The sequence below is a fragment of the Leptosomus discolor genome, chromosome Z (genome assembly GCF_034619465.1).
Source record: "Leptosomus discolor isolate bLepDis1 chromosome Z, bLepDis1.hap2, whole genome shotgun sequence".
NCBI lineage: Eukaryota > Metazoa > Chordata > Aves > Leptosomiformes > Leptosomidae > Leptosomus > Leptosomus discolor.
Genome location: NC_141419.1, coordinates 2,995,662 through 3,056,609, shown reverse-complemented (window position 1 = coordinate 3,056,609; position 60,948 = coordinate 2,995,662). Strand labels below are relative to the sequence as shown.

The following is a 60,948-nucleotide window of genomic DNA, read 5'->3' as shown; positions in this document are numbered from 1 at the left end:
CACCGATGTTTTGCAGGCAAAGAGGCTGTTCATCAGCCTTTAATTAAAAATCTACCGAGCTTTCATTCCCCCTCTTCCCCATGGCTGTGGTAAATCTCAGAGCACCAAACCAGCCCCCTGCTCTCGCCAGGGAGAGCCACAAAACACAACTCTGCCGTTCCCTGCGTGACTTTGCCATCGGCACCCCCTGGTCCGTAGGCAGACGCAGAATCCTGGCTCTACGGCAGGCAGCACCGCCCAGGAAAGGTTTTTAGGGGCAAAGCTCAGAAATGAGGCACAGGCTGCTGGGTTCCTCACCTGTCTCTGCCAGGGGAGCATCACCCAGTGAGTCGATGAGGAGAGAAAGAAAATTCCTGTGTCTGGGTTATGCTGCAGAGATGCTGCACGGGGTCATCTTCCCCCGCCCTCCTGCCAGGCTCAATTAAAGCAGCGTTTGGGAAACTTTGGAGCTTCTTGAGCGATGAGAGCTGGGGCAAGGCGAGGGTTTATAGCGGCGGGTTCAAGGATGCCCCGCTCATCCTGGCCACCCTCACAAATGCAGCTGCCCAGGGAGGAACGACATTTGCCTTTGGCTTTTCACGCTGTTCAAGCGACACGCTCAAGGTCTCCCTTCGCTGCCGCTGGAGACCATCTGGGCACTCCACGATCCAGAAGAAATTAATGCTTTTGAGCAAAATTTGATTTCTATTCAGAGGCTGTACCTGTGCCAGGCGGAGCCGGCCAAAAAGCTGGAGGGGGACGTGGCGAGAGCTCAGCGCCGGCGGCTTTAGGAGCGAGGGTCAGCGCTTTCGGCAGGGTCTGGCAGCACGGAGGTGGCAGAGGGCTCTCACGCTCAGGCACTGCCCGTCCCGATGCAGGAGCCTGCTCAGAAGCAGTTTCCCAATTGCAGGTGGCCCAGCGATGCCTCAGAGTGGGTCCGTCTCCCCGTGGGTCCACCTTTAATGTGCTAAAAGACGTTGGAGGCGGCGTAGGGGAGATGGCAGCTGCCTGCAGTTCTCCAGGGCTTAAGGCTGGGCTTAAGGCTGAGGAAGAGCTCAGCCTGGGTGTTCCACCCTTCCTGCGGTACCCAGCTCATGGAGGGAGAGTGGATGTTGCTGTTGGCTGTGTCCTTGCAGTGGGATCACCTCTGGAGGAGCAGAGAGGTGGAGAGGAGAAAAGAATCCACTGGGGACAAAAGTGACAGCAGGGAGAGAGAGGAAGGGGCTGAGGGAGGAGGCTCTGGAGCAGAGCTCACGGCAGGACGGGAGATCTGTAGGACCAAAGGCTCAGAGCACTTTTGCTGATGCTCTGGGAGAGGGATGGCAGCGGTGGCTCTTACAGAGACATCTTGGATGGTGAGGAACAACAGGAATACAGAAAAGAATCGACATCACTGTCTCTCTTGAGAGAAAAAACGAACCTCATCGTAACTGGGCACCTCCTCTTGATTTTAGGGGAGGGAGAGGATCTGAATCCGCCTTGTTTCAAGCTCTGGCCATCCTGGCAAAGCCTCCTCTGCTCTCTGCTGCCTCGGCTGGGGACTGAGCCTGGACAGGAGGAACCATGTGGATGGAGGCAGGAGCAGCGAGTGATCACAGCCAGGCTCTGAGATCAGAGAGAAGGAATGTTGTTATGGAGAGGCTGAAAGCTCGGGGTGGGGATGACTCATGCTGGAGAACATACAGCTGTTGGAGCGGGGTTTGGCACCGGCTCGCCGAGGCTGCGGAGCCTTCCCCATTAGCAGAGAGGGGAGAGAGGAGCCCCTGCGATGTCTCCGATCTGGCAGAGGCAGCTGCCAACCTGTGCCGGAGGTGCCGGGGAGGGGAACGCTGCCTGCCAAAGCAAGGTCACCACCCGGAGAGGTATTTTGGGCAGCAGGCAGGGTTTAGCAGTAGAGGTTTCTTGCTAGCAGGGTCCCTTCTGGCTGAGGGACCTGTGGGGGCTTGTCTGCTTTCGGCTGGGGTCGGTGATGCTGCCCTGGGGGAGAGTCGGAGCATCTGGGATGGGGCTGGATGGGTCAGCTCCGCTCAGCCCCGGGGCTGCAGCTGTGAAGGAGCACAAGGCACAAAGCAGACATCCCCCTCCCTTTCCTAGTAATGGGGAAACTGAGGCACAGAGCGGGGACGTGACGTATTCCCACCACCGAGTCGGGGTGAAAACGAGCCTCGCGATGGCTCTGGCTCGCTGCCGCACCCCTGGCCTGTGGTCATGCGCTCCTCACGCCGGGAAGAGGCCGATCATTTCGTGGCTGGAAGCGATCTCTGGCTGAGGAGTCAGACCCCCACCCTGGCAGCCGACACTTGTAGGGCACGAGGGCTTCCATCCAGCCTCCACTCAACTTCCATCCAGCGGGAGATGCTGTAGTAGCTTCCCCAATATTCCTAAGGTCGCTGCAGAGAGGAAGGGGAAAAAAAACCCCATTCCCCTCATCCACCGAAGGCAAGGCGGGCAGGGAAGGAGATTTGGCCAAGGCATTAGGAGCAGGAGGATGAGCCAGCGTCTTCCCAAAGTCCCTTTCAGAGAGAATTTTTTGGTAGCGTGCCTGGAAATAACCACAGCGCCAGATTCCCAGCGCTGTGGGATAAAAAGCTCCATAGGCTGCTTCGGAGGTGGCCCCGTTTCAGTGGTAAGTGAAGCGACTGTAAATATAAACAGGCTCGTTATTAATCATGTTCTGTAAATGTGGAGTCATTATCTTTAGGTCCCTGGAAAAGTAATTATCTCTGGCTTTTCAGTAAGAACTTGGAAAAGCCTAAAGACTTGAGTTCTGGAAATGTCATCCGTCTCCACGTAGAAGAAAACCTGCATATTTTCACAGATTAATAGAAGTTTTAACCAAATTCACAAGACGAGTGAGTTTTAATGTATCTCCAAAGCTTTAAGTCAAATGCCTCTTCTCTTTCCAGTGATTTATAATCCTGTTTTGCAAACTTCTCCTGTATCGCACATACCACACTGTACTGTGTGATCCTGTATTTTATTCTCTACCCAGCAATACTTGTACAGGAGACAAGGTGGGATCTGATTTACGGGATCTCTCCTCCACTGCCATGTAAAGCAATTCTTCCTCGCTTGACCAGGCTCATGGGTTGCAAAGCGCCACGTAAAAATTATTCTTTCCACACAAACAACCCGAAAGAAATGTTTTCCAGTTGAAGGGAACATCAAGCTGATAACTTCAGGCCAAAACGCAGCTCTCTGAAGTTTTATGCAACCGAAAGTCCACAGAAACTTACCCATGCTTGACAGAAAATATTTGGGAAGATAACATTGCCCGCTGCATTTACATTCCTGATGCTCCAGCAGCCGCTCGGGGAGAGGAGGAGGAGCGGGAAGTGAGATGCTGCAGCCCTCACTAGCCAGAAGCCACTTGGCCATTGCCTTTCCAGCTCCGACAACGCAGCGTTAGCACAAGCTGGGGGAGGAAAACTCTGCATCGAAGCTGGTTTTAATTTTCCCCAGTGTCTCTTTAAAGCAGAATAAACACTGCACGTTAGGAATGGAATAGAGAGCTAGAGGGAAGGTGCTCGCTCCCATCGTGTACGTACCCACCACCCTGGTGGATGGCTCGGGCTGGGGGTCAGTGCCCTCATTTTAGGCAGCCAGGAGTATTCAGGAGAGGGTTTTTCTTTTTCTCTGGAGTAGCTGCATCCGGCCATCGCTTTGTTTGCTTGGTCATGCAAGGGATGGAGATCCTGGTCCTGATGGGAAGGGGGGACCATCTAGGAAAGATTATCCCAAAATGCACCAAAAGCCTTGTCCTTCTAGCTCTTCCCCAGATTTCGCAGAGGTGCCTGCATCAAAATGTTTTGGTTTGTCATTTCGGTTATGTACCAAATTACTAAGCATTAGTGCTTGCTAATGTCGAAGTAACAGAAATAAAAGCTGGAGTGAAGTGCTTCAGCTAAAGCTGGGATGGGATATTTCACAGAAATGCAATATTCTGAGATTGCCTTTTCATTTTAAAATGAGCCATAACATTTCCAGCTCCACATGCCTCTTGGGGGAAGGTAATTTGTATTTTCAACCCTCTCTCACTTTGCTGGAGCGGGCAGGGGCAGGGCAGGACCCGGGGCAGGTTGGGCTCTTGCTGACGGCAGGCAGGTCAGTAAAAACCCAGCAATTTGGGGGAGAGGCGAGGGATCTTCGTGATGTCTCATCCTCTAGGAGAAACCCCGGGGGGATCCAACGAAGCCGTCAGGGCCAAATTCTAACGCACGCACAGGGCAACGTGTTTTCAGCCCCTGTTTAACCGAATTGCCAACCTCGTCGCTGCAGGAGCTCACGAACGAGCTCGAGAGGGGAGAACTCAAAGCTGACGAGGTTCTCCATCGGCAGCTAACGAACGTCATCGATGGGATGACGCCTGCAGCTGCAGAAGCCCTTAAGGCCTCAGCGCTCCGAAGGGATGGAGCCCACCGGGAAAGTACCATCCTCCGCGCGCCCGGCTCTCACCCCGGTCTGTGACCCATGCTGGGCTCCACGTCCCCAACCCCCCTGTGCCTCCCGGCCCTCGTTTGTACCCTCACTTAGCAGATCGCACCCTCGTTAGCACCAGGCCTTCATTAGCAGCTTGCTGTGCCGGTGTGGCAGGGGGAGCGGGCTGTCCCCTGCTCACAGCCTGATGGAGGGACCCTCTCGGTGGAGGGGACACCACGGTGGAGGTCTCGTAATGTCCCCGCTCCTTGTTCCCCCCAGCAGGACACAGAGCCATCCTGTGCCAAATGCCCCCGTCCCAAAATGCTTCGATATTCGTTTCCCTGATGCAGAAGCCGAGCATCTCCACCCCATCACACGAGGAAAACCGCAGGGCTCCGGCGTTCGCGCAGCCACGAGAGGAAAACGTCCTCGGTCCGCAAGCCGAGGACACACCTTAGGTCAGCACATTAAAGAGGCCTCGTGGGCAATCAGGACAACTGAGCCCTGCGTTTCCCGAACACGGTGAATAACCCCAAAGCAGAGACGTGCCCTTATTGATATTTGCTCACTTAAATGGTGTCTCTTGCTGTGGCTGAGCACCAGCTCCCCAGGTAGCCCCAGAGAAGGCACTGGCTCTGCTATCAAGCCTCTAAAGAATTAGCAATTTAGAAAAAAAAAGAATAAAAAACCCACCCAATGCAGTGGCCACAGCCTTTTCTTGTACGTTAAAGTCAGTTACCGCAGGTCAGGTAGGGGCAGGAGGAGCCTGAGCAGTGTCTCAGCCCTGACACATTTATCTGCTCCTTGGCCCACCACCTGCATCTCAGCATCGCTTGAACGCCACTGCATTTATCCATGTCCCTGCTTCAGATAACATCCCAGGGCACAGGCAGGGAGCAGAGACCTCAGGAGCAGGGAGGGCTCCCACAAAATCCCTTGGAAAAGGCAACGAGCCCAACCTGAAGCTCAGACACAAAGGTTTCTTGATTCGGGATATTCAGCTTCATCCCTGGCTACGAGAAGCTCACCCTCTGCCGTCCTTTCCTCGACGGATTCGGATCCCCCCACCCCCATCGCTTCGCAGGCGCAGAGCCATCGCGCCCGAAGAGCGTCTCTCACTTTCCAGGGCTTGGGAGGACGCGAAACGCTCCCACGCATCTCGCTGCGATGGGCCCGGCAGGACAGCCCCCCCAGGGTCTCGGCAGGGGATTTCAGCCCTATAGTACCAGAACCCCAGCGTGGCCCCCCCTGAATCCTTCCCATCCCAGTGCCCAGGGACACCAGTCTGGCAGCGGGGCTGGAGCTGCACCCTGGTCATGTTTAAAGGCGATGGTGGTAAAGTTAAACAGATGCGGGGTGGAGGTGTGGGGCCAGAGCAGGGCGGTGGGTTTGAAGCCAAGAGTGAAGTGAAGGGCAGGAGCACCCAGGCATTTATCAGAACCTTTCAGGGAGCTCATTTCCCTCTGACCAGCTCAGACACAGAGGTTTATCTCGGACACTGGATTTTCCCTTCCCCAGGAAGGTCCTGGGGACCCCCTGGCAGCTCAGTGAGATGAGATGTGGTGGCCTCATCAACGGCCATGAGGTTTACACAGGGCTGGGATTCACCCAAAGGGCACATTTCCACCCAAAAGAAGCCAGAGCAGAGGTTGTTTGCCACATGACGTGGCCGGTGAGCAGCTGGGAGGAAGGCAGTCCAGGTCTCCACAATTTCATCTTTGCAATTTCTTCTCTGGAGCGAGAAGATCAAGAGGAAGAAGAAACAGAGAGGGGACATTTGCTGGCATCCTTCTCCTTCCCTGTTGGAAAGGTCAGGTGCTGAGGGTGGAAACCTGGCACACCGGTGATTTCCAGGAAATTATTCGGGCTCCAGCATCTCACTGTGCTTGACCTTCCCAGCAAAGGCCAGGCAGGGACAGGAGTGGGCTCCATAGACGGACGAGAGCAACGAGAGCTATTAATGCTAATGGGTGGGAAGTGGCCATGAATAAATCAGCAGCATCTTTCCAGCCATCAAAGCCTGAAACCCTCCAGGCATGGAGCGAGAAGCAGCGGGGATGTCACGCTGATGTACGTGTAGTTTATAACAGGGGCTATTCGATGCCGTTACCTACAAATGCAGGAGATTTGGCCCCGTGGACCCCCATCCTGCTGCCACGGGGTGGGATTTTGGACCTCACCCCCCAGCCCCGTGCAGAAACCCCTTCCCGAGGCCACCCCTGGACATCGGTGAGGAAAGCCTTTCATTTCTGAATGCCTCCGGGCTGGATCTGAGCAGGGGTTTCACGCCTGCCCTGCCCTTTCCATGCCGCAGGCGGGAGAGAAGACGCAGGGAGGCATCATCGGTTCAAACCTCCCTTTAACCAGTCACATCCTTCTACCTCCAACCGCCCAGCCTGGCCTCGGTAATCCCAGATCCTACGTATTAGGCATTTAATCTTGCATTTTATCATGTCTCCTCTTACCAGGGGGTCTGAAATTAAAAGGGAAGCCGGGAAGAGCTGAGCTCCTGTGGGTTTAATTGGTTCTGGCTGGTGGATAAGGAAGGAAGGAGGAAAACGCGGCGGTTTTTTTGGCTTTCCTCAGGGCTTCCTGAGCAGCTGTAATCATTCCAGGAGAGGGGAAGAGATGCAGCATCAGGGGAGGGAGGGGAAAAAAATGCCCGCTCCCCGGACAGGGGAGGAACTTGTGTTCGTGTCTCAGCCGGCCCCGGGCACGAGGGAGCCGAGCGGCTCCGTGGAGCCGAGCCAGCGGCCTGGGCTGGAGGCCCACGGACATTATTTTCCATGATGCAAGCTTGGAGGGGGGGGGGGGTGGGTAGTGGGGCCGAGGCAGGACAAGGACAAGTCAGGGGTTTGGCGCCTTTGATGTCTTCTCCTGCCTTGCAGGAAAGCCGGAGGCATCTCCCCCTGTCTGGGCTGGGGAGGGTCCTGGTCCCACTGTGAGAGGGGCTGGATATTGAGCACTGGAAGTGGCAGTGGGATGAACTGGGGAGAGAGCCAGAGGGGATATGAGTTGGGGGCTGGAGATCCCCATTTCCAAGCGCTGGAAGCTGCCAGCGGTGCAGTTTTGGCCGCGGTTCCCAGCACAGATCCCAGGTTTTCATCCCTGATGCCCTACAGGTCCTGGGATACAAAACCCTCCATTTCCATTCCCTCCCCCAAGCCTGCCACACATCCTCTGGACATCTCAGTTTTTCACTCCAGAAGAGAAGCCCCAGTGCAGGACACTTCACCACTAATGCCCTCTCACTAGCCACCCCTGGATCCTGCTGATGCTACTCAGAAATGGAGCTGCCCTGGCTAATACATGCCCTTGTTTCACTATTCTTGGCAAAATGGAGAGCTTTTAATTGCATTTCCCCACTCCCCCAGATGTAACGAGGGACCGTACTCTGACCTCAGTTGAAATATCTATTAGCAACAGGTACGTACCTTCGATAGGCTGTTTTCTAGATAAAAACAGGCAGATCCACAGCTGATGGGATAACAAGAAAAAGCCCAAACGGTGAAGCTGCAATCATGCTTTTCCATATTTACCAGGAAAAAGCACAATGTGGGAGTTGCAGCAACCCACAGCACTGACCACCAGTTACTGGGGAAGGTCACTGGGAATCACTGTCGGCGATGCTGCGAATTTCACCACTGCCAGCCTGTGAGAACTGCTGCGCCTCACTAGGAAGAAGATGGATTTTGGAAGAACTGCGCGCACTTAAAGAATAATGCAACTGCCAGCCACTTAACGCAGCCCGGATAAATGGAACCGACAGCTGGAGCTTACCCAGGTAAAACCGCCAGAGCAGGAGGGCTCTGGGGACAGGCGATGAGCTTGGGGATAAAGTAGGACACTTTCAGACCCAAATCTGCGAGGTCTTTCCCCGTACGGGTGTGCAGAGGTAGTTATGGCTTTGGAAACGGGGCAAGACGGGGAGGTGGGGCCTCTCTCGTGGGGCTGATGCTCTGCAGCATCCGTGAGGCGACTGCGCTTGCGGGACCAGGCTGTACCGCCGTGTCCCTGCTAGCCCGAGCCCTCTCCGTTCAGGAGGGCACTGCTGGTGACACACGGGTGATAAACGATGCAGAAATACGCAGTTCTAGGCCACTGAAGTGGCAAATCACCCTGCAGCAGCAAGCCTGCTACCCCAGACTATCACCCTGCTAAAGGCGGCAATTAAGATTAAAGTCAGAATTTTTGCAGCAAGTGCATTTTCACCTTAAAAATAAGGAAGGAAAAAAAAAAAAGTGTGATGGATGAACCCTGCTCTCTTTTATCTTCTTTATAGCGAGTTCACCCCGCTCTACCTCTCTTCTGGTGCCAACCTCAGTGTCCCCGATGTCCCTGTACATCAGGAGCTGGTGCCTCTCCAGACACCTCTTGCAGGCACCTTATAAATTCCCACCCGAAGGCTCAGCCCTGACACAGATCACGCAGAAACGAACGGAGCAACAGCGTCTGGCTGGGAGTTAAATAAAACCCCACGTGTCGTGGGGCCGTAGCATCGTCCTTTCCAGCCACAGCCGAGCCACCCAGCTCTGTGGTTTGTCCGTGGGGTTGCAGGAGGTCCCTCCTGTCCTGGTTAACAGCAGAGATGTGGGATTCTCTCGGGTGTGATTGCCATCCTCAGCTGGACAAAACTCCCAAGCCCTTCTCCGGGTTCCCCTGGTCCCCAGCAGGGACTTGGCTTAAATCCCACTGGGACGCAAGGGCGGCACCAAGCGTGGTCCCTGCTGTGGCACAGGAGAGAGTTTGCAAGGAGGAGCCAGAAGAGGCTCGAAGCTCCCGAGGGCCGAGATGGGCCAGCAGATGCCCATTGATCTCAAACGCTCCTATCTGGAGAAACAGTGGAAATCTGGAATTCAGGGAAACCCCCTGCCTCCCGCAAGGCCAAGCGTTGGGCAAACGTGCAGCTTGAACCCAGCACAAGACGACCTCCCGGCGTCCCCCGCCCCACGCTGCGCGCTGGGAGACGGAGCAAGAAAAAGAGGCGCCGGGACGGTTTCACGCCACAATATCGGCACGAACACCCCCGAAACAGCTGCTCTGCTGGCGGCCCCGGCTGGCGGGCTCCAGGTGCCCACAAACAACACTTTGCAGCTTAAACCCACGGTGAGAATTCGGCGTTGCCCGCGCCCAGCCAGCCAAGCCTCCTCAGCGCGACGCTCCATATGGCAACCATTACCGCTGGCGGCAACCGGAATAGTTTGCACCGTGCACACCCCCCCCCACCCCCTTCCCCGCACAGACGCTCTCTCCCCTGCCAGCCCCCTGCCCTTCCTCATGTATAATCAACCCCACATGCTAACGAGCAGGCCTGCAACGCCAACCTGCCTCCCCCCGCCGAGAGCCTTTGCCGGCGCAGTTCGCCGCGCAACTCGCCTTGTCGAAAGGAGCCCGCCGTGAGCGCTGCCGGCAAAAGGACGGCTCAGCCTTTCCCCTGCTCCGTCGTGCGCTTTGGTTTTTGGGGATGAACATCCACAAGGTGCTTCTCCAGAGCCTGGGAGGAGCCGCCGTGAGCTCCTGCTTCCCTGGGACAGGTCTGGATGCGGCCGTGGTGCAGCCCGGCCGCGCGGGCCGTCGTTTTGCAAGCCAAGCCAGTGACGCTGTTTGCAATTAAAACAGCCCAGCCCTTTCCATCGCAAGGTCTGACTTCTCGCCGCTGGACCTCAGCAAGCTTCAAAGCCCTCGGCTGGGGTTTCTTGGCACCAGGCGAGTTTTCCCCCCTCCTCTCCAAGAGCCTCGCTGGAAAGGACTCGGGTGCTTGGGCTGATGGCACGGGGCAGAGGTGAGGAGGCTGGATGCACAGATAGAAATGCAGGAGGTGAAATAACACCCGTTACCCAGTTGCTGGGAAGTTTTACCTTGAAAACACCAAGCCTCATACAACCAAAGCCATCCGTATCTATCTATCTGTCTCTATATCCATAACTCCAGTGGGTCATTGCAGCCCAGCACCCCAGTGCGAGTCCCAAGACGGTCACAGCCAACGGGGCCATGAGCGCAAAGGCAACAACAACCATGACAAATGCTGGCTACAATCCCTCTGGAGAGGATTAAGCCATGCTGATTTCAGAAATGAAGATGTTTTATGGCCATCTAAGGATTGAGGAAGGGAGGAGACCTCCCAGGATGGAGGGAGCAGGAACAACCAGAAACCGGTGGGGATTTTCTGGGAGCAAAGGGGATAACTTTCACTCAGGGAACCTGACGCTGTTTCCCCCAGCAAGTTTTTAATTACAGGCTGGCAAACAGAAAATCCTGTAATAATTATGTCCGTGTTGTAATGTTATAGAAAATACTGTAATGAGATTAGGGCTGTGCTTGGCTCCTCCGGCAAGCAGCGTGGCAATGAGCATTGGCTGCCCCGCACACCCCCTCCCCTCCAGCCTGTCCCTGCAAAGACTTTGGGGCTTGGGAACCCTCCTGGTGCCCAAAACACCATCATGCTGTGGGTAGACACCATGGGTTTCTCCCACTGTAAGCATGAGCTGGAGGGGAGTCAATGAAGGTCTCAAGGTGTGGTGCCTCGCAGAGGAGGGTCTCCAGACCTCTGATCCTCCTCAGCTTCATAATCTCCCTCAGCGATATTTCTCCTGGAGATATTTATGGCTCTTTCCGCGTTGCTTTCCATGTCCCACTGAATATTGCATGTGCTAGCGTTCCCCAAGGACCAATAGTCTGAAGAAAACTGACGCTTTGCAGGCTTTTCCAGAGCTGCTAAATGGCACCTCTTCTCTTCCCCGGCGTGATTGTATCTGCGCGTTTACCGCTGATTATATTTGCAGGCACATTTGGGTGTGATTATGAGCTGCAACCTGTCAAGGAGTCAAGCTCAGTTGTTAGAGCATCTCTGGGGGTTGCAGTCGAAAAACAAAAGAGCAGCGCCTTTCCTTCTCATGGAGGCACGTGTTGGAGACTCAGTGGAGCTGGGTGGTGGCAAAGCCACCCACAAAGGGTCCGAGCCACTCGACCCATTTATTCCCATCCCTCTTGCCATGGGGGATTTGGCTGGAGATCCCGACCCAGACATGGATAGCAAGACACAAGGACTAGGAGCTAAAAACAGGGTAAAAAAAGGCAAGAAACAGGGAAGAGAGGAGATGTGCAGGTCCAAAGGGAAGGTGGGGAATCCGTGCCATGAGGCAGGGACCTTAGAAGCTCCGTTCCTTACAAAGGCGCTTAGAGAGATTATTATCATTAATTTATGTAGATCTACATTTGCACTAGAAGAACTTAGGAACTAATTAAACAGCAACCAAAGAACAGCCCTGGCCTTGGCTCTTGCCCAGAGAGAAGCAGTTCCTGGGAAGAAACAATCCTGTACCGAGAGGGAACTCAGCTGTTGGCGTGCTGCTTTCCTCTATGTGCTGCTTAATCTCCCCAGAAAGGATATGAAATTTGGGATGATTTTCTGGAGAAAAAGGAAACGAACAGGGTCACAGACCCTGGAGCTCTCCCAAGGCAACAGTGCAAGGTTTTTCGGCATCTCAGTGCAACAAAATGGGTTCCCTCTCAGTGAGCTGGGGGAAAGGGATCACCTCATGAACAACGATTTTTGACACCACGTTATGCAGAAGACTTGGATCCAGTCTCCAAGTGACTGTGTAGACGAAAACCAGGGGAAAAAAGGAGGTAGCCTTTAGGAGAGTAATTTGCTAACGGGGACTGAGGCAACTACACATGCAGCTCTAATAGGCAGGAAAATAATTAACACTCTGCCAAGGGCTCGAGTGGTGATTTTATGAGTCCTGCTGAAGCCGAGCTCCCATAGGAGTATCAGGGTCGGGGTTTTTTTCATTCTTTTGGGATTATTTCATGATCTCACATGCAACTATTGATTTTTCCCATCTATGGATTTATGCTGAGCTGCCCGAGCAGCAGCCAATTAGTTGACCCTCCTGCCCTGCGAGGAAAATGCTCCAAGGCACCTCGCCTCCGGGAGCCACGCGCCCGCATCACCAACCCCTCCAGCCGGGGATATTTCCCAGCCCGTGGTTTCCTAAGGTTGAACACTGCAAGGAGCTTTTCTAGGTTAATCGCCCTCTGAGCCTGCGCAGGCAGGCGTAAGGAAAGAGAAGAGAGGAGAAAAATCCTGCCGTGTTATTATAATACCCCACGCAATAAATACTACTGAAAGCATCCCGTACATCTCGCCTGCGGGGATTCACCACGTCTGACCTCAGCCGTCGGAAAGTCAGCCGTCCTCTGGGCTCTCCCAAGAGTTAAGGGGGAAAGTCAGCATTTCCACACATCCGATCCCAAAACAGACAGGTAAGAGAAGGGGGATCCACTAATTTCCACAGACGCTGGTTTCTTCTCCCTCGTCCAGCGCAGGAGCCGAGACGCCTCAGGCGAGACATTCAGCTTTGGGAGGGCTGATGCCAGTTGAAACGAATCATACTTCTGACATCGCCCTGCAAATCTCCGGACCACACCAGACCACATAAAGCCTGTCCTGTCTTATTTCCCTCTCTCCTTCACGGGCCCAGGGAGAAGGGATGAAAGCAGACAGCCTCGTGTGTGGTAGAAACGGGCTCAGGCTGGAGCTTTTGTCCTCACTTGCCCTCGAGCGGAGCAGTTGATGCTCTGTGTTGTAGCTACCGGCAGACGGGTCTACACCATTCCGGATGATGCTCTCCCTTGAAACTGGGCAAGAGCAACATGCAACGGTCCCTCGTGGTCCAAAGCTGTTTGAATTCCACCCGAAAAAAGAAGAGCGTGAAGAGGGGAACAGAAAGTAAAACTATCCATTATGCACAGAGTATCTCTGCCATTGCAGGTCTTACCCCGCGGGATCAACAGAAGACTTTGTTTTCTTTATCCCTTCCAGTAATTAATCAATTTTACTGCTAAACAAAGACGCCTCTTTGAAGGGGAGGTCTCCTATTTTAAATCTTGCTTCAGAGGAAGCAGAAGATGATCTTAACCAGACACCTCTTCTTAAAGGGATGCAGTTGCTACTGCTCTGGCCGAAGACTGGAAGATCAAACGGTGCTCTGAGACTTCACTGCATCATATTCCTCCGCAAAGGATTCCTTTGCATATTCCTTTGCTGCTACCTGATTTCCACTGTCCAGAAGGACTTAAACACATATTCCCAGCTCTTCCCATTGATGAATCTCATTCAGAAACATCACCTCCATCTCACCTGGGTGCTAGGAAGCTCCTAGGGAGGAGGTGGGTAGTAGCACCTGCCAGAAGCTCCACCACTTCACCATAAAGGCTGTGATACCCCAACAGCTTGGGTGTTAGTTAAATACAACACCTTCTGGCCAAAGCTCATGGCTGACCTCTTCTGCCATGTCAAGAGTCTCCAGCCAGGGTGGATATTGGTCTTTTGGGGATATTAGCATCTTATGCTCCTCCTGGTTACCACCACAAGCTCTTAGTGGCTACAAGTGGACAGGGTTGATTTTGATACCTTCTGTGCTCATGCCAGCCCTTTTCTTTGCAGTCACATGGGCAAATCTCTGTATTTTCACCCTACCTGGAAGAAGGCTCCTTGGCTCCACGACCAGAAGTCCCGATCCAAGTTTATCAACGTTTTCCATTCGTAGTAGATGTAGAGTTACTTACAACATCCAGCTGGAAATATGGTGGCAACATGCAAGAGTGCTATCCGCTGCATCACTCCGGGTGTCTAATATAATTAGATTGTAAATAGATGTAAACAAGCACTGGCCTTAGGGCAAGAGAAAAGCTTCAGTGGCTCTGTCATGGGGATAACTGTGCAGTAGTAAAAAAAGAAGTGTCTGCTTCCTACCCCGCTTATATGAAGTCCTCATGCACCTTTTATAAGAGAAACTGCCTGGGATAAAAAAAAAAAAAAAAGACTCATTCTGAGACTGGTAGCATTGAACACAACTATGTTTTGATCCAGAGCCAAAAATGCTTTATTTATTGGAAATGTAAATGATTCCTTTATCTACTGCCTGGTTCATGAGTTGTTCAGGGCAGTTTCCTTCCAAACGGGTCGCTCAGTATAGAGTTTTGCAAAATCCCGGGGAAGCAGAGAAAGCGGCAAGGAAGAGATGGAAACCCTCTTGGCTTTTGGTTTGTGGAGACGGGGGTGGGAAAGGGTCCTTCCCAACCCTCGGGAAAACGCCCTCAGAGCTGCCTTCACTTGCTGCGAGGATGCTGCAACGAGAAGAGCAACGCAGCCCGTGCTGCAACCACCAGCATCGCTCTCCCACTCGCACCAACTCCACCTCCGATGCTCATCCTTCCAGCCCAGCCTGGAATCTCTAACTAACTGGTGAGCTCCACAGGAGCACAAAGATCCCGACAGCATCCTGCATCGACAGAGGAGCCTTTCTCCTCTGAGTGCCCTGGGATTCCCACTCGTTTCGGGTCACCCCTTCCCGGTTCCTGCTGCAGTGGTGGGTAGAGACACAGTGCTCCTGCCTGTAGCCTAGTCTTGCTGAGGCTGGATGAACCCGGTGCTGCTTGCTCCTCTTTATTCTGGGCTTTTGGGCCACAAGAAGGGTCTACAGTCCATCTTGGTGGGACCAGGGGAGGCTGCATTGCTGCTGGGCGAGAGCACCTTTGTGCTGTTACGAAGGAGCTGTTGGGAAAGCCGTGGGTCTGCCTTCACCCTGCGATGCCCAAGGGACCCCCCGTCCTTTGCTGTCCAACCCACCACCTCCGGGAGGCATACCAGGGTCAGGGTGGACCCTGGGAAGTTGCTGGGAAGGTGGGGAAAGGAGGGATGGGAGTAAAGAGAAGGGGAAGCCCAGGGGTTCACACATGTGAGTGCGGTGTTCATGGATGAGAAGAGAACCGATTGTGGGAAAGCAGCAGAATTAACTGATCTCATGAAGAATTGATTGATAAGGGAGAATTGATTGATAAGGGAGAATTGATTGATAAGGGAGAATTGATTGATTGATAAGGAAGCAGCTTCACAGGGCAGCAGAGCTGAGCAGGCAGAGAAATCCCGCAGACAGGACCAGAGAGAGGAAAAACAACCCAGGGAGAAAAATGAAGAAGGTGCTACTGAGCTCTGAAGACCAATCAGGTTAATTCTTTCAGCGCGTGGTGGTCTGGCACAGCACGGGAAAGATGGAAAAAAAAAATCTGTTTCACGGGGAAAAAAGAAATAAACCAACATTTCAACGGTTGTGTTCCTTCTGAAATGAAGATGCTTGAAAAGTTATTCATCGAAACCAAAGAGCAAGACCTTCCCCTGCCATTGACCAGCAGCAGAGACGTGCTTGGGAAAAAGGAGGATTTATACTGGAGCCCTTCTCTGGCCTTTTTCAATTCCATCCGTAAGAGAGATGAGTTCAAGATGGTGTGAAAAGCATCTAGAGAGACTCAATGAATAGTTGTGTGGTCCCACTTCGCAACGCAGAGACATACCACAGCTTCCCTGCCAGGGATAACAAAACCCAGAGCCGCGTGCCCCGAGTACCTGAGCCCAGAGCGGAAAAGCTTTATTTGTGTTTTAAGCCGGTGCTTGAAGCGGAGGCGTTTTGGCAACCCTCCGGCTCCCAGCACAGCCGTGACCCCAACCGTGGAAACCGTCTGAGTCTGAAACAACCTTTTTTGGGGGTTTTTGAACACTTGGGTAACTTAAGTCAACTCAGGCACAGAGCTGAAAGGGAGCCCAGACAATGCTCTGCAGGTGGAAAAGCTTCTTAAATCAGCATTGCTGCAAAAAGCCACTTTCTGGCCCAAAAGGACCCACCACGGACAACACACATGGACAACAGGTTGACCCTGGTGAAACTGTAACCCTGGTTTTGAGGACAAACCATACCACAAACATCACACCCACCAGTGCTGCGCTCCGAGACGGGAACTGGTGGGGAAGGGGTTTGCCGGGTGGCTGCTGGAGCCCCCCACGCCAGCACCTCTCAAGGCTGTGGCACGGATACCCTTCTTGCACAAGTCTTCAGCCCATTTTTTTGGCAAAAGGGCTGGAAACGTTCCAGCAGCAAATGTATCCATCTCCAAAAGGGGAAAAAAAATTAAAATCTTGCTTACATTAAGTGTCTGGATGGTGAATAATGTAGATAGGAGAAAGTATCATGGGGCAATTAATAGCTGAGGCTGTACTTGGTGGCAAGGATGTAAGGAAGTATTGGGGGAAGTGACACACAAAGCCAAAAAATAGCGGAGCAAGTGCATCATTTGGGGAAAGGACAGGCACTTCTGCTGATGGCTGGGGTGCAGTGAACACAGTTCAAGTACCCCCTGGGCAGAGCAGAGCCAGCCTCACCCTTGATCCCCTCCAACCACCATTATCTCTTTCTCCTAAAGCTGGAATTTGCCCGTCAGCTTCAGACGTGCGGGATGGAGAGGGCAGGTTCCTCCCACCATCCCCACATCCATCTTCCCTGCTGGAGCTGGGCTGTCAGGGCAGTGCAGTGATGTTTCTCTTCACAGTTCCTGCTCCTGGGAAAGCTGTTGGGCTTGAGAGTTTTAAGTGGCCAGATGAGGTGCATGCGTAGGAAAACAAGGCAGAGGCTCTGCTGGGGGTCCCTGGAGGTGCAGGATTTGGCCAGCCCTGTGAGCATGTACGAGGAGGTAAGAGCTGGCATCGTGCTCAGCACGCACCTCCTTTTACGCCCAGTGGTAATAGCAGGTTAACCGAGCCATGATAAAATGCTGCTTAACACCTCAACCCTGCTGCAAAAGCACCATGAAAATCAGTGTCTAAAAGCACTTAAAAGGCGAATGGGCTTGGCTTCTTTTTCATTTAACGAGATGCTCAGCACAGCAACCTTTGTGGCAGCCTCCGGGCTGCTCCCTCCTGCGGGTGAACCTCGGGGGGCAATGGGGACACCTCCTTCACCAGAGCAACCCCACCACAGCACCCAAAACCTCCCCCGGGCATGTCACACATGCAGAGAATAGAGGCTACAGTCAACCTTTCAAAGGAACAACCCAATTCCAGCACAAGCTTTTCTCTCAAAGTTAGTGTTATCTTTGAAAGCCACCAGCTCACGCCACACCAACCATAACCCCCCAGTCCACTGCTGCCATTGTCCAAACGCAGCCCCTCCGCCCCACGCCGTCTCACTTGACAACGATGGGAGCAGAGCTCAGCCCAGTAAATATCAGTTCTTAACACTCCAAAACCACACAGCCAAGACCAAGAGCCTCCCGTCACCCCCAGCTCTCCGGAAGGCTGCAGCATCCCTGGCGGAGAGGACACCAGCACTGGGCATGGCCGCCGCGCTGCTGCTCTGCCGAATCCTCCAAGGGAGGAGACAAAGGAGGGGAGGCCGGGTGGTCACTTGTTTTACCACGCAGGAGATGTGCTGCACGGGGTGGAGGTGGGTCAGGTGCTCCTTTTCCCTGTTGCCGACTCTACCCCCATCAGCCACATCTGCCCCTTCAGCAAATTTTCACGCCAGCATCGACAAGAACGAAGGAGCTGCTCAAAGGGGAGCTCAAAGCTCTGGGGGAGGGATAAAACCGCACAATCCCCTCCCGTGAGCACCGCAGGTCACACCTTCCCTGACGGGAAAACAGCACGCTTCCAGCAAAGAGGGGCAGCAAGTGAAGGCTCGTGCACGTACCTCACCGCAAAGCTGGGTATCGCTGTCCTCCACGGGGCAGAGCTGCTGGAGCCGAGGAGGAGGAGGAGGAGGAGGAAGTCAAGGAGGTTTCTTCTGGAGGTGCAAGCGAAGGGGTTCGCCCTCCTGCTTCAATGGAGTGTGAGCAGAGGCACCTCTTGAGTGGCAGCTGCCCAAGCTCAGCGTAATCGCAGGGGTCTGACGAGTGTTTGGGACAGGCAGAGTTTAAGGAGTTTCGCTCCGGTGGCGTGAGCTGGTCCGAAGGGCCGCAGCCGGGCTCGCGAGGGGAGAGACGTTTGGCCGAAGGACGACGCGAAGCAGCGATGCGGGCGGCACGTCCCTTCCACCACGCCTTGTCTTCACCTTAAATCAAAGAGGCCCCTCCAAGCCCTCGCGCGGGCGCGCAAACCCCACCAGGGAACCGTGCAAGGGCCTTGGCACGAGGGAAAAATCAGTCCCAAGGAACACGGGCAGGGCTGACCACAGAACAACCCGAGCGTTCCCGCAGGCGAAAAATAAATTACAGGTTTTTCCTGCCCGAGGAGAAATATGACTTGGGACAAAAAATTCTGTGTCTGCCTGAGCAGAATAATCTGCAAATATAATCAGCCATTTGGGTGATTAATGCACCCTGCTCTGTTAAGATCTCTCCATCAAAATCTTGGGTAAAAAAAAAAAAAAAAAAAAAAAAATCCCTTCCGCAGAGAAATTCAGATATCACAAGTGCAACGACACGGACAAGCGTGCATCCCAGCAGAACCCCGAGGGAACTAACAGAGCAAGTAAAAGCAAAATTTGATGTTACTGAGCGTGCAACAAGCATCCCAGCTAACCAGACTGGGAATCCGATCACGGTAACAAAAGCAAACAAGCCGGGGTTTAAATAGAAGCAAAAAAACGTTGGAAGGGAAAAACCAATGAGAGCAAATGTTTACCCCGAGGATGGGATAGTTTAGAAATTATGGCTGGGTGCCAGCTCTCCCATATTTTTAGTTTTGAAAGGTCTGCTAATCTAACGTGCCCTGGTGCCCTCCTGCCCTCGGCTCAGGGGAGCGCTGCAGGTGCGGCTTCAGCCTCTCGGCCCCCCCCAGAAACCCCTCTGGGAAGATCAGGAGGAAAGCTTCTGCCCCCTTCTTTTGGGGGGGGGAATCAACTTGAGGGCATATGGCACAACCTTCTGCAATTTATCAGCTGATTACAATTAGAGCAGAAACAAATTCCCAGGTGAGTTAATGAAAATCACGATGGGAGACACCGCGAAGAAGCCAAACAGGGCATTAAGGAAGGGAAAACAGACAGAAAGAGCCCAAAATGCAGAGTTTTAACACTGATTCGTACTGATAACAAGTTCTTGCTGGTTTTAGTGAAACACTCCAATTTGGAAGCTGCTTTAGGGAGACGGCAGAGTCCTGGGATGGCCTGCAGCGGGACAGCACGAGGGACTGAAGAGCGCCAGCAGCAGAGGACAGCGAGGAACTGGGCGATCAGGCACGGCCTCAGCGGGTGACGCCGGCCAAGGCCGGTGCTGCCCTGTGTACAAATCGAGAGCTCGAACACGCGGCTTTGCTCTGCCTGACGGGAGAGGTGAAAGATGGAAACGCTGCCTGCATTCTGACGGCCAGGTTTAGGGGGAGGAGAACAAGGGAAGAAACCTCCGCGGTGACCAAGCCAGCCCGGTGACAGCCCTTCAGGGCAGCGAGCCAGCCCGGCTCCCCTGCGAGCACGGGCCGGGGTCAGACCCAAACACGGGAAGAACAAGTCGGGTTTGAACTTATATTAATTTTATTCACATTTCCAGAAAAAAGCATCGGTGGAGCGCAATGTCACGGCTAGTGTCAAAAATCTCAAGTATTTGTTTGGTTTAAAACAGGCAAACATTTCAGAGGCTGAACGGAGACAACGGGCGCACGTTCCCTTCCCCTGCACGTGTTTCCAGTTCAAGTAAGAGGAATTTCAAAAATAAGCTAGCTCATCACATGATGGAGAGGATGTCAAAAACTTTAAAGCTTTCTGTGGTATAAATCCCTAAGCAGGGCATGAAAGTAGCAGGCAGGAAATCTTCTACAGCTGAACTAGCTTATCCCCTGGGCTGAATGTTTTTTGGGCTTGTTTTTTTTTTTTTCCTTTGGTTGTAGACTTTTTGCTATCAGTGTTGCCAAATGCTTCTGTCCAACTTTAATGTGATTCATTACCCAGGGCAGAAATTTGCTGCTACTGGATTACAAGGATGATCGTTAGTGATGGCAGAGAAAAATTTTAGCAGGACTCTCTACTGAGGAGAAAAAAAAAAAAGAAAAATTTGATTGTTTTTTGATTTCAAAACGAGGGATATTGGAACAAAACCATACCCAGGAATAAGAGACATCTTAACAGAGAACTGAAACTTCCCAGTTGCACTGCCGGCCCCCAGGAAGCTGTCACAGCTCCGCGTTGCTTCTAAGTAATATATTTATATTCCTAAGTGACTTCTGGGTTCCGTTGGACCAACAGCTCATTTCTGCTGACAACAACAGTCTCCCCAAACCAGGTGGCATTAACCAGTTTCAGCTTTGCTCACCACAGAGCTACAACTTTGGGCTTTCTGCTTCAAAGTGCACGTTTCAAATTAGACCACAAGGCATCAGACAATCAAAGGCATCTGCAGAGCCCTCGCCTTGCCGCAAACCCGGATCGGGACTGGGAAAAGGCAGAGCTGAGTTTGCACGGGCAGAGTTTGGCAGCAGCAACAGGTCGCCGAGCCACACGTGAAAGCGACGCTCCCCGACACAAGCGCAACGGCGTCGGCAACCCATGAGTTCCCAAGTTACGGGGCTCAAAGACGAGCTGGTTTAGTCGTTTTTCTGTCTTGTAAATATCAGGGAATTTTAAACGTGTCCAGCGAAGACACGGGAAATCTTTTTGCCCTTGCGTTATTGTGAAGTTGCTTGATTTTATTAGAATATAGCTATATTTGGAAAAGGAGTCCGTAATAAATGTGTGCACATTCTTGCTTGCTCTGCAAAGACAATTATCGGATTACAAAAAAAGGCACTAGAAGCACATTCCTCCTCCTTCTATCCCTAAAAGGGTTCCTCCTTCCTCCTTGCTGAAAGCACTACCCTTGCTGTCACTGAACAAACTCCAAGTACACATTTTCATCTTTGATCCAGCTGGCTTGGAAGCCTCTAGGATTAAAGATTTCTCTCTGTTTGAATAATTTCAGTGACTAGAATCTCATTGCTTGTTTCACTGATTCTCTTCATCCCCTATCTATATATAGTAAGAGAGATGAAATAATATTACATTTTGTTTTATTGCTGGAGGCAATCTGCTGTCCCCCACCTCGGTTTCCCAAGGGAAGGAGGTAAAACAGAAAATCTGGCAGGACCCGCTCACTAGAAACAAGAGCAAGGCGAAATCACACTCACCCCACCTGGCCGGGTGTCACAGAGGGGGAAAGTGGAGCAAAGAAGGACTCAGGGTTATTCAGCCAGTCGGTGGAGAGCGAGGAACAACACAGTCCGGCTACGGATCCTCTGCTCCAGTTGTCAGGAAACAATTTTGCTTTGCCTAGAAGGCGAGTTGTGTCAAGAGTCCAGGACATGCCACTTACAATTCAAGTCTTTACACTGACACTGGATGCACGGAGTTGGGTAAAAAAGAACGTGACTCTTTGGTGAATATCCTGGTTATCACACTAAAAATGATATTTGTGTCTTGTCTAGTCCTTAACACTGCATTAAATTACACTCCTGCAGGTGCCTGGCTAACATTTAATGTTTCGGCTATGAAATATCCCACCAACCCTATGTCTTCTCTGTGGAAGGCTCAAACTCCTTAACATCTTATACAAAAATAGAAAGTACGGAGACGAATTGCTCTATATATTCATCCAGGACTGAAGGGCTTCAGCCGTGTGGATTCTGCTCTATTTACAATTTTAAGGAACTCAGTACTTGAGGCAAGTCACGAGGACCTTCTCAGCAGTTGGAAGGTTGGACAAAGGACAACGAGTGATTAGGGAAGGAAGACCAAGTGTGTCCCTTGCGTCACCACATGGTCACGGACAGCGTGTTCGTTCTGTTCCCAACGGCGCTCAGAGAAGCTGCAGGCCTGGGGCTACGGCAACAACGCTGGGGATGAAGCTGCCAAGTACAGGAGGGAGTCTGAGGTGCCCACGGATGGATCCCATCTCATCATGCAGCGCCCCGAGAAATTCATGCAACCCCGGGCAGGGGCTGATGGCACGCCTGCCTTCGGCAGCGCCGCGTAAACACAGCGTTCGGAAGGGTCCACACACACGGGATTCACCTGGCAGCTGCGAATGAAGGGGTGAAAAGGCTTCCCTAGCTACGATGGTTCTAGCTAAACTCCAGAACAGCCAAATAACTACCAGAGGGACAGTCACAAGCCAGCACGCTGCCAGGCACGAATGGAAACGCTGAGCAGAGCCCCAGCACATCTCATCGCTTCTCCCAGGGCTTCCATTCTAAGAGGACGGCTCTGGCAGCAACGGTGGGGAAATCCCCCAGCCAGGACATAGCGGGATGTTCACAAAACTATGCTCTGGCTTTGAGCAGGGCAGGAGACCCTCGTGCTCCCCTCCCGCCAGGGGAGCACTGACTGCATGCACAGGAACACAGCCACAAGCGTTGCTTCCTCCCTGACGCAGATGAGCTCTCTCTTTTGAGAAGTAATTCTCAGCTCGTGCTGCTGTCTGTTTAAACCCCAGCTTCCCTCCAGTCAAACTTCCCTGTGTGCTCTGCCTGCCTTGCCACTACAGAGGTGGAGGAGCCAGTGCCCTGCTGCTGCAGCACACCGAGTCTTCGGTGGAACAGACCAAAGTCCACCTGGAGGCTGAAAAGACTAAAGCACTAAGTGTTCATGAGTTTTGATTGTTCAAAAATAAAAGCAAATTCTTTCTAGGAAATTCATTTGCATCTGTACACATATGCTGGCCGCTGCTGGGTTTCCAAGTCATACTCCCAGCATTTGGCTGACACTGGAGAGGGCACAAATGAACCCACCCAATTCCCAAGTGCTCCTGATTGTGCCATTGTGCTGTAAAATGCTCCTGGTCCAGACAGCAGTTGCACAAAAGCACTGCTGGGAGAATTACAACTAAAATATTTATCTTTGTCTCCTGTGGGAGGTATCTTTATGAGAGATCTTTGCCTACCCAGAGCCTATCTACACAGGGCTTGCTTCCTGCCCTCTGCTGACATGAATGAAAACATTTTGCTTGTTACCAGAAACAATGCAAGCCGTCACTGATGGAAACCCTCTGCCCATGCTACCTTTCTGCTGCGGTGTCAGCAGCCCAGCAGCCAAGTGTACGAGAACAACCAGGATCAGCAGGAGAAACTGGAATTTAAAAATCCATCCTGAAAAGGTCAGCTCTGGAGTCACAGCATGGAAGGATACAGGTGAGTTGCCCCGAAGCGCATGTTTTTCCTATTTTCTTACTCTCTTTTCTCAGAGTTTTTATACCTACAGAATATATTAAACATGCTGGTGGTAACTCAGTCTCTCTTTCAGGCACTATCATCGGACACCGCAGTCATTTCACTCACAGCTTGCTTTCTGCTATTGCAGCTCCACCAATGTTACCCTGGATTCCCCTTATAACCGGAGGTTTCTTCTAGATCTCAAAAAGAGATTGATATATCAAAACCAAATTCAATTACAAAATATAATATCCTCTTCTTGGAAGTGAAGCTGCCCCATATTCCAGACTGTGGCAGGATTTTTATGTCCTCAAAATACTTTTAATAAGTTCTACTCAAAACACATCTGAGTCTAAATCTGCCTGTTCGGCACGTTGTAATGCTCTCAAGCTGAAGATTCGTCCCCTGTCGATTCCTCGTGGGCTCTGCCAAAGGGCTCTTCTCAGTTGTCTTCTGCAGACTTCAACATGAGTATGGCATTGTAGATCTTCAGGGCAGGACCCAGCTTGACACCGAGTATTTTAACTATGTCGCTCTGGTTCAGGAGCAAGAAGGCCTCACCATCTATCTGCTAGAGGTTGGAAACACAACAGAAGATAAAGATTACCGTCAAGAGAGAGGCAGGATTCTCACTTCTGGTTGTTCAATTAAACAGCGTACTTTGAACTGAGGAATGAAGGTGCGAACACAGGCCTGAAGACTGAAACCTTGTGTTTCTCCCTAGTTCTGGCACCCACACCCCTGTGAGGTTCCCAGGCATGCTGCCCTTACCAAGGGTCTCGGACCTCATCTAGCAGCTCTTTTTCTAGAAACAGAGAAGGCCAAGTGTGGGCAAGGCTTATGGAGAGACCACGAGGAGGATGCTCGTTCATTAGACTTTACATTCAGTATAATTGCTCTAAAAAAGCCAACAACTGTCAAAAATCCTACAGCCTAGTCACAGTCTGCGGCCAGAAATTAGATCAGGAAATCCAGAACGCAAGTCTTCGGGAGGCAGCTATCCAAGAAATAATATACTACACTGATCTACGGTGATTAGAAATATAAAATCACTTCCTAGGGCATTCATTACATACTGTCATCGCACGGACTCTTCAATCCCTGTTAAGGTGTTCAGGGTAAAATTTAAAGCCAAACACCTTTTTTTCTGCCTTTTTTTGGTCAGCTCTGCTAAAAACTTTACAGATGAGAAAAAATGCTGAGATGTGAACATCTGGCTATATTCACAGCTAGGACATACTATGCCCATAGATAACAAGTCTCTGTTTGAAGGAGAAACAGGAGGCTATTGTGAGATCGTTTTCAATGACACTCAACGGGCTTGCTTAGCACACGGTAAAAGAGATCATGTGCTATATAAAACAAGGCATAGTAAAGGTGTATAACCTAGCGGGACTTACACACACACACTCTCCCAATCCATCAGCAAGGAGATATTTGATTAGATTCAAAGTAAGCAAGTGAAAACCACACTACCTTGTGAAAACAGGGGATGCTCTAGGCCGCAGCGAGTGAAATCAGAACATACTATTTTAAGAAGATGTTAAAAATTTACTTGGGTTTACAAGAACATCCACAGAGACAACACAGATATAATTAATATAAACCCCAAACGCTGCAGGGAAGAAGCCAAAGATTAATGGACACGGACAAACAGTGTGTGTCTCCCTAAGTTATTCCATTAAAGTCCATTTACAGAGCCTGACAGCATCTCAGCCTCTCACTTGATGTTCACCAGTGCAGCAGACAACACTGGACATTCAACTCATCCAGAACAACAACTCTTCTGTTGCTGTAGTCTTCCTTAACTAGAACTTTTTTGGACGTCAACAACCGGTGGAAGATGATACATCGAATAAACTTGGACAAACACCTAATTAAAGCAAAGAGCTGGGAGCCAGGAGATTTGATTTCCCCTTTCTCTAACCATTAGCAAGTTACTTAACCTCCCAGTATGTACACTGGAAATGAGAGCAGTGCTCCCAGTCCACAGATGGCCACACAACATCCCCGAATCTTATTTGCAAGCTGCCTAGAGTCTACACTACTGCACTGAACGTGTTAAAAATAGCTTGAAACAAATGGACTGCTGGTTAAATTAAATAATACCGAGTCAGGAGCAGCAGCAAACTGCTGGAAAACAGTCCCACATTTCAAAATGGTTTTGAATCCAATATTATCACTATGCTTCATTTTCACTGCATCGCCTCAAAGATGCTTCTTTTAAACAAACCTTCCCTGAACTGGACCTAGAAACAAGCACAGTATCAGGGCCTGTGCTTTATTATTCATTTCTTTGTTCCGTCTTATTTGGATGGTTTTTAGAATTCTGTGCACAATTTGTTCTCTTCGTTCCTAACGTTAGCAGCAACTTATTCCTCCGCCCCCCGCCAAGAGAAGTCTGCAAGGGATTTATTTATCCTAAAAGGCGAGCACTCAAAGGCCTGATTACAGCTAATGGACAATGCGGGTGGAGTTCAGCAGTCCCGTCACTCACACCTGAACGCTGGCCAAAGCCAAACTGCTGAAAGGGTTTTAATTTCAAACTGACAATTTGGTTTGAGCATAAACCTGAAAAACAACCCAAGCCCCTCTCATCTGGCATAGGGAGTCATACTTTGAGGCTGCAGAACGTAAGGTATTAAAACAGAACATGGCTATGCCGCTCCCTGAACCAGAAAACTCTTCACTGTGTTCAGGACCCGTTCAAATTATGGCTAGAAGAAATAAAACGCATTGTGAATGGCTGGATTCACTAGAAGATTTGCTAGTTACGTCTTACCCACCAAACTCACCTCCAAATACATCTTCACTAGAAATTGGCATGCACTTTTAACAGCTACACTGAAGGACTGGTTCATTTGAATAAATTCCATTATTCCCACTGTATTAAGCAGCAGTCCACCATACTGTGCTTTACGCAAGCCTCCGTTTCTTTTGCTGTTTATTTTGCGTGTCTGTGTGGTTTTTTAAGTAAGGGAAAACAAAATAAATCCCATAAAATGCACTATGGCCTGATTCATCAGGTAGCCAGCTCTGGGGAGCTGTCATCTATTCAAAACCTGCCCTTTACAGCGGCTGCAAGGCGCGACGCTCTTCCTCCATCCAGAGGGTGCGCTCGGCGCCGCAGGGAGCAGAGAAGGTACAGCCCCTTCCCCCAAGCTCTTACCATCAGAGCTGCAGAGCTGTGATGACAGAAGGGTCTGTGCAAATTAAGCAGGGGCTCATAAAGAACTTCCCAGCCCCACCTGCAACGTAACTGGAAGCCAAAGCCCTCAACAGAGACGAGATGTCTACTCTCCGCGCAAACAAGCGCGCTAAAAACCAGGGCAGCCATATCCCGCGCCGGCCGAGGTTTCACAGAAGCCAGGGTGAAGCCACCACAGAGTCCAGGCCGGCACGTGGCGGTGATGACGGGACACACACATGCAGGACACGCTCTGATTTCCCAACCATGGCTCGTTCAAGGAAAGGCTCCCCGCCCTGCTCTCAGCTCAGCCCACGGGGGAAGCCAGCGATTCCTGGGAAACCCTATGGCTGCCAGTCTCCCCAAGAGAAGCAGGCATATGCGCCCGTTCGAGGGAGCAGACGAGATCTCCGCTGCACCATTCCAACAGGACATCTTTATCACGCTGCCAAACCCACTGCACAACAGTCCAAGACAGGATGTCAAGCATAAGCTCAGTGATTGGAACTGCAGGGGAAATTTAAAGCAGCAGAATGCAATTAGCCATGCTGGAATTCAGCTCGATGCCGAAGCTGCCTCCTAAATGCCACAGGCTCTTTAATGACAAGTCTGAGCGTGTCTGTGCTCTCTGCACGGTAACTCCAGAGGAACGGGGCACAAAACCCCCTCGCTGCCATCAGACCGGCCAGCGGCACGGCACAGGCTTTGGGCAGACTTGACTTACCTCTTCCCTGAAAACAGACGCTTGTTCTTTGCAACCAGGTAAACGCTGGATAAAGCTCACCACCTGGGATGACATTTGAGAGAAGAGAAACATGGATGATTAAAACAGAATATCACCAAGCAAAAAGATCTAATTTCTATATGAGAGCTCTATATGCAAGGATTTTTAAAACTTTAATACCTACAACTCTCCCATTAATGAAGGGTATATATGAAAAATATTACAGGGCTGTTGCTGCAACTCCCTTGCAAAGCACATTCTGGTTACCTGCAATATTTTCCATATTGCCTTTTGACCACTTATCTTTCTGCAAAAGCCCAGTTTCGCCATTGCTCAAAAGGATCTTTACAATCAACAGTATTTTTACAGCTTAAAGGCCACCTATGGCTACACTATTTTAAACCCATCCGCAACTTCACTTTCTTTACAGTATTGCTGGAAAGTAAAATGAAAAAGAAAAAAAAAGGATTTAGCCAGTTTCCCATGATGACGTGCCTTTAAGAGGCAAGATAAACCAACCGAATGAGTCCCGCTGGTTTACCAACATCCAGAAGGCAGAAGAGCTGGGAAGGAAAGGAGCTTTGGTTTTAGTTAACCTGTGGTGGGTGCACAGGATCCGTGGAACCAACAGGACTACACAAGTAAAAATTCTACCTTTGGGAAAAACCTTTCTAAGCAGGAAATATGTTAACATTTGGAATAATCTCCCCGGAGACGTGCAAGCAGCCCTTGGATTACATTATATAACACTTAAGTAGCGCGAGCAGCAGTCCTGAACGCAGTGGAGGATGACTTAATATGTATTGTCTTCTCCAGCTGTAGCTTCACTGGTTCACGGAAGATTTGTATATTGAGGCATAATCAGATCAAACATCATGCTAATTGGATGCTCCCTTGCAGGAACGGCTCTGTTTTCATGAGGCATATTCATCTGAGTTATAACAGATGTGACATTTTTTCCATGAACACAAACAGACAAACAGTTAGGAGGGGTCACTGTCAAATAAGAGCTTCCCTTTAACTCAGGATTGTCAGGCTCCCTCCTAAATCGTGTCGCTGCATCTCCAGCTGATCCCACCACTTGACTAATATTCCTTCCCTTCCCCCAGCTCCGACCACGCAGGAACAGAGCTGTCAGCCTGCCCTCCGGTTTTCCTCTACCCTGGCAGAAGCCGATTTTGGGTGAACAGCTCTGACTCCTGTTGTTTCTGTTACGTAATCTGAAAGCACAGCATCCCTCTCGTGTTTCACCCTTCTCTTCTGCTAGTAGGGACAGCTCAATTATAAAGGGAACCCCTAAAATCCACATCTCCATCGGGCAGCGACTCCAAATTTTCTTCTGCCGAAGCACAAACTCCTACTATAAACAAATAACAAAATACTGCTTTCCTTTTGAATCCTCCCCCTGCTCCTTATAATTAAAACACAAACGAAAATCCTTCTGCACGGTCTGGTACCTTCCAGAATTTAAGAGACAGTTGGACCCCTCAGGGCAAGATGATAAGTGCCCTTGAGCGTCTACGGTATTGAGAGGCTGGGGGAAATCTCCAGGGAATGATCTGAGCTTGCCTTGCTCCTATGTCCTTCCCTGCACAATTGCTGCTGGCTATTGTCAGGGACACGGAGTGACGGGCCTTTGATCTGCCCCAGAAGTCATCTGCACAAACAGTGCAAGCGCTCCGTGCCACAGGAGTGGCCTTTTAAACAAACAGGAGGCCTGGGGTTTCCCAGAAATGGAGAAAAGAGAGGGAAGGAGGATGCCAGAGGAGAACACAGGAGAGAAGATCCCCAGGATGCAAACCAGACCCTGGGTTCCGCTGAGCTGCAGTGACCTGCCTGCAGTGACCACTGCTGGGGGAGCAGAGTCCCCAAATCAAGACGTGGCAGTTGAGGGACAAGAAAGGCTCAGGTGCACAAGGCCAAAACACAGTAACACCACGGGCTGGAGGAACCCAACACAGCCCCACAAGGGTGGTAGTGAAGCCCTGAACCAAGGGCAAGGGTGAGGCTGGAGGGGCTCAGCGTGAGGGTGGGAGAGGTGTCAGACAGGTTAGGAGCACAGTGGGGTCAGGGGGATCAGAGCTTTTCCTCTGAGGAGGCGAATGCCTGCCTGCCCTCCCTGCTGGTAACACCCTCAGGGCTCATGGAGCTAACTGGTGGAAGCGTCTTACACGACGACTGCATACTGGTAGAGGGAAGGGGGTTGAAAAAGAGCTTTACGTAATTTTGAGAACACCTTCGAAACTCCATGCAACCCACGTGGAAGGTGCTGATGCAATCCCAGCTGTCTGTGATACCCTGAAACCAGCACAGCACTGGTTTACCTTTTGGGTAAAGGTGGAAGGTGGCCTCACACCGCACCCCTTTAATATCTGGGTATAGCAGAACTGACAAGGCCTTGTGGGACTATGGAGAGGAGCTGGGTTTAACAGGGATTTAGCAACTCACAAGCAATTAGCACAAGATCAGTCCCCCCACAAGGTATTAGCATCTGATGCAGGATTAACTCATGAACAATACAACTCTAGCACATATTAATGTTCTTCTGTGATTCAATATCCTTCACTGGCTGTGCTTTGAAAACATGACAGGAAGCTTTCAATAAATAACAAAGCTGCATTAAAGTAAGTACTCTTGTTGACTGTTCAGTTTTACCAAGAGTTTCTTAGCTTGAGGGCCCCTAAATACTGCTGCTGCTCTGCCATTTCAGCTGTTCTCAACCAAGAGAGAATTAAAGCAACATTTTTTTCCCTTAATGTGGGTTTTATAAAATAAAAACAGTTCTTCAGTCTGAAACCAAAGGAGAATTTTACACCCCCATCGCTCTTTGTTTCACATCAGCAGAATGGCCTCCGTGCAGCAGAGTTCAAAGCACAACCCAAAGGCAAATGTTTGCCCTGTAGGAAGATGTTAGGAGCCCAAAAGCCGACAGATCAAATCTCCTTCGGAGTCACTAAACCACAGAAAGTCCTGCTGCCTTCAGCTTCCAGACCTGCGGCGACATTTCGCTGCACATGCTGATCCTGCAACTGCTCACAGAGAGGCCAAATTGATTCCTCTGGGAATTTGGGATGAACGTAATTTGCAAAACCAGATCCACTTTACTGAAATTCAAGACAAAACCTGTAATGACTTCAGCCAGTCCATTGCGGTGCTGCAACCGATCTTTTTAATGTGCCATTCACACTCCGACTGGCAGTCGAAACTCCATCCGTTGTTTCAGGCTGCAGCGCGGAGCACAGCTCAGTGTATTCTGGGTTTTGAATCGCTACACCCAGCGCGCCCTGCACTCAGGCCCTGTGCTCCCTGCTCCGTTCATCCGTTATCAAACTAATATCCCAGTCAAATTTATCCAGCAGTTGCTTTAAAGGTCAACTGCAAAGGACAAATCTTATTTGGCTTGTATCCTGACTCTGTTCTTCCATGAACCAGCCTCCACGTTTTATCTAAAAGCAAGAGATTCTGATTTTCACGTCAGAGGATGAACTGCTCCTGCCTTTATTGATTTGCTAAAAGACCTTTTGTAAAAATCATCGGAAGCTTTCTCCAAAGAAGGATACAAACGGCAAACCTTTCAGAGAGATTCCTTCCTCCTTGCTATGAATTTAATTCAAACACTTTTCATTACCAAAAGAAAAAAAAAGACAAAGTTTTAAAACAGCAACACTACTTGCTCTATCCCCTTCACAACTGCTGCGGTTCCCGTCTCCTGCGACACTGCAATCCCACCAGTCCCCCCGCAGTCCTCCAGCACGAAGAGCAAAGTCAAGATTGGATTTAACTGATGTAAGAGGCACTTAGGGAAAACGCACTTTCTAAAAGTCTCTGAAGATCCTCTGTGCATCCTGACGAACAGCGCCTTTTGCCTGCTTTGCAGATTACCTACATCCTTGCAAGCACAACATTACAGCACATTTCTCTTGAATTACATGCCCTGCGATTAAGCACCAGGATGCAAATTGTCACCACTTTCCCAAGTGGAGGTACAAATATTATTTATGCCCAAGGCACCGAGGCAAAACCCAACTACTCAGCACACAAAAGATACCGGCTTTTTCACACGCCACCTAATTACAGGAGACATCTCAAGAGCCAGGACTGCAGAGACATATCCCCAGCTGCACAGCTACCTCTGCCAGAAATCAGGTCAGGCTGTGGGCAGTTTTGTTCCAGGGGAATCAGGCAGGGAGATGCAGGAGGAGTGGGCATGCACAGTGCAGTTTGGAATTCTCTGCAATGTAAAAGTGAATCAGCAGCAAAGTCGTAGGAGAGGGGGAGGGAGATCAGAGAGAAAGGGAATCTGCCGTCAGAATCGTGTTTCAGGCCTGAGGACTAAAAGATCAAGGGGTAAATAAACAAACAAAGGAAGGGAGGGAAAGAAGCCTTTTTCCTTTCAGGGAAATAAGCCATGGACACCAGAGGGTTAATAGTAGGGATCCTTCCCCTCCCTTATAAATGGGACTTGGGTATAACTTTTAGCTGAGTCAGCTATGGCATATGTAAAGCAAACAGAAGAGCACTGCCTAGGAAAGGAAAGAAAATAAAGATTTCTTCCAATCAGCACTCCAGAAGAGGAGGCTCTGGCATTCCCGCACCCCAAGAGAGCAGAGCAGGGGAACAGGTAACTCACCTCTTCCACAGTCCATTTGGCCACATGTTTGGCCGTGAGGCCCGAGACCTCTGGCAAGAGCTTGCAGTGCTGCTCCCAGCAGAGATGGAGGCGGTGGGTCGGGTTAGAGGCCAGAGAAGGCATGAAGATGGACTGGTGGAGGGCCTGCTGGAGATCCAAATCGGGGTCTGGAAAAGGAAACGAGACAAGTCAGAGCGAGGCTTCAAGTAGGAGCAATTACAACAAAGCAGGAGGAAGGGTCACAGTCTGCAGGGAAAAGTGAGGCAGGGTGAGCAGACGGCCAGGCACGGCTACTGCATGGCACGCTGAGCTTTCAGGGCGTTCTTCCCACCCTCCCGAGAAGGAGAAAGAAAAAAAAAAAAAAAAGATAAGATAAGACTGCTAGGCTGGAGGCTTTATCGTTAGCTTCTTCCCTGGAAAATGATGTCATGCTGCTAACAGAGAAGATGTTTGCAGCATTTTATTGACAAGGTGGAGGAGTTCTGGTAACAGCTTCAGCTGGAAACTAATGGCATCGTTCCAGCTCACAGCTGTAGCCAGCCTGCGAAGAGCTCTACGCGTGCCAGCTGATGGCCTGGGCTCACAGCCTCCCCAGGGGACTCCCAGGCCAGGAGCGCTACATGTTACCTCCAGACATCAACTCCCTCCTCATGTGTCAAGTGACGGAAGCTTTCAAAATCAAGGCAAAAAAAAAAAAAAAAAAAAAAAGGAAGAAATCACCCCTCCCTAATGAGATCACTCGAGTAGTGCAGAGTCATGGTCCTACAGGGACTTGCCTGGTTATAAAACAGGAAGCGAAGCAGAGGATGGAAACAAGATGGGAAACATTCCTCTGGTTTACAGCGGTTAAGGTGCGCTGCCCCCTCGCCCCCCACCCTGGTGGGGTGCACAGCCTGCCCGGCACCATCCCGTGGCAACGACACAAAATTCCCCTTTTTTCCTGCTTTCAGAAGGTTCGGCATGCCCAGCGCCGACGTGGCTGCCCCTCGCCTCTGGTGCGTTTGCCCAGTGTTAGGACAAAGGGTTGTGGGTAGGCTGGTGTGTAAGGATCCGTGGGGTGCACCACGTGTGAAGTGCAAGGGAAAACAGCATTATAAAGGAAAAGCAAATTTCCATGATTTGCCTGCTCCTCACCAGCCAAAGTGAAAGCAGCACTGGAGGTAAAGCCTGATCTAGTGAAAAATCACTCCTCTGTCCCCAGCTGCATCACCTTAGCTCACCTCTGCCTCCCTAAAGGATGTGGGACAGCATCAAATACAAGCCTCTATTTCTCATAATGAGAGCAAAGAGGGAGGATTTTAAAAAAATAAAGCCTGAGTAAGAACTGCTCAGTTCAGGAGCTGAAGCTCCTGGTGACAACAGGGCACAGGACATTGCTCCTGGGAGGGCTGTCACCCACTCCTCCCCTGCCTCCCCCACCTCCCTGGTGGCAGCAGCTCACCTTGCCCCCACCTCCCTGCCGCAGGAGGTCCTATTTGTGCCCAAGGTTTTACGCACTGCCACGTCCCTGCCGGGTGGGCACTGCTTCCATCCTTTTCTTCACTAAGCCCAAGTCCTGGGGCGTAAATGCCCAAACCACGATCTAAACAAGTTATTTTCCCCTTGAGAAAGAAGCTGGGTTCTAATAGTTTAAATGTAGATGGGATGAAAGCTCATGAAATTACAGGTCAGTGGATTATTGCAGAATTTCCCTCCACTGCTTTCCATCGTTCTGTTTAAGGTGAATGCAAAGGGAGAGCAGACAGCTCTCCCTGCCAGCTGCAACTGCAGCTCATAGCTGGCAGACTTCTCCAGCTCTGACTGCAGAAGTCAGCACTAGGTAAAAATGAGTATTAAAAAAAAAAAAAAAAAAAAGCTAACCACCTGTCCCAGTTTGTGCCTGCTTAGCTATTTTTGATTGGAGACTTATTACCATGTTAAATCCTCCTAAAAGCCTGGTCAGCTCGGTTCTCTGAAATGGCTTTTTATAGTAAATCTGAAAGTTAAGCATATGGTTTGCTAAAGTGATATCAGAAAGCTTCTCTGAAAACTTAACCTGTCACGTACCAGGAAAAAAACCCACATTGTTTTTGCATTCAATTTTTCATTTTCTTTTTCATCCTTAAGGGAACTTTAAAAAAGCCACCACCCAAAATGATTCAGATTATGTTTCTGAATACCCAGGGGGGTCTAAAAGGAAGAAGCCGATGGAACTTAAACTACCTGGCAGGTTTTGAGCAAGTCTCCCTTGACATCTCTGCTGGCTCTGTCAGTAGCATGACCGACTGCCTGGGGAACAAAAACCCCTTGCCACTTCAGAAGAGCGGCACAAGAGATGGAGCAAGGCTGTCTTCTCAGTTAATATGAGGCTTCACTCTACAAAGTACTAAACCTTTCACTTCTAAGGAATTTCACCCTTCCTCCTCATTTTAAAGGAAGAAACGTACCATTACCGTCACCTCCAGCGTGTGCTTTCTCTTGACTGTGGACTCCAAGACAAGAAAGCTGTAAAGTTTTAAATGCTTCTTATATTGCACAGATATGCATACACACAGAAAAAGAAATAAAATTTAACCAACCTTTCCCATTGCTCTCCTGTTTTGCCAGCTGGAACTTTATATAGGCATGCGAGCACCCAAGCCTGAAAGCATCAATTACAAGACATTTCAGGAGATCCACCAGTTGACAGAATTTCTTCTCTCTACAGAGATTAATGGGACTTACAGGAACTAAAAACTTTTCCCTCTTAAAATAAGTAATAGCAGTGCTCCATCCATGACCTCTCTCTCTCTAAGCTAAGGACTCTGCTATTAAATTCATGGCTAGAACTCCAATTTGAGTTTACTGCGGGAAAGAGAGGGCCCAAAATAACGGGAGGAAGGGAGGAGATTTACCATGTCATTCTGAAACCCTATGCTGCAAATCTCTGATCAAATCGGGCTGTTCTAAGTTATAATTTACATCTGTATTTGAGATACAGCAGCAGCATCAAGAAACACAACTGTTAACGCATGAAAATACAGCACAAAAATCTTATTTACTTTTTTCGTTTGGCTTTGATGTCTGCAGAGGAATCCTCTCCTACCCAGTCTCTCTTTTGATTGTTTTCAGACTGTTCCGACAGGCTGTGAACACTGCTTCGACACGACTTTTCACTGTCTTGTGCAGATTTTCTGGAAAGACAGATAAATGAGAGCTGACATCCTCTGTTCCCTCTGCCCGCAGGAGAGCAAAGCTGGCTGCTCCTTGCAAGTGAGAGCAACAACTACCACCTAGTGGCAGAAGCTTTCCTCGCCGGTGCAGTACAAAGTGCTTTTTTTACTCTTCAGCGCGGATTGAGAGAGATTATGTGAAATAAATCAGCCCCTGTGGACTGAGGCTCTGATCCCAGCAGCTACAAGAAACCCACGGAAGCGTGTGTTACGGTGAAATCAAGAGATATAAGATTTTTTGAGTCTTGATACCTCCAGATAACATTTAAGACTCTCCATGTCTGAGTTTGATGCATAAACGGAGCGACACAGTTGCCCAAGGAAGGACGAGCAGTAGGGAGTTATCAGATGTGCATACTGAATTCAGATCTCCCACTACCAGGAAATGAAATACTTAGAAGAATAGAAATACATTACAATTTTAGAATGCCATTTATTCTGGGAGAATCTCAGAGCTTCTGAGAAAGCTTTACGGCAGCAGTGCCATTGAAATGCCATCAACTCCGGTGTTAAAATTAGGAAACGGAGACGCCTGCACATTTGTGGGATGGGAGGAAGCAAACTTTGGCCATGTACGCCAGGGAGGGGAGAGAAGTATTCCGGCCAATCAGATCTTGAAAATGTTATAAATCTAAGCAAATAACTGAACTTTAAAATGTCTATAAGCCTTCACATACAGCAAAGACCAAAAGTACGGCTGGAGTTTGCCCCAGTGAGACCGAACTTAGACAGACTAAAGGCGACAATAATAAAAGCCTTCATGTCCAGGTCTGTTCCATGTCACGTTTTAACTGCCTCCTGCAGTCCAAGAACACAGTTTGCTTCAATGCTACTCAATTCCAAGATTTTCATGTAAAAAAACAAAATATCTGACGGAGCTCAACTTGTTTGCCAAGGGAGATACACAGAGTCATTATGCCTACCAGTGTAATGCAGCCGACTCCAGGGTGGACTGCAGTTACAGTTTAATAGTGCAAAATAGCCTTGCTTGACAGTTTTAGGACAGGAAACGAAGGAAAAGAATATATTTTAAATTGAAACAGCAAGGAAAAATTTATGGAGACAGAATGCAATTTCCTTTGTTGGAATGTGACCAGAGCAGCAGGATTAAGGAATCAAGAAACCTATTAAGGCATATGAGGGTATAAAAGTGCACTGCTCTGTGTCTGGGGCATGGGTCAGTATTACAGACGGATGAACTCAATGCTCTGCTGCTCCTCTGTCAAATCCTGTGGTTTTCAGCCTTGTTAAATGGTTTTGCTTCCCAGTACCTGCCCAAGAAAAGGGTTCAGCTCACCTGGATTGTGGAGAGTCCTCCTGAGGAGACTCTTCTCCTCCCAGTGGAAATGGGGCAGGAGTCTCCAGCTTCTTGGCTTTCGGCATGCTGTTGCTAGGGGAAGGTCTCTCCCCACTCAGCCGGTCCTGTAACAAGTTTTCTTTGTTGAGGTTCACATCAGAATATGGGCAGCCAACTAACCTGTGTAAAGAAAAAAAAGTAAAAAGAGAGAGAGAGATGAGAATGCACGTGTTTAAGTCACTCAGTCTTACCAGCCTCAGCCAGACACAGACACCAGCAAACCCCAAAAAAGTGAGGCCAGAAACACTCAGGGGGAGATGTTACTACCCAGTTTTAGGTGTGGGAAAGCAGTGGACTACATGGCAGAATTTGAAACCAAAGTCATGTTTTTAAAGTCACCTCAGAGAACAAGAAGAGCTCTTCCTCTGTACCCTGCTTGTCTGAACAGTATTTCATGAAACCAGAGTCCTGCAACTTTCACTCTGAAAAATTCAAAGCCCTGTACCACATTATACAGTACTAGATTTTCAGACCTCCCATCTGAGATTGTTTTCTTGCTCTTTAAAATAGTTTAATCGAGAAAAACCTTCCTTTTCCAAGAGCACATAAGAAATCAAAAGGCAGAGCACAAAACACGAGCTAGCTCCCCTCGCTCTTATACCTTAATAATCTACCCACACTCTCTCCCTCTTTAACTGCCTCCTTGCATGCTGTTCTTGAGTATATTATTTTACCAAAAAAAATTACTTCAGCGGTGCTGGAATGTAGAAATTGGGAGTGAATTAATCTATGTTGGATTGCATTGCAGTTGTAATGATTACACTGGTATAAACAGAATTTATGATGAAACAGCACATTTAGACACAAGAGGGAGCTGCAATTGCAGTTATAACCATCTCCAGAATAAACACTACTCAGATAATTTCAGTGCAGTGCAGGTGCTTGTTGCTGCATTATTATTACGGACAGCAGTCAGACTCTCGCAGGCAGAACCCTTCCAAGACCTCCTATACATACGTATAATGGGTTCCATATCGTGGTCCCCTGACATGACCGATACCGTGGCAGCCTGGAGTAGGACACGCTTGTCCCACGGTTCCTGCTCGATCAACAGCACCTGGTAATAAGGAGAAAAAAACCAGTTAAACAGATTTGTAAAACGCTCCCTGGGCCGGAAGAGCAGACTGCACTTCGGAACATTATTCAGCGTAACAACGGGATGTCATCTACTTTACCTAGAGGGACTTGCAAAGTATGTCCAGTTTTTGCACACCAGCCTACTGGATGAACATCAGGGCTGTCTGCATCGACCCAGAAATCATAATTACGGTCCCAGCCATCAAAATGTATCTAAAAGAAGCACACAGCCCCAGTGAGAGATACACTTAAGGACATGACTCAGCTTTTACTTCAACTTCCCCCTTTGTTTCACCTTGCTCAGCTTTGGGGCTGATTCATTCAATCTTTCAGTCAAGCACATCCAACCTTTGTGCTCGGTGTAACTATTTGTTTTCCTGATGCCTGCATCTGTGTTTTACAGAACCACCAGAGTCTGGTGACACAGTCAAGTCACAGGGTCTGCAAGAAAGCGCAGACCATGGGGTGCTCCAGCACACTCTATACTCAAAGACTAAATCTATGCAAACACGATCGCTTATTTAATTGTTTTGTTTTCTGAGGATCCCAAAACACCATAAAAGCCAACAAGTTTGGTCAGTTTTGTAGTCAACAAGCTAGAATTTTCTGTTGGATGAAGAAACTATTAATAGTTAGCTCAGATCCAGGCCAGGTTAACAGAGACTAAGGATCACCACCGTTTAAAGGCTACTGGGTTGTCCACGCAGCAAAGTTTCAAACAAATGTATGAATCGAGTATCATGCTGCCACATATTGGCAAAATTTGACTTTTGCTTGCACTCACAGCGAGGAGACTGCAAATTAAACATCTAACAGGGAGCAAACTTCACCCCTGCCCACGTAATCATCCTTTGGGAAGGAGACCTGTGGCCGAGAAGCCTCCATCAGTGCCGTCTCCACTTTAGCTGGCTCATACTCCATTTCTCAGAAGCCAAAGCAAACCAGATTTTTCTGGCAATATATATATGTCAAAAGAATCAGTTAAAATCCATTTCTGTAACAAATTCATACTGGAGAGCGAAGCCCATGTACCAGGGTTTAACTTGCTTTGGGTTTTCCTTTAAGTACACTAGGAAAAAAAATAATTGTCAGGTAGCAGAACACTAACGCTGCCTTCATTCACACAGATCACACCGAAATCGCCAAGAGATGGAAAATCACGCTGTCAAATGTTATTTCAAAATAGTTACATTAAAACAGTGACTAACAATACCAGGCAATTCCATCAGCTTTCAACAGGATAAAACAGCAGAAATAATTTCCAGCTGGGCAGGCCTGGAGGCTAGAGCATCTGCAAGGCATTTGTTTGCTCCTCCTCATACCAAACAGGCATTTTTTCTGTCCTGCCCATCACTACACTCCTCGGCGCCAGGGCTCTGCACGCTGAAGCAAGGTCATACCTTAATGCGATGGTTGTCTTTGTCAACTATTGTCGCCACTCTTATCAAGATGGGATTTCTTCTGTCCACAGCCTCTAACTTCATATTAACTTGGAATCCGTGAGCAGGCCGCTGTAAAAGAGGATTGTAAGCAGAATGCTAAAAAGTCTGGGCCTTCAGAGCGAGTCACCTGCTCTGAATAAAATGCGCTGAAGTCTTCATCTACCATTCAAATGCCTTTGCAGCTTTGTGGCACCTGATCTCACGCGGCAGAGTGCTTCAGAGGGTAAAATCAGAGCTTCCTAGAGGATTAAGCTGTCTGTTTGTCAGCAGCCCAAAACTACTCAAGAGGAAGTTTGAGCTTTCTCAGAGGAGCATTTCGCAGCCAGGGCAAGAGGCACCTCCCCAACAGAAAAAAGGCCAGATGCTGCCACAAGCCCCACCAACCGTAGGACTCGGCAGTCTGACAGCAAAACTCCAAACACAGCAGAGAGATGACCTTACATCTACAAGGACGGCGGCCCGTTCACCACCGTCTCGCACCCGAACACCCGAAACACACCGCCGCGTGACGTCTCTCTTCACTACGCTACGTGACATCATCCTTTTCGGCATCAGACGCAGCATCTGGATATTGCAGAGTTACCTTCATTAAGCAGGTTACCATCTATTTCTTACGACAACAACTGCATCTGCTTCTTAACAACGACTGCTGAGAACTGCGGTGCTGGGACTCGAGAGCAGCTCCAGCCGCTCGAGTCTCGCATCTGCAGTTGCTGACCTACCCTTTCTCTCAAACCTCAGCAGTCAAACGACTTTGTAAAAACTCCAGAATGTCCTTGGACCTCATGCACGCCCTTGGCAGCACCCACAGATGCAAACCTCTCGGTAACAGACACCGTTTACCAATTTTTCCATTTATCTTTAAATGACTGCCTGCAAATTCCTCCTCTAACCTCCTCAGCTGGGGGTTACGGAGCACTGGATACTCATTCGAAACACATCCTTCCTCACTTCTGCACACAAAGGTCAGGATTTTAGCAACAGACGATAAATCGTGTCTTTGAACAAGATCAGGTTAATGAAAAGACGATTATAATCACTCTGCCTTCACAAGCTTCCTCAGCCCTTTTACTGCCAGCAGCTGGGGGCAGGGAAGGAGGTCCACTTCCGAGCTAAGGGGATTACAGACTCCGAACCTCAAGTTGCTCTTTGGCCTTTTCACCTGGATGCAGACATTTATCCACAGGCTTTCAGCCACAGGCCACACCAAATGCCAGACAATCTAAACTGCTTTTAGTTTTAAGAGCAACTTACTGAACGAGCCAACCTTGTCTGTCTTCCTTGAGGAAGGAGCCCGAGTGCTAGAGAACAAAATCCTGCCCAGAAGATGAGCAGGGCTATTTGTTTAAGCCTTGCTGAAGGGTTGCTGCCTTTTTGGCAATAGCTTATTAATGATTTTGAACTGACAAGCCAAGACAATGGGCTGAAATAGTGATGCTGACAACCGAGCTGTCTCCTCCTGCGTTTTTGGGTGGAGAAGGCAGAAATCCAGATACAAGATCTGCTGTTTGTGCTGATGATCAGTGTCTCCAGGCTACATAAGAGAGCTTTTGAAAACTGTTAAAAACTAATTCGGTGAGAAATGTCTGCTCTGGCTCTCAATCCGTATTTTTATGTACTGATTTCCTGTAATTGCTAGCTGGAATAATAATAATAATTAAAAAAAAAATCAATAACTGTGCCATGTATTTGCACTTCAGACTAACCAAGCCAGAAAAACAACAAGGTTTGATTTTGAAAGAGTTCTATTAACTTGATATATCAAATGCCTTTTTTTTTTTTTCTGTCTCATTTTCAAAACAGTCTTGGATGCTAATTTATATTCTGGAGTTTCGTGAGAGGCAGAATTGGCCCCTCTGCTGTTCTCTCAAAGCCAGATACCTGAAGGAGCAAAAAAATGGCTGTAGAGATGTATGTAAAACAGGAGAGGCAGACAAGGCAGCTGCATTCCTCCTTGGGAAGACACTTCACTTCAGAAGAACCCAAAAACCAGGAGTACTCAGTAGTGAAAAGGCTCCCTGTCCTGAGCAAAGCCCTGTTATCTTCAGGTGACATTTCTCAATACGTTTTATGTTCTGAAAATCTGAGGAAAGAATGCCATAATGACAGATCACTGAGGACTTCACACCGGGAGTTTTAAGTAGGTCGCTGTTTCTTCATGTATCATGAAGAGTTTTATTATCTTTTCAAAATATTTGCACCTACAAACTGCTTCTGTTGTTCCTCCATTGTGTAGAAGACCAACTGCTGCATTCTCTTGCTCTTGTATTCTGAAGGCTCCTGTTTCCCAGCACTGCCAGGATTTTACGAGCACGGCTCAGAAAAGGGCTGAGCCTACTCTGGAGGCAACGAATGCGTCCTGCTGAGAAGCTTCACTCGTTACCCTGCACGTGGGTCCAAGGTGCTTTGCACGCTGCTCTGCATGCTGAAGATGCTGTCTGCCCAACTCTGGAAAAACCTTAATCCAAGGGATGTTTTGGAGTTCAACTGTGCTGCAGATAACTCCAGCTGTGGCCTCACAGTTCTCCAAAGAGGCAAAACCAGCCTCTTCCTATTCCCTGACGCCCACCTTGCAACCTACAACAACTTCAAATGGACACCTGCCGAAATCTAGCAATTATCAAACTTGTCTGGCTGGATTTTTACCTCCCTTATCTGAGGCCTCCCTGATTGCTTTTCTTCCTCAGTCCCAAAGAGCTTACCAACAAAACATCCGGGAGGGCAGCAGGCATTAACCTGCAACGCTAACTTAATCGAAAGGAGTCAAGGCAAGTGCCACGATGGCACAGAAAAGTTTTGAAACATCTTGCAAAGTTTAGCGAGGTGAGCCAGCAGTGAGGGAGGAGCTGCTAGGAAAAAAAAACCAAACCAACTTTAATGTATGTGGGGTTTTAAATGCAGTTATTTTAAAGGCTTTTGTTTTGTTTCTGCTCACAGTGAGATAAATGCACCGAAATCCACTGTAAGAAACAAGATAGGACAAGGAGTAACGGTTTTAAACTAAAAGAGGGGAGATTTAGACTAGATATAACGAAGAGATTTTTTGCAATGAGGGTGCTGAGACACTGGAGCAGGCTGCCCAGAGAGGTGGTAGATGCCCCATCCCTGGAAACATTCAAGGCCAGGTTGGACGGGGCTCTGAGCACCCTGATCCAGCTAAAGCTGTCCCTGCTCACTGCAGGGGGGTTGGACCAGATGGCATTTAAAGGTCCCTTCCAACCCAAACTATTCGATGGTTCTAAACAAAAGCCCATGCTCCCAAGGTTGAGAGACCCATCTTCAGATTTAGTCTGCAGGTTGCACGTACTCCATCCAGGAGTTTGGCAGAGATGCTCCATCATCTGTTAGTACGCTTGTTTCTGTGGAGGGCACAGCTGGCTCCTCCCTAGGAGAACTAAGATCTATATTAGAACATGCAAGTCCTTGACAGGAACTTCTCACTCGACCTTAATTTCAGCCTCACCAACCACGGGAAGAAGGATTTGCACAACTGCAAGGTGAAAATATTTCAGAGAAGTTTCTAAAACTTCATGCAGAGGAGACACCTGATGGAGGAACTGCACGCTTCTCATTCCCTGCCAAACACATACACACCCCCCACCCCTTCCTCTCTTCCCCACCAAACATTCCCAGTTGCAGGCCAGTGGTATCACTTCTGACCCTCATGAAGGGAGAGTCTGGAAAGTCTGTTCTACCAGCATCAGTCCTGCTCAGATGGCAACTGGGAGGTGCCCTTTGCCCACGCAGCGAGACCTCAAGCCGAAGACCAGCTCTTTCTCCTCTCCATGCCCTCTCTGAGGCAAGGTACTGCCCTTCACTTATTCCTCTGAAAGCTACAATTATCTGTGTGGACTGAAGGCTCTTCCCTTAAATCTGCTAATGGAGCAACTGAAGATGTTTAGTCAAAAATCCTTTCCAAGACAGTTTTTCATGGCATTTAAAAAAAAAAAAAAAAGTAAATCTTGCAGTCTGCTGTGTGTTTTGTTTTAGCACCAGTGAGAGATGATCTTAAACTCAAAGTAAAAAACCCAGTTTCACCCTCTTGGCCCAGACACGGTGAACCACCATCAAAGTAAAGCATCTAGCAAGAAAGGGTAGACAGCAGCAGTTTCCCCTCCCCTCCTGACCCAGGATAATCAAAGAGATTCACCAACCAGTTTGAATGCTCTTGCTGGGGCTGCCTGGGAATTAGTTTCTTCCAAGTATTTCTCCCATGAGAAGGCTTTGCAATCCTTGTATCCTGAAAAAAAGGGCAAATTAACATTTAAGTAAGAAAAACCCACATTTATTCTTAGAAACAACAGAAAAGCAGCTATGTATCGCATGGCTATTATGTTAATTTAGCACTTACAATGGATGGCGCTGGAAAGTGGTCTGTTTATTCATACACACCACTTACAGCACACACAGCAGCACTGCAAGTTTCCTCAGCTTCTACACTGGGCTTTAACCCTGAGAAATGTGAAGAGTGCATTTCTATACAGTTTAATCAGTGCTTATTCTCTAGAGCAAGCTGCCAATTAAGAGCTAGTCAGAGGATTCTGTGATGTGCAATGGCATCACTAAATGAACTTCCCACTTTATTAACTCTTCTGTGTGTGAGTGCCTGCAAGATGGAAGAAACTTCTCGTCTCCTGCTACCTACTCACCCAGAGCTGAGTAAAACAAGCAGTCTGGAGATAAACGGCTCCATTGCCATCACCATAATCTCAGACACCTACATGGGTGTGCCACCCAACAACAACAGGATGTCTCTCCCTGGCAGCTACATTTAAGAAACTGCTCTACTTTTTTCCCCTTCCTATTTCAGTATTTTTTAGCCTCACTGTTGTTTCCTTTTGGCAGGAGGGTGCAATGACTAAATGCACAGGGCAGGCTACAATTGCTGCACACAAACCTCGCAGCAGAGCAATCAGAATTGACTGCAGATTCTGCTGGGGGCACAGGTAATCGTGGTATGAGTAGGGGAGCAGGAGCAGATGTGGTCTTGCTGAAGAGTAAGTGTTTACAACCCCTTGTGCAGCTGCAGCAAAGGCACAGAGACTAATTCCTCCAATGCAGAGGGATCTTGTAGTGCCACCCACTCTACTAAACTTGACACGTGGTAATGACAGAAATTCTTGCTCCAGGGCTGTCAATCTAGCAAACAGCAGACATTTTTTTATTTTTGTTATTTTTAAGATGAATGAGCACTTCCAAGGCCTGAAAACAACATTGATTTTCCTGTAGGTTCTGTCCTTTTTCATTTGCCAACATCCTGTTCATTTACTAAATTCCAGTGCAGCAGAAAGAGATGTGGCTTCAGTTATTCCTTCATTTCCAGAAATTTCATCTTATCATCTATGAAATCATGACACTGATTCCTCTTTCTTCCAGCTCCCTTTAAGGAAATGCTGCAAATACTTCAGAGTTCGTTCCCTTCTGAAATAAAATTCACTGACACACTACCAGACCCCGTTCCATTTTTTTAAAAGAGCTAGGAAACAATAAGAAATGCAGTGGCAAAACATTTGAACAATAATATTGTTCAGCCAGTAGAGAAAAGAGCACTGAATGGAACCTGTAACTTGCAAATACGTAATGATGTGGAAGATAAAGCTTGCAGGTTTTTTGACTGAGGCTGGAAATAAGTCTCGCTTTCAACATACCAGGTGGTGTTGTCAGTGGGGTTCCAGTTTCTTGGCAGTAGCCAACAGGACGAATATATGGGCTGCTAGCTTCACACCTGAATCAAAGAAGGAAAGTTGGCACCCGTCAATTTTAAAGCAAAAAGAAAAGCAGGATTTCAAATGCTGTCTGATACGCCTTTGCTGGGTTAGCAGATGCTTTCAGTGGGTGTGATCATGGTGTAAAAGACAAGTATTACGTCCTTAGAATTTATAACGCCAAGTTTTCAAGGCGTTCAAGCTGCCCCAAGACATAGGGAAATACAAAGACGAATGTCTGATGCTTTAAAAAGCCACCAACAAAAAGCCACCCCCCCCCCTCGGACCTCACCAACCATAGATCATCCCAGCTAAAATGCAAAGGAAACAAAGAAACAAAAAACCAAACTCCCGTCCCCTCCATTACTGTGGAAAAAGAGGAAATTACTTTTAAGGTCTTTGCCAAGAACTGCATGTTATTCATTCATTCTAGCTGAAACCTAGTGGCTCCCAATTTTAGTGCATGTTTACATCTTCTGAGTCCCTGAAGGAGGCGACGGGCCGATTTGAGACAGACCTTTTTGTCACGTCTGCTACCAAAGCAGTCTTTCAGATCTAGGAAAAAACCTGTGTGTTTTCAGCCCACTTGTACTTTGAAGCTTTGTTTGTGTTTCCAATTAAAATTTTCAAATTCCAAACAAAAAACGTGGCGTGGAAACAAAGTTTCACAGGCTAAAATGGTAAAGGAACAAGATCTAAAGTCCTTCAAATGGAAACACCGGTGTTACAAAGCTCTGCATGACGTATTTATGGCAAAGAAAGAAAAGATCAACTTGTCACCAAACAGGTGCCTCTTCTGAAAAAAAAAACAAACAAAAGGAGATGGGGAGAGAACACAGAATACTGATCGAATCAGTGCTATTTTGATAAGCATGTGCCATGTGTTGCTTTCACGGACAAATCCAAAGCAAGTTGCTCAAGTCATGTAGGCTGGAAAACACAGACCAAAAAGGGAAAACGTTTCCTTGATTAGTATTCCACCTGGCCCCAGGTGGGATCAAGATTCTCAGCTGCAGAACAACTGTAGTGCAGGCCAGGACTTAAAAGCGTGAATGTTGGCAGTCATTTTTATTTTCAAAGGGCCTCAGCCAAGCTCTGCTGAAGCAAATAGGAAAGATTTCTCCTGACTTCAGTACTGCCTGCTTCCAAATGTAAGTCTGCAGAGAGACAGGCCAACACCCACTCCTTGTCCTGGAGGAGAGGATGTTACCAATTCCAGGTGGTGCCACCAGTGGAGCTTACTCTTCCTTTAGCTCTGCCAGAGGAACGGGTAACACGAGCATTCCCTGACCTGACCCAAGTCAGCCAGTCAAACGCTTCTTACCTGGCACGCTTCGCGGGCAGCTGAAGCCAACCCCACTGGTTTTGCACTGAGCCAAGGGATGAGCACTCAGCAGGGGAAGCTACTGGGCAACTGGCACTTTGTGAAAACCCAAAGCCATTATTCAGAGGCTTGAAAACTGATTTAAGATACCAACTTCAGCGACTACATTTAAAATATTAGATATTACCCGTAGTGGAAGAGCAAAATAAACCACAGACTACTTGCAGATACATATTAGACATAGAATCTCTTTACCAGTAGTCGTAACTCTCATCCCAGTTATCGAAATGAATTAGCAGGCGGTTATCCACCATGTCCGTGACGGTTGCGACACACATCAGCGACGGATTCTTCTTGTCCACCGCCTCTAGTTTCATCCCCAGGCGAAACCCAGAGGGTGTGACAGGCTGAGGAACAGGACATCAGGAAAGGGAAATCAGCCACGTTCTAGGTCAGGCTATTTAAATTACCCGTATAAACTCATTTGTTGCAGGTTGTAACCCCAAAATCCACGGACCAAAACACACTACAGTTACTAGCAAGAGGTCTACAGACACGATTCCCATGTGTTCTGGCAATGACTGTTACCATTTATAAAAAACAGGTGATGTAGCTCGAATAACTGAATCTCCAGGCACAAACACCATAGCTGCAAAGGCAAAGATGCACAGGCCTCATCCTTTGGCTGAGGATAAGCATGAGCATTGCAGGTCCTGTCTTATTACTGGAAAAGTTAAGAGAGTCTTCAAGGAAAAGAGGTGCCTCAGTCAGAAGCAGAGCAGAGCTGCACAGCCGGGCCCTGATCCTACTGAAGTCAGCGCTCTGTCCATCTGCAGTGTCAAATCCGCCAGACCGTGGACTTTGTGTCATCTGAGTGACACAAAATGGGAGTGAGTGTTACACAGGAACCGAGGCTAACAGCCAAAAAGAAAGCAGCAGTGGGTGAAGGATGAAAAATGCTCAAGATCCATAGCCTCATAAATGAATCCCTCGGTGCACATGAGTATGCTGCTGGAAACCAGAAATTATTTTGGAAATGATTAAATGAGAGGAAAGTGACACAAATGTCTTGACTGTAGGGACACAGCAAAACAGACCGTTGTAATATATTTAATAAATGGTAGAGTAAATCTTTTCCTCCAGTATTAAGGAAGAAGGGAAATACAAATTCTCTCTCTGGAAAGTCAGTGACTGAGGGAAGGAAGAAAAACTGGACGAGTTTCCCATCTTAAAAATAAATCACAGCAGGAAATAGCTTGCATCTGATTGTACCATGGTTGTACCTCTGAACCAAGCATATTAAAACCACGTAAATATTCTGGTCAAAACTTACTTAGCATCAGACCTATTCGAAACATCTTGTATTCAATATCATCACTTACAGTGTTGAGGGTCTTAAAAAGGCTTTTTGGAGCTGCTTGAGCTTTGCAATTCTTCAAATAGGAAGTCCAATTAAATTCTCCCTCCTTGAAACCTAGAAAGAGAGATAAAAAGATTGTTTTACACAGCCCCGTTACATTCAGATTGGTTTTTCAGAAATGGAAATTACTTGGGAAGAATATGAACTTGGTATGATAACTGCCCTTCTACATCTTCAGGGGCTAGGCATTTCAGCGAAAACATCTGTCTCTTTTTCCGTATAATGTCCAATCACTAATCTCAACCTTCAAATGGTTCTAGGAAATTGAATGCAGGAAAGAAGCAAGTTCTGAACCCCAAAGAGACTCCTTGCTTTACACGCTCATCCAATAAAGAGTTTCTAATTTGACTAACAACGTCAACCTTTGGGAATATCAAAAAGCAGCCGTTTTGTTCTTTTGTGACTCACTGTCTTAGTTACACCTCTTCCCTTTAAGCCACTTAGATTGAGTTCCACAATGAAATCACCAAAAAAATGGAACATGCCAAGCCAGGACAACTAGTTCTTAGTAGAATTTATGGTTTCTTGTGCACCACTCTATTTTTTTTTCCATACCTTTAGGAGGGAGCAGCTTATGACTTGTTTTTTCACACCAGCCAACAGGATGGATATCTGAGGAGTCAGCATTAACCCAAAAGTCATAGCACTCTGGATAACCATCGAAGTGTAATCGCATTCTGTACCCTTGTACCTATAAGCAGGGGAGCTCTGATTATCATGAAGGGTCAAAAAGAAGTTAAAGAAAAGCACTAATCAAATGCTCTTTCTGTATTCAGACGTATAGATACAAGTAAATACAAGATCTCACTTATTTCTCAAAAGTCTAGTTTTATTTTTCATCATTGGCATCTCCCAGTTTCCATCCTCCTCTTTCCACACTTCATCAGTTGAAAACAGAAGGGGTCAGGGTAACTTCACTGGCCTGTTCCACACTCACAGATACTCCTGCGCCGCAATATCTGGAGGACAAATGCGGCCCCCGAACATTTCTGTCTGTACCAGATCAACACGGATTGCACAGAACTGAAGCAGCATAAATGCATTTTGACTTGCTCACATATACTCAGAATTCAGGCCTAATTAATTGCCCTGTTGTTCTTAATATCTACCCACTGCATGCAGTTAATTGGTTTACTGTTGTGAGTTACAACTGCAAAAACCTGACAGGAGGATTTGAGGTACAGATCCTTAACCACTAACACTCCTCCTTCAGTGCCACCTTGAACTCCTCCTAACCATGAATTAATTAAAGTATTATTATTCTTATGATCCTACTTTTTATTGAAAAAAATCTTAAATGTGCATGGGACTTTTGGAATCAAAGACAGAAAGGGCAACTACCTCAGCCACCGTGAGAACACAAAATCGAGAGGGGTGCTCAGGATCCAGCCCTTCCAATTTCATTCCAACTTTAAATCCATTTCGGCCTTGTGGGAATGACTGATACTGTGGGAGGGGGGAAGAAGGAAACATTTGGTTTTAACTCCTGAAGGCAAAATCTACTGCAGAACAGTTATCAGATACTTCAGACCTCAAATTTTTAACTCAGAGAAGAACATTCTATGACTAAATGATTGCTGCTTTAATAGACAGGCCCAGGGACAGAGAGCAATAACAGCATGATCACCGTATTTCAGATTTACTTGTTATTCTAATTAATCTCTCAAAAACACCGAGCCACGAGCCTGATGCAATTAGCTACGAACAAATCTTTCAGCAGATGCAGAAATGAGCTCTATTCAAACACAAAAGAATCCCCTTCACAGCCCAATGTAGGAGGGCTGGCAGAAACAAAGAGCCAGGAAAGCTAAAATCACTTTGCCTGTGTCAGCACGAGGTCAGCAGTCCAGACTTTCCCAAAAGCTAACTGCTCATCTTCAAACAGCAAAAGGGACAAGGCATGTTTGATCGGGAGCCCATTTGCACAGTCCTTCCAGAAAACATTTGTGGGTTTCATTTATTTGCAGTCTTAATCCAAATTAAACATTTTAAGTAGAGTAAAGGCTCAAAAGAAATCTGAACTGGAATTGCAAATGGCTTATTGCATCCACTGCCGTTACCTGACTTTGCTGCTCATCTCACTCGGGAAGGTGCCAACAGCCCTCGGCTTTGAAGAGCTCACTGGGAGCTGAACTTTTGATGTGGGCTGGGGCACTGGAGTGCAGAAGCAGCTTCAGCAAGGTGAAACCCACCTCTCCCACCTTCAATGCATCGGACTATGAATGAACACAACTCCCACCCTCCCTCCCAACAGTCGCTTCTCACTGAGCTAAACGACCTGCAGTTTCCAGCAGAGAAAGGCTGGAAAGGGTGTTGTACACCCACAGACAAAGCACAGGACATCTGAAAGACATTAAGCTGTCCCTCTCCAACGTTACTTGGCGATTGCCTAACAGCCCGTTTATCCAGAGCTACCCAAAGCAGATCAAAACAGTCATTGTTTATTTCTGCGTGAGACTCAACCAGCATTTTTTACACCCTGGTTTGGGATGAGACTCACAGGGCAGACGCTTGTTTCCACAGTGCTTCAGGGCTGGAAACAAACATGTGGGGATTTTACTGTCTGCTTGCACCGAAACGACTCATAAATGTAACGGCTGCCTTGAGGGTAGTCTCCAACCCTACCTCCAGCGAGCTAGTAATTCTGTGATGTTGCCTGAGAAAAACATAGCAAGGGAGTTGAAAAAGCTGCCAACCTCTCTGAACACTTTTAGGGGAGCAGCTGGCATCCGTTCCTCTTCTAAGTAGGAAACCCAGTTCCATACTTTCTTCTTTCCAGGAGCAACTAAGCAATCAAAAAAACAAAGAGAAAAGTCAATGTTTCTCTCAGATGCCTCCCGCTCTGCCCTCTCTTCTCTTTCTCCTCCCATGTAACACGCCAACGCTGTTTTGCTCTTGTACCCCAAAGGAGGCAGTGTTACCCAACTTTTGAGGAAAGGGACGAATTCCATCAGTAGGAAAACCGTAATTATTTCTCATTTAAAAAACATTATATCACAGGTCAAATGAACTGTGGCACCCGGATTGCTGGCAAGCTGCCCATGGAAAGTTGCCACTGTAAAGTTTGGACAAGATATAGTAACTTAAAATTGTGGAAAATAATTCTGTCTCCTGATATTTCACAGAGGAATAAGGGGTTAGATATAAACTAAAAGACAGCACAGAAAGGCATAAATTGCAGCTGAAATAAACCTAAAACAAACCAAATGAAAAACCAAGTGAATTTTTCTTCAGTTCACAAGATTTCTTTTATATATATATATATATATATATACACAGAGACATATATTTACAACTTGCTAATACCACAATGCATCTACTAGAGAGGCAGCTATCAGTACACAGATGATGAAAACAACAACTTGGGTAGGTGCTTGGATTCATTCTAGTAGGACCACGGTCATACATACAGAAAATTACTTTTTAAATGCATACTAAAAATCTCCCCCCAGATTACATATGCTACCTCCTTTAAGGTATATAACAAATGTAACCCATAGTCTATAACCAACCACATGTTGTTTACAACTTATTTTCTATTTAGCATTCATAGTCTGAGGCTATGAAGCTCTCCAAAGTCAATGGAAAAAAAGATTCTTATTGTATCCAGTGAGCTTTGGATGTCTCTTCCTAGATCCTCTACGCTGTGCCTGTCATGCAGGCAAATCTAGCATATTCTTGCTAATACATTTCAGAAGACTGACTGTGGTAAGAGGGTTATGTACCTAATAAGCTATTCTGAATGTGAAATGAGCTCCACTGTCCTTTCCACTTCTGTTTACTATTATTCATTTTATAATAGCTACTAAAAAAAAATCTATAAACATTAAAGAAAAGAGACTATGAGCTTAGCTCACCTTGTTTTATTGGTTTAGTGTTTCTGCGGCTTTTCATATTATTTGATTTATTCTTCTCCTAGACACAGATATGTTAAAAAAAAGTTTAGCAATATTGTTCTTTCCTCCCTCTTTGATCATCTCACAATGCAGGTACAATAAGGATGTAACACGTAACTAACAGGACTGTAGCTAGCATTATTTTCTTTTGAATAACCCTGCAACAACATTAGTAGGGTATGTTACATATATAACTTTGATCCTGCAGCATCCCAAAGTGCTTTACAAATTACTTAATATATGCTACTAAAGTTCATTTAAATATGGCTACTGAAGAGCAGCAAGGCCCCAAATCTCCATTACAACACACAGGATTTGCTTTCTGCAATGCGGGATTTACTGCTCACGTAAGCAACCTTACTGTAATGCTCCATTTTCCTTTTCCTTTCAGAGGTTCTTATGTCCATCTATGCCAGGGAATGGATACAGAAAAAAAAAATCATTTATGAAGCGTTGAAGGAAGCAGAAGCTTCGAGTAGCTACTGTCATAGATGAACACCCCGGAAAATGTGGTCTCCCTGTGTCACGCTCCGAGCCGGACTGCCACTCACATTTCTTCTACATGGTTTTCAAACTCATGTTTAATTCACCCAGGGTTGTCATTTCTCGAAGTAAACAAAAAGGGTAAAATCTGAAATGCAAAGCTGCCTGCCAAACACGCCCCAGAAGAGACAGGGGGGCAGATACAAACAAGGAGGAGGAGAAGGGGGAAGAGACAGAACGCAAGTACTTCTGAAAACACACAGACTCTAAAACACCTTATACACATCACGGAGAAAAGCTGAGCAGCAAGAGGAGTCAAACTGTTCGTGACACCCGAAGTTTCAGCCTGCATTACCAACCAACACCCGCCCCAACGTCTCTGCATTACAAAAGCACGTGCATCACGTGAGCCTAAACGCAATGGTTCGGGCCTGAGCCGCTACGCAGGGTAGCAGAGTGCAGGCTCGCACAAAGAAGGGCCCCTCAAGGGAAAGATGCTTAATGGAAGTTAAGAAAAGATCGGGTCAGGACTGAGGTACTTCTGTGCATCCACCAGTACTACGGGTTTCTAGCAGTGCAGTGAGGGTACATGCAAGTCCCGGATAAAAAAGCAATCAAACTCTGCGGTTGGACGCTAATCTTCAGTATCACATACTAGTACGTGACCGTAGTCAGATCCAGTACGTTTGGAGGGACGTGTTTTTTTTACTGTGAAACACACTGGGTGCACAGGGCTGTAACTACATCTGGAAAGTTACAGTCTGAAATCTTGACTTCGACCTCACATGAGCTATTCGCCCTCACAACTCCTCCGACTTCAGAACAGATACTCTCATTACTGCTGTACATCGGAATCGGACCCAGACCATTCCCAACAACCTCCCTCAGCTCAGTTTGCATTGCACAGTGAAATCCAAGACACGGAATGGTCCCTGCTTTTCACAGTTCTCTTTAAAGAAAATACATGCAGCCTCATTTACCTCATCCTCATCTGCATTTTCGTCATCCTCAGACTCCAGAAGCAGTCTTCTCTTCTTTCGGACACGTTTGACAGGTCTGCAAGCCTCATTCACCTGACAGCCACTGTTGGTATTAAGATTTCTACTATTTCCCCTGTTTCTGCAATCATCTGGAAAGTCTCTGGTACCACTAAACATCCAAAATTGAAAACAAAATCAAATCAAAAGTGCAACAATACTCCTGCAGCATTCCCAGTGTCTCTGCACCTCTTTAGAAGAATGAGGATGCCTGGGCTGAGAACCTAAAAAGTGAATTGTGGTTGCAGGATTTGCCAGATATGTCTCTCTTAAAAGCACTCCAAAGCATCTGCACAGCTCTCACCACCACAGCAGCTGGAGAAGGTTTTTAATTTTGCCTTTTTACAATTCTACAGGAAGTTAAGATACCATCCTTATCTGTAGGACGGGGAACTGAGGCAGCAAGTGCACAACCACATTTCCTCAGGCTGGGAAGAGAAATGAGGCTGGAGCTCTAGAGAGGAGCCGGCCTCTGTCGGGCACGAGAGCCTCAAGGGTAACGGGAAGGTCGTCGGCAGAGCTGTGCAGGCGGCCCTGCCTCAGCCACGCCACAGTCACACTTGCTCTGAGGATTCCATTCGACGCACAGCAACGCTTTTCTGTAACACAACGTTCTCTTTCAACATTCTTAAACACAGAACAGGAAGATTCTGGGGTGTCTTTACCTGTCCCTGTGCTGCTGGGAGCCCACTTGAGTACAAAACTTCCCGTTCTCAAAGCAATCCATTTGTTCACCAGTTTGGAGACCGGAGCAGGGCACGCCTTCTCTGGGCACTGCAGAAGCAGAGAAAAAGACAGCTATTAGATTGCTAAAACACCTTTCATGCAATTAGTTCTGTCAAAGTCCTTTACAAACTTTCATTAAGTGACCCTCAGTATCCCATTGTGAGGGAAATAATTATTATCTGTGCACTGGCACAGAGAACAAGTGTACCACCTCATTAAAGAAAAACCCCTTTTATCTGTAATATTTTAATTCTGGAGAAACCTTGCCCCCTGTAAAAGTGATAAAGGAGGATATAATCTCAAGGCTATAACCAGGACACAGTTACAAATCTTTTTATATTTCTTTATTCCTATTAACCCTCTAACTTGAAAGACAAATGTCAAACAAGTCCATCTTGTTTGGATACTTTTAATACAGTTGATTAAGTTTAAAAACTTCTGCTTTTATATACACTTTGTACAGATGAAAATCCTTCATAGGCAGCCTCTAAAAATAGCACATTATTAATGGGAGAATAGAAACAATTCTTTATGTACCTAGCAAGGGATATATATATATATCAATCCTTCATCTGAAAGAAGGCATGAAAATGTAAGGAATAACTCCAATATATCTTTTATGTTTACTTTCTCCTACGACTGGAGTTCTTCCTAATGCAAATTAATTTGTGTTTAACATTTTAACAAAACACAACTCCAGTGATACCCATTACCAGGCATCTGCACTATCCCAATGCATACTTTGCTCAAGTAACCTGGTGTGCAAATTGTGCACGGGGGCTCCTACGTACACGTTGTTCCTATTCCGCATTTAGTGGCACCGTTTGCGTGCAGTGGTTTGATCAATCCATTCCTGAACGCACCATTAAACACTTCAAAGGAAAAAAAGAGAAAAAACACACCACGCCACACAATCCAGAAGGCTGAGAGACGAGTCACTTTGCTTTTTTGTTTAAAGCCATTTTCCTAGTCTCCCTACCAGGACTTGGACTCGTTCTGCTAAGACGATGCCGTTTTTCATTTATATTTGATTGCTCCCTATAGTCCAATACGGATGTCAGATGGTCCTGGCTGGAACTGGGCAGACAGACTGACTGCCTACACACAGACTGCACGCATGTCTGCTCGTATCGCCACTTAAAGCCTCTCACTGTGCCACTGGGGACCAACAATTCCAGGCAGCGAAAAGCCAAAACAGGGAGAACTTGCAAGAGCCAAGCGTGCTTGAAAAGCTCTGCTCAATTCGAAGTCACACTGATCTATGGAATACACTTGGACTAAAAGGGTGTGAAAAATTCTTAGTGCTGAGGTGACCATAGAAGAGCCAGTTCTCCGCCTGATGATTGGCATCTTCCTCAGCTCGGGCAGATGAGGAGAATGACCGACGATCAGCAGGAGCGTAAGCAAATGCCTGTAAGTGTATCTGCAGAGCTCACGATGAAATTCGAGAAAAGCCAGCAGGGAAGACAGGTACAAAGCCTTCCTACCTGAAAACAGAAATAGTTCCACCAAAATCCTGGGGAAATACAACTGGCAGATGTTTGTCCATGCAGGCCAGACAGCGAGAGATGGTTCTCAAAGAAGAAATCCCCTCTGTGTATGACTTCAGTGATGTGGCTCTGCCTTGACTAGGGATCCATCACTAACACAGACCTTATACAAAGAGTTAACATCCCATTACTGCACCAGGAGGCACTGGCGATGTTGAAGACAATGAGACACTGAACAGGCTCCAGCTGCTGTCCTGTGGTGCCTGCATGCCCCACGTTAACTCTCAAGTCTCCTGCCACCACCTCAGAAGAAGACTCATTTCAGTACAAGGCATCAGGCAAACCTGTCAAGGGCTCCCTATGCCACGACCACATGCTGTCACGTTCAACCAAGAGCATCTTCAAAAAACGACCTTATGCTGGATGGCTAATGGTACCCTTGGGACCAGGACTCTTCACCGTCACTCACTCCCTAGAACTGGTCTCCACTAGTACTCTCTGGAAGACCCTCAGGAGCTCTACTGAGACAGTAAGTAATTCAATCAAAGGAAAACAGTGATTTACCAAAGTGAGGCTGGCCAGCTTAAGTGGTCTGGAATGAAAAGAGCTCAGAGGTTATCATATAAATACTGGTTTGAGCTACTGGTTTCTGCACAAACAGAGTAAGAGCAGGTCTGCAAAGAACTGAGATACTTCTTGACCGTCACATTCATGTGCATGTCCAGTAACATGCTTGTATTAACCTGTTAAAACTCAGTTTTTCCCTAATTTCAACTACAGTAGCTTTGGAAACCTCAAAACTCCTATGGCTCATAGTGTAATTCTTGCATGAACCAGGTTAGAGGAGATTCTCAAGGATGTTCCGGCAGAGATGATTAACAGTACTGGGGACTCATCCTGAGCCAGGAATCCCAGGTTAGCACAGCGCTGTGCCATCCATTCATGCTCCACACAGCACAGTGCATGCAACCAGAGAAAGGAATAACGCTGGAAACTCCCATCGCTCCCGAAAGCAGTCATCTGAGGCACAGCTACGCATCAAACAGCGCCAGCTCCTGCAACTCAGTCCCATCCATCTTCAGCACAGCCCCGTGGCACTTCTGGCCTAGAGCACTTCGCACCATCCCCAGCAATTCCCAAGCGTGGTTCAGGAGTCAGCAGGGAGCCAAGACACCGCCCAGCGGGTGCAACCACTCTGTTTTGGAGGCGGAGGGTATTTAGGGAAGCATATATGACCAGACCATTCTGGTCTCAAAGCCCCAAAACAGGCGGTTTGGTTTAATACAGACACAGACTTAATTGCTGTCATGACAAGCAGATCACTGGTGTTAAGGAGGAACATTGATGTCATTGCTGATCCACTACCCTGGAAAGAAGGGGCTCCAACTTCCCAGAATCACCACTTATAGAGATCCCAGGGCATAAGCTAAAACTCAGCATGAGAGGGATGTTTGACTACATCGACAAATCTAGTACAGATTGTTTATATAAACACACTTACTTCCACAAAGGGAGCACAATGCGTACGCCAGGTACTGTTATGACTACGCACTAATTACATTCACTCTAAATACTCCTAAAATACTCGAAATAAGACAGTGACTCACTCCACACGCTGCACCAGGGAGCACCACGCTACTGAAACACACATTTCAGTTAGATCTGTTTCTAGAAGCTTTTTCAGAAACTGTATATTCTCTTCCACAGCAAAAAGCTCACCTTCCAAAGCAGCACTAGAGGCAGCGGAAGCGTTGATAGCAGCAGGAGCAAAGCTGGCTGGGCTGGCATTTACTGCTAAGGCTGAAAGACTTTGTATGGCTTCGGCTTCTGCTTCTGTAATGATTTCTAGCAGTCCAAACTCATTTAAATAGAACTGCAGGTAAGAGAAGAAAGCAAGCGAATAAGCAGTAGTAAAATGGCTAAGAAGGGGGACAGGAAGGAATAGGATTCCCTGAGGAGTAACTAGGTATAGGACAAAAAGAAACGGCTGAACGCACACGAAAAAGCGTTAAAAATAAGTAACAATAAAAGTGAGAAACACCCAACACAACTCTTCCTCAAAATGCCACCAACGGGCCCCAAAAAATCCCAACGATGCATTTTGTTGTCAAGGAAGGAAAGCAACGTTAATTCTACCTGCTTTGGACGTGCTTCCCTTATAAAACCCAGACCTCTGATGAAGGCACCAGAACCAATACCCTCAGAAAAGCAGTTCGACCCAAAGCAAAGCCCTGACGGTTCAAATGCATCCAACAAAGCACAACTACACTTATCGCAGTTATGACATAAAGCAACTTCCCTAAAACCTCAGTGCGAGCAGGAATCACCCGGCTGTTGACAGGAAGGTCACATTCCAGTGGAGAACCTGTCCGATACGTCCCCCAGCTGGTGCTGGCTGGGCTTTAAAGACCTCGGAGCACAGCGGCAGCTGGGACTGCACACACAGAGCGAGCATCTGGCGCCGCAAGAGGCCGAGCGGTTCTCAGCCCTTCTTCAATGACAGATTGGTGGGAAACGAACTTCCCAGAGGAGCAGAGGAATGCAGGGATAGGCAGAGGCAATATGGCTGAAGAGCAGGAGACACAGAAATAACCAGCCTTTCTTCAGTTGATAAGCTTGTCCTTGCACAGTGCCTGTTATTAGTGAAAGCCACAGTGGGGCCCCGACCCAAAGACAGAGGAGAGAGTCTCGAGTACGAACCAACTGTTTCTGAACAACCTAGAAATACATCTAACAGAAGCCACGGGCAGTGCGGGTGGGTGTGTGACACGCACCGGTACGGCCAGAAGTCACAGCATTCGAGCTCCCAGTCCCAGCTCCCCCAAGCTTTGACCCTTCAGAAACCTTCCGTCAGCTGCTGGGGTAGGTGACGCTGCCGCGGAGGTTCTGCAAGCACACCCACCCCCTGCTCCAACAGGGCGCCTGCATACCAACCCTGCACCCACTGCCTGTCCTGCTGGAGGCCGAGTGTAAATCCAGGTGCAGGACAAGAAAATCCCTCCAGACACACAGCAACGTGCTCACACCACGGGGTAGCTATGGAAAATGAATGATACGAGGCAGACTTTAGAGACTCTCAATCTTTGAGCTTAAAAAATGTCTCAGGCTATGAAGGAGCACTGCATTGGTCTAGATAATGTCAATGTGCACCTTTTACTGGACGTGATCTGCAAAGACTACCAAGCACCCCCCCCCAAAAAAAAATTTAAAAAATCACCTTTCTGATGAGCAAATAGCTCTACAGATTACACACTCCTTGTTCTTCTCTACTGCCTGCAATACAGAGCTACTGAACTCCGGAATGAAAGAGACAAGTCAAAGGTGGGTTGCATTTGCAAGCTTTGCTGCAAAGCTTTTATTCAGAGCACTTCATTAGTCTGAGATCTTTTCTCAGCCACCCGCTCTCCGCTCAAACCTGCTAAACCCCATTTAAAAGCGTTTGCTTCACCTCTGAAGCAAGGCTCCTCATGGCACCGAGAAGCACCGTTCCTCTACTCCTCCACGCTTCCTGGACTCAGGATCCTGCCTCCAGTACCCTATCAAAGCCTCATCCCAAATGTTCTTCCCCCTCCTGCCTCTTTTTTATCTGAAGCCTGTATTTCTTAAAGCTTCAGAGATACTGGACTTGCTTCTAAAAAGCTCGACTTCTTCCTCTGCAGCCTTGAAGAGACAGAGCATCATTTTTATTTCAGCACAAAGAGAAACAACCCATTTCAAAGAAATGATAATTCTAAGTGGACTAAGTTTCCTGCAGGACACCATGCAGTTTAGAGAAGAAACCTATCACTTCCCTCAAATGCCAGAAAAGCAGCAGCACAACGGGTTCCTGGCCGTGGCTGGTAAGGACAGCTCAGCGTCAGGAGCAGAAGGTCGGTGGAAGGAGCATCTCCAGAGCTCTACATGCCATTAAGCAGCAGAGCGAGCGCAAAGCAGAGCTGGCAGCTGGAGGTGGGGAAGGGTGGCAATGTCATGTTGTATCAGCAGATTAGTCTTGGGGGCAGTGACACTCCTGAATACAAATTAACAGGTCTGATTCAGCCCACCCCAGTGAAGGCAGCAGGCTGCTATATCCCCCTTTAATGACTTGATGGTGTACCTGCAGCCACCTGAACTGGTGAAGCCCGGCCCAGGCCGCAGAAACCACGTGTTTGCGTTAGAAAAACAACAAACATCTTTATTAAGTCTCTGATCTGATGCTGAGGACTGGTCGAATCATGGAGGCAACCTCCAGTTTCATCCTGAGACTCTTCAAGGCAATATCCCACATTCCTAAGTTCTGGAAATGCATAACTGTGTTACTGTCAGGACTGCACCTTCCTTTACACAGAGGACTTCAATACAGCACGTTTGCTAATATGAAATCCACACAAACCCTCCAGAAAGAATCTGTCCTTCCTGAAGCGAATTAAGGAAAAATCTATTTCATTGTGCACACAAGAACTGGAATATAGCAGGAAGAGAGGGGGAAAAAAAGGAGTAAACAGCAAAAGCAAAAAAATGAAGTGTTTGGCATTTCTGCAGGGAAAAAAAAAAAGCGTTTGGCATCTTAAGAATGAAGTGGCTTCCTGTGCAGCTAGTTATCATGTTCCAGCTAAACGTTTCCACCAGACTCACTAACCGTGGCACTCGGTGCTGTCACACTCGATCACCTAATATAAACCAATACATTATATTTGGTGTCTTTCAGTTTAATAAATAACATGGTGCTTTGCTGATTCTCTACCGTTACAAGGAATCAATAAAAGTGAAGCTCTTTCTGCAAAGGAACGTTACTGCTGTTTAAGAGAAAACCTGTGGCAACACACTGTTAAGCTCTTAGAAACAGAAGGATGACGACCTAGACTAAACACAGGTCCAAAGGTAGGCCACTGCAAAATAATCATCTAAAAGACCTCCCAGAAAGCCAGTGGACACAATTTCATGTCACTTTTACGGGAGTGTAAACCACTGCTATCGAAATACTCCAAGCATGCAAGTTCATCCACGTTCTCTCGACACTTGCTGGCAGAAGCATTCTCCTCGTAGCCTAAGCGAGGTCTGACAGCCCATGTAAAAGACTTTCCCGCACAAAGGGAGGAGGAGGAGGGGAGGAAGGGGAAGACTGCCAACACTTGCAGAAGGTGGGGGTCCTGATTCTGAATGCCTGAGGTGATACCACCAACCTGATTTTTCAGAGCTCCCAAGTCCCTTCGGTTTTATTGTACTTGGAGTTGATCTTTCCCCCCTGCCCTGAGAGTCAGAACTTGCAGCCTTGAGGGCAATTTTATGTATTCATTTTCAGCCATCAGCAGTGCAATCGAACTGAAATAACTGTTGAAGGTAACTTGGGAAACAGTCAACAGCTGCTCATCCTCCTCTAACACGTTTGTGACCATCAGATATCGGCTCTGATTTACACGAGAGCTGATTTGCCACTACCATGAACCCATACGATACAGACAGCTGTCAAAAGCTGCAAAAAACAACCGCCGACGTGAAAAGAACCTAAAGACTCAACCCCAGAAATGGAGAAAATTTGTCTTTCAGAGAAAATGTGTCTCTCACGCTGGGCTGAAATTAATGGGATTTCTTGCCTGACTATGTTGTATGGACATTACCGAGAACTAGGAAGATCAGGCCCGTAACTCCTATTAGCACAAAACAATTACTTAAAGTACTTCCTGCCTTTAGAAATCAATTGAGCAAGAAATTAGAAGAGGAGAGGGACTATCACCAGGCTTTCAGAAACATCACTAAAATTTCACCACTTCCTCGGTAATGCCAACCCAGTTGTTTAAAACAAAGTGTTTTCTCTGCACAACTTTTATTTGCAAACTACAGAATATATTGCAAATGTTCTGCCCTGCCAAAGGCATGGTGGCCTCTCGTGTATCGTGTTCCTTGGTTTCTTACTTGGATGTTGCTACCAGGCA

The 60,948-nt window shown here is 47.9% G+C and overlaps 1 protein-coding gene across 3 annotated transcripts; it reads right to left on the bottom strand.

Annotated features, from left to right (window-relative positions):
- Window positions 1-23,789: 23,789 nt before the first annotated feature.
- Window positions 23,790-53,586, bottom strand: LOC104352314 (lethal(3)malignant brain tumor-like protein 3). Of its 3 annotated transcripts, none has more exons than XM_086479210.1 (19): window positions 53,486-53,586; window positions 52,764-52,866; window positions 51,262-51,319; window positions 50,101-50,189; window positions 48,743-48,850; window positions 47,960-48,095; window positions 47,367-47,458; window positions 46,240-46,391; window positions 44,604-44,680; window positions 43,110-43,195; window positions 38,914-39,024; window positions 37,612-37,726; window positions 37,394-37,493; window positions 36,377-36,556; window positions 34,909-35,040; window positions 34,447-34,508; window positions 31,889-32,055; window positions 27,259-27,321; window positions 23,790-23,918 (listed from the first exon to the last, which is right to left on the bottom strand). In XM_086479210.1, the coding sequence occupies exons 1-19, from the start codon at window positions 53,545-53,547 to the stop codon at window positions 23,790-23,792; spliced, it is 2,022 nt and encodes a 673-aa protein (XP_086335336.1). In that variant the 5' UTR covers window positions 53,548-53,586. The 3 variants fall into 3 exon arrangements, with proteins under 3 accessions (XP_086335336.1, XP_086335335.1, XP_009956919.2); XM_086479209.1 differs by having other exon boundaries at window positions 48,746-48,850; window positions 52,764-52,932; window positions 53,486-53,562; XM_009958617.2 differs by having other exon boundaries at window positions 48,746-48,850; window positions 53,486-53,547.
- Window positions 53,587-60,948: the final 7,362 nt, after the last annotated feature.

Coding starts and splice junctions, on each gene's coding strand:
- LOC104352314 (XM_086479209.1), bottom strand. CDS start 53,547: ATGGATTGCTTTGAGAACGGGAAGTTTTGTACTCAAGTGGGCTCCCAG. Junction 43,196..44,603: donor CCCACTGACAACACCACCTG/GTATGTTGAAAG, acceptor CCTTTTTTTCAG/GATACAAGGATTGCAAAGCC. Junction 27,322..31,888: donor CCAAATGGACTGTGGAAGAG/GTGAGTTACCTG, acceptor ATGTCATCCCAG/GTGGTGAGCTTTATCCAGCG.